This window comes from Candoia aspera, chromosome 6 (assembly GCF_035149785.1).
Source record: "Candoia aspera isolate rCanAsp1 chromosome 6, rCanAsp1.hap2, whole genome shotgun sequence".
Taxonomy (NCBI): Eukaryota; Metazoa; Chordata; class Lepidosauria; order Squamata; family Boidae; genus Candoia; species Candoia aspera.
In genome coordinates this window covers 94222004-94294092 of record NC_086158.1, presented here as the reverse complement: position 1 = coordinate 94294092, position 72089 = coordinate 94222004, and the positions used below count along the sequence as shown (strand labels likewise).

The following is a 72089-nucleotide window of genomic DNA, read 5'->3' as shown; positions in this document are numbered from 1 at the left end:
TGAAACGCTCAAACAACTTTTTACCACAGAACCAATTTTACAGCATCCAAACCCCTCTAAACCCTTCGTGGTACAAGTCGATGCTTCTGATTTTTCCATAGGCGCAATTTTGTTACAATCTGACCAATCTGGCGATTTAAAACCCTGTGCCTACCTCTCTCGCAAATTCACTGAAACAGAGAGACGATGGCACGTTTGGGAAAAGGAGGCTTTTGCTGTAAAAACGGCTTTAGAGACATGGCGACACCTATTGGAAGGTACTTCCAACCCTTTTGAGGTCTGGACTGACCATAAAAACCTGGAAGCTCTAAGCACCAGCCGAAAACTCAGTCCGAAACAGCTGCGCTGGGCTGAGTTCTTCAGCCGCTTTGACTTCACTCTTAAATTTATACCAGGCAAGAAAAACTTTTTGGCTGATGCACTCTCGCGCAGACCCCAAGATGCTGGCCCAGGGCCAACGGTCCAAGGCACCGTCTGGACCGACAAACAATTAAGTCTGGCAGCGGTGACTCGCAGCCAGACCCGAGCACAATCGACTCCGCCTCCAGCCGCTCAGCCTTCCAGCGGCTCGCCTCCCTTGTCAATTCCCTCCGATTTGCAACAACAATTGCTCTCCCACCTTAAAACAGATACTTGGTTACAAACCAACAGACACATGTTAACTTTCACCGATGATCTTGCCTGGCGCAACGATCGTCTCTATGTACCCGAAGCAATGCGAAAAACCATACTCCACCGCTGCCACGATGACAAACTAGCCGGGCATTTCGGCTACGTGAAAACTTTGCACCTCGTTCGCCGCCAATTCTGGTGGCCCACTTTACTCAAAGACTTAAAGGAATATGTCACGGCGTGCCCTGTATGTGCGGCGATAAAGCGCAAACCGGGCAAGCCCCAGGGTCTCCTTCAACCCGTGGCCACTCCGTCTGTCCCTTGGCAAGATATCTCCATGGATTTTATCGTTGATCTACCCCCTAGTCAACGAAAAACTGTCATTTGGGTCGTCAAAGACTTTTTCTCCAAACAAGCCCACTTTATCCCATGCGCTTCTATCCCCACCGCACAACAGCTGGCACGCCTCTTCCTCATCCACGTGTACCGCCTCCACGGTATCCCCGCCCGTTTGGTGAGTGACAGAGGCACACAATTTACGTCACAATTTTGGCGGGCATTTTTAAAACTTTTGGGTACGAAACAATCACTTTCTACTGCTTGGCATCCGGAAACGGACGGATCTACAGAGGCGGTTAATTCTACATTAGAACAATACCTCAGAGCTTTTGTTAACTACCAACAAGACAACTGGGTCGATCTACTCCCATTTGCTGAGGTCGCTTACAACAATTCCATTCATCAAACCACTGGTCAAGTTCCCTTTAAAACAGTTTTTGGACGTGAATTTGTTCCTATTCCTGAACTTCCTCATCCTCAACCACTCCCAGCCACCCTCGCTGGCTGGGCAGACTCTCTCAAAGACTCATGGTCTAATATTCTACTCGCTCTCCACCATGCCCAAGCTACCTATAAACGCCATGCTGATGCCAAGCGTTCCCCAGAACCATCCTTTGCAGTCGGGGATAAAGTCTACTTATCAACTAAATTTATCAAGTCCCCACAACCCTCTAAAAAACTTGGTCCTAAATTTGTCGGTCCTTTTCCAATTGTTGCTCAGCTCAACCCTGTTACGTTTAAACTTGATTTACCTCACAACCTTAAACGTTTACATCCTGTTTTCCATTGTAGCTTACTCAAACCCTGCCTGTCATCGGACCGTTGGCATCCGCAACCCACTCCTCCACCTCCCCTCATGATAGACAACCAGCAGCACTTCGAGGTGGCATCTATTCTCGATTCCAGACGCCAGCGCTCTACTCTACAATACCTCGTCCGCTGGAAACATTTCCCTCATCCTGAATGGGTTGCTGCTCCAGACGTGCATTCTCCTCGTCTCGTAGCCCAATTTCACTCTGCCTATCCTGACAAACCGGCTCCCTGATTTCTTTTGGGGGGGCAATATGTCATGTTCTCATTTTAATGTCTGGTTAACATTGTAACGTTTCACATGTCATTCTCTGTTCCGTATCCCTTCACCCGGGGTTTTTCCATTCTGTTGCACTCCCTTGTTTTGAGGGCTTGGAATGCATGTTTGGGTTTGCGCTCCTGTTCAAGGTTTCGTTCCCAGGCGCGTCTAACGGCATTCAGCACCTGGGAGGGGGAGCGTCCTGACGGGCGACGGGGCGGGACCTGCCCACAAGCAAGGCTTTTAAGTTTGTATTTGGCGCGCTTTTGCTCATTCTCAGCTTTCTCTGTATTTGCATACTATTCCTTTAATAAATCAGTTATCTTTAAGCCCGAGCTTGTGAGACTGAGTATTTGGGTTTAGACAATCATTACACTTAGCTTCTGAGCATAGACAAGTTCAGCTAGCTGCATCTACAAGCAGAAGCATTCTGATAAGCATCACATCATGCCCAGAAGTAGGGCATCTGAATACCTGGTCATCTGATAGCCCACATATAGTCACTGGACAACTAGTATCCTAGGACCAATAATCACACCTTACTCTTTAGAAATACTGGAAGGACCTAAAGCTTGGATGGAATTCCACACAGTTGAAGGTTATAAGCTAGTGTAAACAGTTACCTATATTCAGACTTTGGAGATGCTTCAAGCAATGAATGGAACAGGAATGTACAATTTTAGTCTGGCATTTCTACCAGCCTTGGTGCTAGGTATTCATTGTACTTGTCTGGTTCAAAAAGCAGAATGTCCTCAGATGTGAGAAACCTTCTGTAGAAAAATCATCTCCAGGCGCTTCTGCTAACTTACTATGGAGATTTTGCAAAGCAAACAGCTACTCGACTGACCTTGATACAGTTCAGATCTGTCCCAGCAGTGACGTTATCTCATTACTGTCAAGTTCGCTTCCACATTAAGCAACAAAAAGAACATCACCCACATTTTGTTTGACAGCAAGTGCTGTGGAGCGAGACAGGAATACAAACAAGAATCCCACGGCATTTAGCTTACATGATTGCTTTCAGGAGGGCAGTGCTTGGGAGGCAGGCAGGAACAAAGGAAGAAACTCAGTTAATGGAAAACTAAGGCATACAAATAGAAATTCCAGCTTTTGGGGGGGGGGGCATGAAGTAGAGCCTCCTACTCTTGAATCATTTACATAGGAGAGGGAATTTTGCAACAATATTCTTAAACATGGTTGAAGAGTGCAGATGGTATCTACTTGTTGCACCTATGAAAATGCTTGGGCATGACTGAATTTTGGAGAAACACCACAATGAAGAGTGTACAGATCATCCAAGATTTATCCAGATTGGAGGTTTAAAATTCAAAGGTGGCAAGATTGAAACCAACTGGAGATCTGATTTGATAAAAGATGCAAGCCTAGGCTACAGGGGACCCTAGCGGTTGCTTCATTTCTAAGCAGGGCAGGATAAAATGGAATGCTGAAGAAGTGCAGACAGGCTCATCACATAGATAAACAGGAATGATACTACAGGTCAGAATGAGAGTTAAGGAAAGATATGGAGTCTCTCTCCTTTCCCTTCTCCAAGCAAACCCTGCCTAAACAAATTCTACCAGGACAGCAAGACATAAACAGCAGAAAAGCACTGTCCCAAGCGCTAACAAGCCTGGTTTTCAGAGGTGATAAAACTCTTTGGCTAGCAGCTCACATCAATATCAGAGTGTGTGCCCATAACAATACTCATCTGCCTCTTGTAGCTTTCTCCATGTGTGTAAGAAAAATGGCAACAATGTGAGACTGAAATGGGGTGATTTCATAGGATGTCTTTCAAACTGACATCTTTCAAAGCTTCCTTATTAAGGTCACTATGAATTTTCAATAACAGCAGTAATTGCTTCCTGCTTAAAGGTGCTCGCTCTTCTTCCTTCCTTCCTTCCACCAATCTAAGCCACTTCCTTTCTAACTTCCTGTTCCAGTTTTACTGATGAAGTCGTATTATGTTTCACTGCCTGATGCCTCCAGACCGTTCTTGCCATAAAGGATTTCCAAGTGTAGTCACGTGCTGTATGGGTCTCTCATCAAATACCAGCACTCTTTTTATCACGAAAATAAACCTTCCAAAACAAATGGAAATTTGAAATGCAGTATAAAGACAGAGATGAAGGCACCAAATTTAATGGAAAAACGTGGAAGTCGTTATGGTCATCATAGCTCTAGACCAGAACCTAGAGTACTGTACGCATATTTAGATGCATTTCTTTCTCCTGTGCTATTTAGTGTTTACTTTGGCAGTTTTTAACAAATGGTAATTCCTTCTCCCAGTGCCTTTAACTTAGCAATTCTGCAGCATTGCTCTAATGGGTGGGGTCTTCCTTTCAAAGCATTTACTTCTTTTTCTGAGATTACCAGCAAAGCGTGATCATTTCATCTTTGGCTCATCACTTAATGCAATAATAGCAGTGTGAAACATAACATACCCACTTCTTTGGAAACATACAGGATGCAGGGCAGCCAACATAGCAAAAGCATTCAGGTGTTCAAGCACTACCTAGATCAAAATCAAGGTCTGCTAATGCTTCTACCTCCTGTGGACTGAAGAGCCCTCCCTGCCTCCCAAGTTTATTTCTTTATCACAGGTTGAACTTGAGGAACTTGATTCCTGTGACTTCATGAAATCATCCATATAGCTTTCTTTGCAACAATACAGAAAAAAAAAATTGCCATTTCCTTCTTCTAAGATTTTTTTTTCTTACAGTCTAGTCCACAACCCTGGGATTTCCTGATAGCTCCCAATCAGGTACTAACCAGTCCAACCCTGTTCAGTTTCTTTTAAGACTAGCCATGGATGGTTAGATGTAGGGCATAGTCTTTCATCTGAAGTGTAGATGTAATCTAAATTGGTACGATTAAAGAACAGTTTTAGTGCACGATAAGATCGAGACTCAACTTTAGTTTGTGGAAATCTCAGATGCTCCACATGAAGATGAGGAGAAAACTGGAAGAAGAAAAGGGAGACTATTTCCTCCACTGTTCTATGAAACTATGTATAACCATTTCCTGTAAATGCAAACTGATGAGATATCTGACTGGTTTTATAATCCTGCCAGCAAGCAATATTCCTCAAGCATACAATAGAAGAGACCACTCTAATCAAATGCAACGCTACTGGAATATTTCCAGCGGCGTTAATAACACAAATAGACTACTTTGTTAGCCAGCATGTCTAATGCTGAGAAGCTTCATTCCAAAATTATTCACCATAGACTGATAATCTTAGCCATTCAGCCATCCAACAGCTACTCCTTTCCTCCACCTTGTTCCCACAATTGCTTGACTTCCAAAAAAGCCAACACCACACAGACTTGCCTTTTTTCTAAAAGTAGGAATACTTTTTGACTTACGCTTCCTTTAACTTAACAAGTAATTTCCTCACTTACATTATATCTGTGAGGAGCCATGAACGTAAGCAGTGAATGTTAAGTCATTAGAAAAGGACAAATACTTTTAAGACGCTTGATTCTGGTCCTTGGGATCCCCTCTCACTTCTTCTACATGCAGTGTCCCACCTGTTCTGGTCTACTCTGGAGCCTGTAGACACGGAACACACAATTCATTGACTCTAAAATGCCACAGACCTCGGACAAAGCAGCACTACAGGCTACCTCTGAGTCCCAAACTAAATGGGAACATTTGATGTATAAGCCTTACATTTGAGAAAATAGTCTAATACAGGAACTTCTGCAACTTGCAGAGGTATGAACTTCCGTTCCCACAATTCTCAGCAATGGCTGTGTTGGCTGGGGAATTTTGGAAGCTGACGTCCACAAACCAGGGAGATGCCCAACTGAGAAACACTGCTCTAGAATAGCAGGAGGATTTGTGTTGCATGGGCCTCAAGGCAGAATTTGCACTGAAGCCCTTTTCATTTTCAAAGCACCATTATCCATTGTGTTGATAATGTGACAAGGTACCACAAACCAGACACATAAGCAGAGGAACCGAGTCCAAGGTCTTGTCACATAGTGGCCAACCAGATAACCCAGGAAACTCATAAGTTTGAACAGTGAGAGCCCTACAATGTGGTCAAGGTCGTGTAAAAATGGGTTGGAAGATCTGAACTGTTTATAAGGAAACCATATCACACAAATACAGCACTTGCAATTTCAGGAGAACTGTTGGAGGCAGGAGCAGGAAAGGCATGCTTTTCTCAGTAGAATAAAAGCTTGGAAAATACCTGCACATCACTGCAAGGATGCAAGTAAAAAATGTGTGGTTAATCAGAGTTGTACAACTCTGTAGGTGCATGTTGCAAATTGGGCTCCAGAAAAAAAGCGATCAAACTATTATAATTATCAAGAAACTGGAAATAGGGGAGAGTTATGGATTCCTGGCAGGCAGATGCATTTCCCCCCAAGTCAAAATGAAAGATGGAGAAGCTGTAAAATTGGACGTCATCCTTGGACAACAGACATGCAATTGTAGCCCCAGAACAAGGAAACTTGATTCTGAATTTCCCAATATCCCCATAAGAAAAAGGTTAAAAATGCAGAATGAATGGCAGTAGTGAAGGGAAATGGGGGAGACAAGATTTTCAAATCCTGTTTATCTAGAAACAGTCTTCTCAGTCACTTAGATTCCATTCAGCATCATCAACCTTTGGGGACTTATCCTAGAATATCTGGAGGAACTTGGCTGGGGAAAATTACTAGGCATTTATGAAATAGCTCCACCAAGCGGTGAAATCTATTGTAGCCTATTGCTTATGGATCACTATCTAAAACAAGAGAGTGAAGGAAATTATTAAACAGAGTCTGCAAGAATGGCAAGAATGGATGTCCATTTTCATTAGCAGCCTTATGCGCAAGGTTTCATATTTCCTTTAATTCCTAACAATTTAGTCCCTGTAAGGGAATATAGAGCAAGCATGTTGTAAGGCTCCAGAATTGTATTAAAGCAGTGAGGATCCCTGAAGCAGAGATTTTCCTAATACTCCTCTCAAGAATGCAGACAATTGGATTCCTTCTTGATTCCAAATCTGATATTTCCTGAGCCTCCTAAACGTTTTGCTTCTAAAACTTGGCTATCTTTTGCATCCCATTTCTAGGCAATTACTGTCAAAGCATCCAAGACACACTTCTAGGTGTAGCAGGCCAGATCTGAGAATAATGATTTCATTGTAGAAAACAACCCTTCCTATTTTCACTTGGCTCCAGGGCTGAGCAAAGTACATTCATGCTTTTGCCCTGCATCAATCACACCACAGGCTCATCACATCAGATCATATCACAAGCTGTTTGCCCAAGCCTTTGGCAAGCATGACTGAAGCTCTCTTTTGTTCTTTTTCTTTGTTCCCATCTGGGTTTGTTATCTCTGCCATCTCTGTTCTTTTTTGTTCTGTTTGGTTTTGTTTTAATGTGTTTTTTTTTAACAATTTGTAAGCCGCCCAGAGTCACTGGGGTTCAGGCAGCATATAAATTCAATAATTAATAATATTGCATTGGGGGCACTTTTATCAGAAGACCAAAAGGACATGCTTGTTAATCACATCTGCAAAGATCAATAAATTGAGAGTTACAATACACGTTTAAAAGATAATACCCAGAAAATGCAAAGCCATTCTTAGAGCCAGCTATCACTTTAGAAGCATGCCAACACCATAAGCTACATTTAAATTGCCAAATAAAAAGATCCTTCACCTTCACTACACTCCATCATGGCTGAGTATTCTTACCCTTTCTGCTTCCAGACATGCCTAATCCGACTATATATGCCACTGGCATATGTTGTCATTGTCACCAAATAATTGCTTAAAAGTTACCTCTGGCACAAGATACCTTTTTTGCAAATTGATTTAAATCAGTGGAATGTCCTACAGTTAAAATGCTGCTGTTGCTTCTTTGTTTGACTTTTCTGGGGAAGAAGGTTGGTATGTTTTTATTTTTCTTTTTGCAGGGGGGGGGGGGTGGCGTTCGACAACTGAACATCTTGAAATAATTTGGCTCATAAGGGGGGGAAAGAAAATTCAGTGTGATCCTTACCTTCCAGTTTGGTGCAACATAAATTGGGGTCCCAAGCTTAGGAGTCAATAGCAAGACATCAACCAGTTTCCAAACCAAGTATGGAATTCATTGCTTTTGGAATCAAGCCTGCTAAAATAGTAATTATTCAACAGGTTTGAAAAGGCTTTATTCTTACTTTGTGGAGGCTCAGAAGATGGTAGAATCTGTGGTCCATTTTTAACTGTTGTGATGCACAAGGAGGTGAACAAGCCATTGGCCAGAGAGGAGAAGAAGTTCATGCAACAAGGACTGTTATGTATCATTCCTGATGGAACTGTTGGTAGAGCTCCCAGATAATCAAGCTCACCTCTGAAATCAGGCCAAAGCAGTTTCACACGGGGAGCCAAAGAAACATAAAAGAATATTTCTACAGGTAAGAACATCAGCAACTGAATGGGCCATTATAAATGTATTTTGGAAGCAGTTTTTTATGGTGTGTTGAATAAGAAAACATGAAGGCAGTTTGGCAAATATTGTGTGCCTAATGTTGCTTTTCAAAAAAATCAGCCAGCTCATTCCAGGATTTCTTGAGTAATGATGGTCCTATAATTGGAGCCAATTTTGAAAGCAGTGAACAGAACGTGATATGATGAGACCCAAAGGCATTATTGAAAATAAAAATGCAAAAAATCTTTAAAAAATCAGTCTTAAAGGCTTCCCAAAACTCATTGTGGTTTTAATGTAATTAATGTGTACATTCTCTTTCTCATACTTAAGAGTCTGCTTTCTAACAGGTGTACAGTGTTTTTAGCAACTGGAACCCTGTCTTGTATAAAATATCAGAAATTCACTGATTACATGTGTTTGTCTTTCATTTGTAACTTGCTCTTAAGAGGGCAGAATGATGTGGTTACAGATATAGGAAAGGAATATTGTGAATAGAAAGGAACCAAGGAATCCTGGAACTAAAATCTATTTGCTTTCCAACATTCTCACGTTTCAGATTTTGGTTTCAAATATTTATGGTGCACTAGAAAACCTATGATGCATTGGGTCATCGTTTCAGAAATATTTCCTTATCTAAACAGAAAAACCGAATGACCACAGGTGGATTGCTATTGGTTTGTTTTTAAAATTAAAGAAGAAAACATCAGTTTATTAATTCCCAAACTAATTGCTATTAGTTTCTTTTTGTTTGTCATTTGGAGCTGATGCTGCCAGCCATAGTCTCCAAGTGGAAAGAAAAGTATGAACTGAAAGCTGTCATAGGAGTGATGGGACTCTGAAATTATTTGCAAGCCACCTCCTTATTCTTTCAACATAATGTGCTGTGATCTTGCTTCAGGTTTGGTGTTGTTTGGTATAATGACAGTGACTTCGTTGGCAATTTGTGCGTTAAATCTTCTCTCATGTTCAAATGCCGGTCTCCAGTCAGGATCAATGACAACAGACCCTTCTGGCATGTCTCAAATCTGTTCTTTTGCAAGTCGAAGGGACGCAATGTATGGGTTTTGTTTTCGTAGCAGGTTCTCCAATAATTCAATACTCTCACATTGAATTTCATCACTGTGAAATACTGTATAACCATTCTCAATTCTAAACTGTCTTGAGGATCCATGAAGGGAATTTGAAGGAATTTGGCTTGCTGGTTGGGGTCTGGCATTTAAAGTCTGACCTAACAATGGATTTGCCCTTGAATAATCACAGAAGGACTCCATTCCTTGTTGGAAGGACTTCTCTGGCAACAAAGACGTCTTTTGGAAGACACAGTTGTATTGTCTGATGTTCTTCTTGAATTTATTTGCAATAGGTTCATCGCTGGTGCCGTAGAGCCTGCCTCACTGAATCAGATCTTATTGCCACTTGGATTTTATACTTTTTATCTTTTATGTATATTTGGCTATATACCTAATTACAACTGCAACAGCTTACCTATCAATCAAATCTTTATTACAGTCATAGACCAGCATGCACAGCTTGCCCAAATTCTACTGGAAAACTAGGCTACTCTGCTGGTAATTTTTAGAAACTAAGTTTAATCTTCTGGCACCACACTGAACAGCTATCACTAACACAATAAACTACTAATGGACATGTTCCTAAAGCATCTACAAGAGACAGAACAATTAAAAACGATGACTCAAAGATTCATCTTAAAATGCAGGAACCATGGGTTCAGTGTATTCGTAGACTGACAGATTAAGAAGTGCAAAAGTTAATGAAGTTTACACCTAGCAACACACATAAAAAGCAGCTTTGGCTGCCAAGTCAGACTTCATCTTGACTTTTTTGACCCCTCATGCAGACACCCGTTCTTCCTTTCACTAGCTTAGGCTAATTTCAGTTTGTGGGAGGAATGAAGAGAACCTACTGTGGAGTTTCCATTTTCCTTTGTTCCTCTAAAACACCTACCTTTCATTTCTCTGTGTTTTTTTTATTCAGCTTTATACGTGGAGGGATCTGTAAGGAAAGTGGGATGATTATGCCTAGCTACTGTAGAGTCAATTTTGGGCCAGTTGTATCTGATACTATATTAGAAGCTGTTCAGCAGATTCTCACACTTGATTCTCCGTCAGCTTTTTAAAATCATTCATGCTTCAATATTCTTCACAGAGATCCTACTGTAATGTTATTAATATTACCAGACTAAAGCCACAATAAGACAATTCTGTTGAGCTTTAACCTTCTTTCTTTCTTATTTAAACAAACAGCCCCATGTCAATCAATTTCCAGTAATGCAGTCATCATCATTCCAGAAGGACAGCAGTCTTAAGGACAATCATACTCGGGACTGAGGTAATTTGTATAGTCTCGTTCACTGGATGTGTACATTTCTGAAATGCAGTTTCGGTACATTTCTGTGTCTGGAAATCTGTCTTGTTTCATTTTTCATTCTGTTCATGTTGCTGTGTTGTGTAGGAAGTAAACTGTAGCATGCCGTTCTGACAGAAATCAATTGAAAAAATATTTTCAGAAATGAAGACAATTTATATATGATCATCTTTCAGACAAGGCAGTGCCAGAAGTATGAGTTTTGCGACTCCACAGGAGTCTCTGTGTCTCCAACATGTTTTTTCTCTAGGCCCACTAAAAATATGATCGCTAAGGAATCTGGGCCCATAGCAGTCCTTAGTCAATGCAGCCTGGGCTGAAAAACCAAACATCTGATCTGGTCAGGACTTAGATGATAGACCTCCAGGAGATTCCAGGGCTGTAGGCTAGCCTGGGAAGTCAAAAAAGAGGAAGGCAATGGCAAACCACTTCCATACTCTTGTCATGAAAACTAGATACATGTCCACAATGTCACCAAAAATCAAGTCTGGCTTCAGAGCATCTTGATCTTTGTTGAAACTGTAGACCATCGAACAAAATCAACATAGTTTTTCTAAACAACAAAGCATTTCCTCCAAAATACAAAGAAAATCTGGACAACTTCAGTGATGTGGTGTTACTCAACCCCCATTCCTCCCCAAATAATATGAGCTGCAACTTCCAGCCATCAGCATATTCCTCACCTATCTCCAAGGCTAAAATTTTACTTAAACATTTGAATGTTGCATCTTCAACAGTCTGAATAATGAATGCTTGAAATCTGGAAATAATTTGTTTTGGAGCTAATTACTTCTGGACTAAACTGATCACTTCTTAATATCTCAAGTTTGGTTCCACCAAATTAGATCCAGGAACCAATTGGAAAGCGTAGAACTCTCCTTGGGCTACGTGTGAAGTGAGACAGGACACAGTTGCACTGAAGCACAGATTGGCTCAGTGACAGTGCTGGAGGCACTGACAGGTGTAAAGAAGGGAGGTGTTTCAGTCTGTCTATAGACTTACGCAAACTTGAGTGTGCATGTGGTTGGGTACAGCAGCAAAGTATTTGATTGGGTATCAACAACAGCAACATCTTTGGATATAACTCAACATGTATGTAATGAGGTCAGTGAGGCAAATTAGGGTGCAACAATGAGGTAATGGGGTATGACTCCAGAGACAATAGGGCTTTTAAAAGAACAAAGGCAGTATTTCATGAGCATAGCTTCTTTCTAGAGAGTTGCTGTTATGGAGTTTATCAAAGTGTTCCTAGTTACCAGAGTCTGTGTTGGCCTCCTGGTATCTCTTCACAACCTATCAGCATTTTTTAGCCTTCTAAATGTTTTGCAGTTGAGCTGACCATTTTGTTTTCTCAGGGAAGATGTATTTGAGTTAGGGGCTTTGAGGTTGGACCTTGATTATTCTACTTCAGCAGCATTCTACTTCCAACAGAGGTCGGTTAAATGCTTCTGGCATGCCAACTAGGTCAACATAGTGTTTGCCTCCACCATCTGGCACTAATGGGTATGTTGCTTCTCAAAATGGGGCTCATCCTGATTACTTGGCTCGCCATGAATGTGGATAAAGCAGGAGTGCAAAATATATGGGCCACTAATGCCCCCTTTTTGCAGCATCCAGTTTCCCCTGCAGAGGTCAGGTCAAAACATTCTACCCAAATTTGGGGTTCTTAAACAGTTTGGAAGATTAAGAAACATTTTTTCACCACTTAATAATCTGGAAAAACGCCAGAACTGGGGTCCTGGTTTCACCCACTTGTTGAGTATCGGGTGCAACCCTCAAACTAGAAGAAACTGGATAAGCTTGTCCTTAATGCTTCAAGAATGATCATGTCCTCTCTTGAGCTCCTCTTTATAACATGCTAAGACATTCTTCTGGTCACTGTGATGCTAGAGGAACTGCTAAAAATGGAACTTGGCATCAATTAACATATGCATTATAATATCAGGCTGAGATTTATGATCTTGGCCACATTTTGTGCTCCTGTTTGGAGAGCCTGAGTTCAGACATCTTATCCCTCTGTCAAGTTAAATTTGTCTCCTTGGAAAGTTACTGGAAAAAAGATGACTCAATGCTAATTTCAATTAATAGTTAGATGAAAGCCCATTCATAAATATTGCCTGGGACAGACAGACTCACTTTTGCTGACCTTGAATAACCAGCTCATCCACATGCATACAAAAAAAGATGGGGGCAAGAAGAGGGTACGTACGTCCCTTCAAAAGTTCTAATGCATAGGCGTTAAAAATGTTGCCAAATTATAGAAATTAGAAAGATTGTAAAAGACTAAAAGCATCTCCCTCAAACAATCGTTGCATTCCTATGAAGACGGAAGAATGTGGGTACAGAACCCACAGCACCTAATTAAATACAGTACAAATAATGGCAGAAATCTGATGAGATCTCCAAATCTCAGGAGGGTTCTGGGCTTTGGAATTCTCATGCAAGTGTTTTCAAGCCACAAGCAACTCTGGGGAATATCTACATTTCTCTGTGGATCCTGTCAACAGCCAAACTGCCAAGACGACAGTTCTTAAAAATGTGTTGGGACTGCAGTTTATAAGATTCTAAGAGGGACGGTCCCGCCATACTGGCTAATGAATTCTGGAAGTTATAGCTTCGGAGTGGAGAAGGCTATCTTAGAGGAAGATGTCCAAAGTAGCCATGAACAGAAGGAGGAGGAACATACAAGCAGTGAAGAAATCAAGATAATTCATTCTACTTCATTATATTTTTGGCATTAACCATTTATTTTCAGGACAGAATTGAATCGTCACTGAAGCACTACAGATGGGAGCTATTTCAATTATTATTTTAAAATTCATTGGAGATTTTCGAAACATTGGATGTCCTTGCTAGTACAATTTCAAGCCAAGCATCTCACTTAGAGAAGTGATCCAGAGACTACTGCTCTGTGAGTCCACAATTCTTCTCCAGAGTTTATTTATAATTCCATATTAAAGTTCCAGACTGTACCCGTTACATTCCTCATTTAGATCAGTTGAGTGTCTTGGTTATCTATAGGCCACAACAAAAGGATGCCTGAAGGATCAGGTTGGAGACTGCTCATCCTAGACTCTTATGTGGTCATTAAGAGTCAACAGCTACATAATTGCATATAATCAATCAAGGATGGCCATACAGAGAGTCAATAAGAGGAATAACTAGATTGCAGACAAGCAAAATATTCCAGAAAAGATGAAGGTAAGGTGTTCCTAGTGTATGCCAGGGGTCAGTAATGTGGTACCTTCAGGCTTCTGAACCCCTAAATTTAAATATTTTCAAATTATCCCTTTTTTTAATTACTAAATTCTCATGAGATCTTGTAAAATTTCAAGTTTTTTTCTAATATTTTAAAAATAATTTAGGGGAGAGGTACAAGTCTGCACAATGGTATTCATGCCTGAAAATTTTTTCAACCCTCTGGCCTCTGATGAACATTATGAGAACCTTCAAATCCCATTTAACTAGTACCTCAGATTTTATTCTATTCAACTCAGGAAATGCTGAGCTCATTTGAATAATCTAGTTCATGGGAAACCTACCATCAAACTATGCAACCTTCCATTCCAGAATCTTTGATGGAAGAAGGATCATAGAAATCTATTGGTTAGTGTGACAATCATTAAAGCTGCAATCCTAAACAGATTTAGGATTGATCTCAATCAGATTGACCTGAGTATAACAATACAGCATGAATTGCACTTTATGGGAGAAGACGATATATCAAAGATAGCAGTAGAAGGTACAACATTGAATTAGAAATCATTTAAGGCCATAGACATGGATCTGGGGATAATTTCAGCACTTTCTGAAAGATGGGGAGGCTTGGTGATGTAAACAAGCAACAGTGATCTTGATCATCAGGAATAAATAGGAGGGGAAGAATTATTCATTTGCAGAATGTAGCTCTTTTTCTTGTCCTACTCGGGCTGTGACTTCTTTTCATTCCTTTGGCCTTAAAACATCACCTTTTCTCCACATCCTCTTCAAAAGGTTAGCTTGTAATATTGAATCAGGTGGTAAAGATTAATAAATCACCCTGCGCACACACAATACCACCTATATTCTATGAGGTTGATTATCACTCATTATTTAATCTTGATTAGCTTTCTTCAAAAGAAATTACACTTGCCTGTACTCCAATGGCTTTCATAGTGGCTGTTTTACAAAGCAGGGATCGAGTTACCATTTTCAGTCTGCAAGAGACAGGCAGGAAATAATAATCTCCTGGACTAGTTCATTAGATGCATGGTTGCCCTTTTAGAGACATCTGGCAGCAATGCCCCTTTGGATTCTACGTACAACAAACAGGCCAAACTTTGCACAGAAGGATTAAGGGGCACAGGTCTGATTCACAAGAACAAAAAAATATCAGAGCATTTCAACCTCCCGCAATACTCTTTTGCAGATCTCAAGATAGCCATTTTGAAAAAAAGAAATTTCACTAGCACAATCCAGCAAGAGGTTGCTAAGCTCACATCAAAAAGTTTCAGGCTATCTCAGAAGGTCTCAACACACACAATGAGTTTTTAACAAATTGCATTTGTTAACTGTCATCTGTCTCATATGCAACCTGCATCTTCATAACCATCTTGATTTTCCCCTCCCTCTCCCTCCCCCTCCCCCACCTTATCTCAAATTAAATACAACATCAGCTGAGCCACCCGATGCATCTGATGAAGTGAGCTGCAGCTTTTATGAAAAGTGTCTGCCTTTTAATAAAATGTGTTGGCTGGAAAAGGTGCAAAAGTTTGTAATTTTGGGCTACTGTAGACTAACACAGCTTTCCTTCTACAACGGCAACATGGAAGTACCACTCAGCTGCTCAAAGATTCAAAAACCAATCTATAAAATTTCCACACCATCTCAAAGCCCAGGAATAGGACATCCAGAAAGGCAGTCCAATTAGTGTTATGAAAATGGGAGTTTGAGTTAAGGAAGTTTATAGAAGCTTATCTGCATAAACAAACTCATTTCCTCTTCATGTGCTTAGACACATTGTCCTGATACTTTGATAGTACAGGAGCAGCTCACACAACAGTGTGAACCAAGAAGGGCTGAGCCTATTTTTTCCTTGGGAAGAGAAGGCACATGCTTGTGGTATTAAGGTAGAACTTCTAGATTGAGAGGGAGAGGGAGAGATGTGGGCTGATTTCAAGAAAGCTAAACAGAGTCAAACCTAGTTAATACTTGAATGGGAGACCACCAACAATTTCTAGGACTATAAAATAGGGTTAGAATACCCTGGAAGAAGGCAATAAAAACCCATTCTATATTATAGCCAAGAACACTATACTGACATCTCCATGAAGTCACCACGATGCAAGGCAGACTTGAAAGTAGGAGCTGCGCAAACATTTTGTTCCAAATCATTTCAAACACAAAACCTCTCAAAGTTTCTTGAGTGTTTTGGAAGTATTTCAAGCTCAAAACAAGCTGCTTTCTTTTCAGGCACTTCCAAAACTGTTTCACATTCAAGATGTTCGTTTCACACCAAGACAATGGGTAAAACAGTTTTAAGTGTTTAGTAGAGTCCTCATTTGAAAGTGACTGATTCTTTATCTTGTGTGACATGTTTTTCTTGAGATCTACCTGTCCTAGAATTTCCTATTTCCTTCCTATTCCTAGCAGGAGAAATTAAGACAAGGAACATGGGAACCACTGCTGTTGGTAGGACTACAAGATGAGAAAATGTCTAGTTCACATACATACAACACATTCCCACCTCCAGTTATCAATGCCAATCAGGCAATCAGAGTTATACTGAGGCACAAGAGGTTAGAAGAGGTCTTCTTGAGGTCCCTTCTAACCTTTGCATTCTAGGATCCTAACGAAATTTGAAGATGGCAAGGGAAACCAATTAGATTTTTTGTTGAGATACAAGTTGGTATCTTTATTAGGAGCAAACAAGATAAAAGGCTTACAGAACTTTTCTTCAACATGAGGTTAGGTTAAAGAAAAAATAGCCAATGCAGTGGATGTCATAAAAAATGTTGAGCAGTGGCATAATGTCAGAGATGCATAAAGTGGTTTCCAAATTAAATTAAAATAGTACTCTCAATAAGCCCCCCTGCTGGGGAGAAGACACAGTGTCCTAGCTTCTTAAGTGCTCCATGCAAAGCCAGCTCATGCCGCTTTCCAGTGAGGCAAGTTGTTCAGCCCTCCCCACCACAGAGGCTCAATGAATACCTACATATGAATGCCTTTTGCTCTCATACTATCCAACATTTAGGACGACAGTCATGATCATGATGATTGGCAGTCATTTCTGGGCTAATGAGGAAAAAGATCCCACTGGACGCAGCCCATCTTTTACATACGGAACTGATTTCAAGAGGCTATTACGGCTTCTGGCTCAGCCAACCTTAAAAAAGGATTTGACAGATGAAGAGAGGAAAAGGTTATAATCCATGACAGCTCAATGCAACTTTATTCATGAGCTAATATTCTTTTGACTACCAGCTGTTGAGAGCAAGCCACTGAGACAGCTGTCACCATCTTGCTCAGCTTTATGACTTCCCAGGAGCAACTGGCTAGTTCATTATTGAAGACAAGCACTAAACTTCAGCACCTGAAGCTCATAGAAGTTAGTATGAGGTCCCCCAAGACCACATCTGCCTAGGCCCCCAAAATGTTCTTTTGAGGCACAAGTGTAAAAATTGTTTCTCTGCCAACATGCTAAACTGACCACTGTTTTAGAAAACAAACCAAAAAGCACAGATTTCTGAAAAGCAATTTTGAAAGAAGGGAAACAAAATATAAGGATATCTACGGTCCTATAGAAATTCCACATTGTGGCCAAGAAACAGAGACATCTGCATAATATGCACTAAAAGAAGGGCAGGGCCTTCAATATTATGGTTGCAACTGCCATTTTGACACTTTTTGGCTTTTTAAAACTTCTTGGGATGTCCCAGGACGTGGACCCATTGAAACCCTGGAATCAAGCTTGAATTGAGGGAACCTTTGCTTTAATTTTTTTAGCTTGTTTGAAAGGAGAGAAGATGTTCTCTCAAAAGGAAACTGCTAATTAATGTTTAATTGGCTCTTAATTAAAAAGTAACGAAAGAAACGGCTTTGTTCTCAATAAGCATATCTGCACTAGAAGTTTAAAAGTTCAGCCAGCCTTTGCTAAATTAAGCCTGTCTGCATTAGGGATTTATCACCGCAGCAATAGCTGGATTATGTTCCAAACTCCTGGTGTGAAATCTTTAATATATTTGAGATTTCAGTTGCCTGAAGATTCCGATGTAACACGTATAAGCAAGAGAGGAGAAGATGCAAATGCTTTCTGGATAACTGCTTTGAAGAGCAGCCGCTGCTCCCACAATGTGTCTTAATACTAGGATTAGGTAGTGAGGTAAGTAAAGTCTTCCTCATGATCTGATGTCTACATAGACATCTGTGTACTGTTTTCCCATCAACAGTAAAGAAGTGGATCCCTGCTGTCTTCTTTCAGGATGTTTGGTCTGGAGGGAGTGTCTGAATTTTTGATTATTTCCCATTCCAGTTTACAGCCCTAGAATTTCTGGTGGTCTCCCATCCAAATAGTAATCCAGCAGACTGGAATGAAATGTGGAGGGAGATCCTACATGAATATGAAGAAAATACTCACTAAATTAAGAACCCACAGAGACAAAGCCACAATATAACTGTCCTAGGTCTTACCTAAATGCATGTAGAAATAAGCCCAGTCAGGGGGAATTTAATTCAGTTATTTATTTCCTCATGTGATGCACTGGTCATAGTGTCAAAGTTCTGACTGACCTCCCAAAATTGATTTATGTAATCCCATTATCCCAACTGACAAATTTAAGCAACATTATTAGAAAGCTATGCCTGCCCTCCATATATAAGAAATCCCATTCCCCCAGATGTATACTTCTATCGTCCAGCCTCTCACATTAATATCTGCCAGAAAGATCCTAATAGTGATTTCCAGGAAACAATTTCACATTAACAGCAGCATTACAAACATATTCAGAAATCAGTCAAAGCCAAGTAAGTAAGCCAACTCCTACAGGTTTGTGCAGAACATATTGGGTTTAGTGAAGTCCAGAGTTGCTGAACAATTATTTAATAAATGAAGGAATCGTGGGGGGACACTATCAAAGATACACATGAAGTTAGATAATCCACAGCTTCCATGTAAACTGCAAGTTGAATTCAAAATAGAGACACCAGGGGCCAAATATGTAGTGGCTCTCTCCAAGTTCAAAACAGTTATTTCCAAAATATGCAACCCTAACAGTAATTTGCAAAAGATTAGCATTCATTGGCATGGCAATTCTAATAATAAGTGGGAGAAAGAAGTTAACAGTAAGATCTTCACAGCACTCCACTATATCTCTGTGCCCTTCGCAATTCGTTGGACTACAGATCCCATTGTTGCCAACCAGCATGAACAACAGGATGTTGGGAGTTATACCCCAATATATCTGAGTGGCAACTTAAGGGCAAATGTTTGTTGGTACCCATTCACCCAACAAAGGAACAACGTTGAGCTATGGAACTTTCTGGAAACTCATCAGCCAGAATAACCAATTTAATTTCTTCGCTAAAGACACAGATTATAGTGAATCAAAAGTACATTTGTTTTTAATGACATCAATTAGCAGCTGTGGATTTGGTTTTTGTTTTCCAAAGTTGTCGTTCTTGAGCTAAAAAAATCTCAAGACACAAGATGGTGGCTTTTTCCACATGCTTCCAGTCAGCTGGCATGCAGTATTCATTCCTAGGCTATCTTTTCTTGAATTCTAGGCACAACTTCCAAATCAGGCAAGAAACTCGGTGGAAGAAAACTTATTTTTATTACAAGGGCTGCCAAGATTAAAAATCTGCAAGATGATAAGTATGGCATTGCAATCGAAGCCCTGCCCAGCAAGTCAGTGAGACAAAGTCTGTGAAGAACATGTGGGCTGAAAGGCCATAAACAAATCTACAGTTGTGCATATTTATTTATATTTAAAATTTCTATCCCATCCTTCTTCTCATAGGTGGCTGAACTATTTTTAAGAAAAGCATAAATTTTAAAATATAAACACAATTAAAATGGCTGTAATTTAGCTTAAATTGAAACCACATTGGGAGAGATTCAGTATATAAACATGCAATTGATATGAGGTCTGATGCTATTTGATACCGTGTATTTTTCTGTTTGGGATGTTAAAATAATTTTAATAGAGTTCTTAATACCCATCTAAATATGGTTACTTATGTTAAGCTGCTTATTACATCCTTACATGAATATTTTGTGGTGTATAATACAGATCTATCTGCTTAGCTTAACTTATATTGTCCTCAGAAATATGTTAACATCTGTTTAAAATTTGCCCCCTCCAAGCAGTAAAGTCCAGGAATTATAATCTCTTTCAGAATATTAAATTGGGTTGCAACACTCTAGGAAAGATATTCAGACACTGGGATGTGACTAACTATGAAGATCAGAATCATGTAGGCAACAAGGTTTTCCATGTGATGCTTTATGGAAGCAAAAGTTGGACTCTGAAGAAGCAGGATAATGAGAATATTGACACTTTTGGTATTGGAGAAGGCTGCTGAGAATACCATGGATAGCCAAGAAAATGAACCAATGGATCATCAAACAAATCAGCCCAGTATTCCCACTCGAGGCACAAATGATCAGATTCAAATCATCATATTTTGGACATATTGTACAAAGAACTAGCTCTTTGGAAATGTCTACAATGCCGGGAAATGTGGAAGGAGAGAGAAAACAAGGATGTTCAGCAGCAACTGGGATGGACTCAGTTAGAACAGGGCACCACTAGAAAACTTTATCAAAGAACCCAGTCTCCAACGAAATAGGAAAAAAAAAAGTCCACTTTTCACAAGGAGAACATTTATAGTTTATATACTTTGTTGTTATATTGTTATATTAACCACCCAGAGTTCCTCTGATGGGAGGAGATGGGTGGGGATAAAATTAATAAATAAAATATATTCATATTGAACCAATTTGGTGTAGTGTTAAAGTGCTGGAAGACCTTGAATTCTATTCCTCCTTTAGGCAGGGAAGCTGGCGGGAAACTTTGGACCAACTACTCTCTCTTAGCCCAACCTACCACATGTTGTTGTTGTCATGGGGAAAACAGAAGGAAGGAGCATTATGTCCACCACCTTGAGTGGTATGAAATTGTAATGGTATGCAGGAAAGGCCATGGGAGACAGGACAAAGAAATGCTGCTTAAAGAATAGTCAGGTAAGAAAGGGCATAGCCTGAAGCTGGATAATGGATGAAGAGGCTCAGGAAGGACCCTTCCTAGTTTCTCCAGCTGTAAAGGAGATGGTGGGAGATTTATATCTTCAGACCTGCAAGATTCTCTTAATGTAGCCTTACAATAAAGTAGAATTAGCTCATCTGGTTGTGTTTCCTGTCTGGTCTACCTGGGAAGGCTGACAGAAATAAAGGCAGGATATAAAATAAACAAACATTTATCACTTATGGTAAGTTTCAAGGACACACAGAACTGCATTATAGATTTATGCAGAACTTCCATTTATATATTGACACTGAATTTGAACTAATAGTAGAAGCCCTTGCCAGTGGTGCTAGCAGAGGGAGATGAAAAAAAAATGGCAAACCAGCTAGGCTAATGGTGTTAATAAACTGAAACTGAATAGAATTGGGTGGGAAACAGAACAAAATTCTTGCTAGTCCTAATGTACAGTTTCCAAAAGAGAACAATAGCAAGAGAAACAATGTGAAGCTGGCCTTGCTGGATCTGGACTACCAACATCTGGATGATTACTAGAAGGCAGGAAGCAGCTGGGTTTCTGGGTCTCTTTGCCACCCCGACAACCCTACACAAGGCATCCAGTAAGACGAAATCCACTCTTCTACTGACTATCCATTGATTTCCTCCTGAGTGTTGAAAAGAAGGATGGCTTATTTCCCAGTGGAGCATTGCTTTCTCCAGTGGAATGGCATGGAGTTGATGACATTCAATTAAGTTCGGAGTTAATGTTGCCTGACAACTCTGCCTCACGGTGAAAACAGCATGAAATCAAAGGGAGCAATTGCTTGGGCATTTTTTATATTTGATGGCATCACATATAATGTCATCCATTTCCTTCTAGGAATAGGCTCCTTGGAATCCCCACCAAGGAAGGATGGAGCTGGGTCTGCCCCACAAAGCTAATCAAGGAGATTTTCCTTCCTGAGAAACCATGGCGAAAAAACAGATTATTTGGCACACGGGGCAGAAAAAAATTCCTCATCTTTCTCCCTCTCCTTGGCAAGAAACTCACAGGAAAGGCATTTTTATATCATAGCATTTTCGTTTGCTATCTCTTGTAACATTGCAAATTATTGACCTGAGGCATTCTCTTACTACACAAAAGCTACAGGTTGGATAGAGTTGCCCAGCACACTTAAAACAGGTTAAGTCCTAGTTCTTCCTCTGATGAATTTGGCTAGTTCTGTGCAAATCCAGCTACTCTGTTCAAATCGAATCAAATTACCCATTCAGTCGTATCTGACCCTTGGCGATTCCATAAGCCAGCTCTCTCCATGATTTCTGATCTTGTAGAGCTTCTTTCAGTTGCTTTATATTTTGGCCTGTGTCTGCTTTGATTACATCCAACCAGCGCGTTCTTTGGCGTCCTCGTTGTCTTTTGCCACTGACCATTCCAAGCATAACATCTGTTACTAGCCACTCTGTTAGTAGCTTTGAAATAAGCGTTAACTGCCAGTCCCTTGGCTTTTCTCCATGAAATGGGAATAGGATTCATTTTGTCCTTCACTTCAGAAAGCAAAGTGTATAGCAACAGCCTTCCCTTAAGCTAAAAGTGAAGAAGAACAAGGATTGGGTAGATTTCTTCCCTTCCTTAGATAGCCCCATACAGATAAAAAGTTATTCCATCTTCTTCTATGAGCATGATTTACTAAAACATGACTTAACCCTGCTTTAAGCCTAGCTGTTAGAATGCTACTCTGTTACATTAGGGTTACAAAACGAAACAGAATGCGAAAATTCAGGACCGGCCACTTTCTATTCAACAGATCCTGGGACAGGCATACTACAGTACCATCTCCCAGTTTCCAACTCACAGATGTCCAGCTAGCTGAGAAAAGATAGCATCTTTCCAGCAACATTGTATTACTTTTTGAGATCCTTTTGATGAATGAAGGATTTTATAAAACAAATAAGAAAATACTCATATATGTTTTGTAATATTGGAGGAGTACATTTCTTCATGTGCTTGGCCCAGAGGAAGCACCTTTTGTTTGAGAAATTGTCCTATGGAAGGGATTTCTGGAACAGCATTAGTCACAACAACAAAAAGTTAAGTTCCTGAATAGTCTTCTATTTAGTAGCATCTTGCACACAACCTTAACTGGAAAAAAAATGCTTACTCAACATAGTTCCTGCTAGTGTGGAATATAGGCAGAATTTCTGTTTTTTCTAATGCGCAGCTTCCACCACACAATTTGCTCAACAGAAATATGCTACAACACATTGTCCAGAATTGCAACGATCATGAAATGAAAGCAATTAATTTAGGTTCAAATCTATGACATGTTGAAACCAACATCCTTGTTCCTCATTCACACAAACCTTTACTGTGGTTGGAAATAACCCATAAAGGAAAGATAAAGACATCCTCCAGTCAAGAGCAATTTTTGGTGACTTCATAGACACATCCATGTAGTTTTCTTGGCAACAATGCTGGAATGTAAAAATCCCCAAGATTTCGACATTTTTGGCCATTTTCATTATCTAGTTTGATTTAGGGAGCCCTGGTGCAAATCGTGGGAGCAACAGAAGGGTCTGATTTTTTAGTGCCATGTTGCCATCTTGAGGGGCTCCATCAATCTGTATAAATGGCATGTCCTCTTTTAATTCTGAAGACCATTCATTTTTATGCTCTGTTTAGCTCAGAAATTTTTAGGTTGGTAGCACACAATCTGCCTCTTGCTGCAGCCTGAACAACAACCTGCAGGAGGTTATAAGCCAAAAGGAATGAAACAGCTCTAAAATGGCCAGAAAGCCACAGAGCGAGACTGGTCTCCAACTTGATTGTTTATTCACAGGGGGACTGATTCATATTCAAAGGAGCTAAACAGCATGTTTTCCACAGCGGGCCCCATGACTTGTTCTCCTCTTTCAAAAGGTTTTTCCCCAGAGTTTCACATCACACATTTTTCACAGCTTCAAAAGTCTGTACTAAAGTCATTCATGACCACAGTGACCTGTAGTTCAGTAAATAAATTAAAATGAAATAAAAATTCTAAAAGATATATATGATTCCCTCCCTGACTTCTTTCCCCACTGCACAATTTTGGAACCAAACTCACAATTTCTGAAACCTCTTTAAATGGGGGAATGGGCAAATTGTTATTTTTGTCCTTTAGAAGCTTTTTTTGAAAAATGTGAGCTATTTCTTTGGCCCAGCAAGGGAGAGTGTCTTAATGGGTTGACTTTAATTGGGTTTGAAAAGGACAGGAAAAGGAAATGCACTCAGTTGAGACAATATGATTTGCCCAGTTTCTTCAGGCAGTGAACCTATCCCTATTTCTTAATCTCTGATCAGCATTTCTCTCCTCTTCACAGCACTTGCTGCCTGTAAGCTTTCCTGTTCATTATTAGGGGCCCAAGGGACATCATTCTTCCTCTTTAAAAAATGTGGGGCCAAGATAAGAATCCATATTCAGGGGCTCCCACATAGCAAAGCCACCTCACACAACGTATGTTGTCTGTCCTAACAGCCAGGAACCACGCTGAGACAAGGAGCAGGTCTCTAGTGTTTTATTGCTGCTACATAACAAGAAAATCCTAACAAACTGAAGAAGTGTGGAAAAAACCCAGACATATAAACCCCAAAGGTTAAGGCGGGCCTGATCTGTGTCTCTTGGAATGGCTACCTAATTCCTCAGTGCTACGCATGCGCTTTACAGCCTGGATGGGAGCCCCCTGCTCGCCATCCTTACTCATGACATTGTCTATGCTCACTGGGAAGAACGCATGCCCATTTCTCACCACCCATTTCATAGACCAGGAACAACTTGAGGGCCTTTCTACATCAGGGCTTTGCACCATTTCAGTTCCAGACCTGTCTGATCTTGTAACATCAGCTCTGCTTTGTAGCTAACCTGATTTATTTCTGGCCCAACCACTTTGTTTTCTAATTACAGCAGTCAAGGAGCTTTTGATTGCAGTTACAACTTTGCCTCGCTCTTGGCTTGCTCTACCTCCACAGGGTCTTTTCAATGCAACAAAGGAATGGTGGCTAAAGGATTTAGCAGCTCTCCTTCTTAACAATCACACAACATATATTAACACAGATGGGAAGGTAATATCAATGTTTTTGCTTTTTTGTGTGGAGTGGGGTGAGGGGATTGTTTTTGTGGTGTCCTCAGTGACTCAAGATCAATAGAAAACAATTCCTCCCAAATTCTAAGGGACTGTGAAAAGGATTTAGTGATACAGAAACAACCTGAGCTAGACCTTCTTTCTTCTCACTGAAAATGTGGGGATGAACTTGGCATGGATTGCTCGCGTTTTTTACCCTAGATTGACAACTTTGTAAGACATTTGTTCACTTCTTTTTCTTGCTTAATCTGCATTTAAGTATGACTCAAAGAGCATATTCACTGAGACTTTAAAATATTGAACTAAAATAAAATATTTGTGCATCTGCCCTTGTAGATAAAGGAAGTAGAGATGATAATTGGTATTCTAGGATTCTGTAAGCTTTATGATGATCTAAGGTAACATATGACCAAGAGAGTGGAACATTTATGAACATCTTTATTGTTATGGAAATGAAGAGACTGCTCACAAGAACACATTGCTGAATTTGTAGAAGCAGCTAACAGTGCTGAAGAAAGGATGGGCTACAACCTATGAACTTTGAAAGAGATGTGTTTCATTCTGAGTCACTGGCCTGTACAAGTTTTATGTATATTATTTTGGCAATTAGGGTATTACTATTGATTAGGAATGAATGGGTTGGTTTTGTTTATAATGGCTGATGGTCAAACAGATAAAAGTGCCACACTTCAGAAGATTACTTTGAAGTTTTTTCAGGTCCTTTAACAGTTTGTGGTCTTTTTTTTTTAATCCGTTCAATCGTGTCCAATTCCCAGAGACTGCCTGGACAAGTCCCTGCAGTTTTCTTGGCAAGATTTTTCAGAAGAGGTTTGCCATTGCGTCCTTCCTAGGGCTGAGAGAAAGTGACTGGCCCAAGGTCACCCAGCTGGCTTTGTGCCTAAGGCAGGACTAGAACTCTCATACCACGCCTGATTGGCTCCTGGGCTGAGAGAAAGTGACTGGCCCAAGGTCACCCAGCTGGCTTTGTGCCTAAGGCAGGACTAGAACTCCCAGTCTCCCAGTTTCTGGCCTTTTACCTTAACCACTATACTGCCTCTCTTATTTGTGGTCTTACCCATGCATAAAAATGGGCAAAGACATGGCTGGAAATATTGAGTATTAGTGCTGTCACAGACATCTCTCTCCTGTAACACTTTAAGGACTGTACAGCTCAGCCATAAGTCTGCCCTATATTAGTCTTATGACTAGCTGCCAAAATGTTCTCTTTTTTTATATCCCTAAAACATATAGGATTGCCATATGAAAGGTCATTCCTTCCTTTTTTTTCATTTTCAGCTTCATATCTATTGCAGCATAGAATCATTTTATGCTACTCGGCCAAAAGCTAAATTAACAGCTCCGAGCAATACTTTCTATTACGTGGAACCATTTATTTTCCCCACTTCATAGAGCTTGCAGATTTGCTCTGCTCTTAAGGGTAAGGACCCTGCTTTACAAATGCCTTCGGAAAAGGTCACAGAACTTCTGTTGTGTATTTTACAAAAGATGTAGGAAGCTGCTCTTCAGAATACATCAAGTCCCTCTGCAAAAGTAAACAGAGATGGACGTAATGGGAAAGGAGATTAATAACCAGATGGAGAGAACACACTGAACTTGGATTAACTGATCCTTCATAAATTATAGAGAAATATTTAATCTTGCCCCATAAATCCTGTTACAAAGGACCAGAATTCTGTAGAGGTAACTGCTAGGAATTACCTACTTTGGCTTTCCTATTAAAATTTTAAGATGCCCAAAGAGGTAATAAAGCATATGCAAATGTATGTAACTTTATCTTTAGAGTTCTAATTAGTTTTCTCTTGTACATATACAAAATTATACAGTCTGAAAAATCACAATATTTACAGTATACATGCAAGATCCATAAAAAATAAATAATGCACTCAAAACAAATTTAACACTAGTTTTTAGGATAGTTAAAAAACCTAAAATGTATTCACCTCCATTTTAAAAGGTCCAGTATTTGTGGTTTATGTAGGTGGGTCACACCCATCTGGCTTTGGATAATCTCAAGAAACTAAGCAAAATCAAACTCCATTAGTACTTGGGTGGAACACCCCCCTCCCCCAAAGAATCCCAGACCTTTAGACCAGACTGAAAAGTGAAAAAAAGCAATCCCTGAAGACAAACCATGTCTATGTTATTGCCAAGAAAACTACATGGACATGTCTATGAAGTCATCAGAAGATGAGCTGAACTTCAAGTGGACTCACATTTTCATGTAGGGAATATTCCAAGACCATCAATTTTCAAAGATCTATCTTTTTTGTTTCCATATATCACATAAAGGATATATCACCATATATAAAGATGGAGATTTGCTATCAAGTCTAAATGTCAAGTCTTATCAAAACAGGGATCTTAGCTCATGTGCTAACTAAAAAGTGCTATTCGGTTTAGGGCATTTATCCTGCCCTACATCAACCAACAGGAGGAAGTCATATTAGGTATGTTTGCCACCTTGAGTTATTTATAAAAATAATAAAGGAGAAATAGAAATTAATTTAATTTAATGAATGTGGACAACCACTAGCTGGCAGCAAAGCAACATATAAAACCCTAGCCCTCTGCTGCCATCTAGTGGGCCACCTGAATTTTTACAGCCCAGGTTTCATAGCACTACCAAATAGTACCACAAAGAAAATTAATAATTTAACAAATAAATGCTATGTTTTTCACAACAAGGTAAGAATCACATGAGAATAAAGTTAACGTCTGCCATAAGGGGAATATCACTTTGTCTCTCTCTAAATACACACACATACTTTGCTTGTTTCTCTCCCAGGAATTTACATAAATCTTGGCTAATCTTTGATGGTGTCAGACATTACATTTTTCATTCTGATTTAGGGCCTAATGATTTTTATAATGATTTAGGCCAACAGAAGGCAATTTAACAAGTTGTTTTGTAAATGCTGTGCAAATATGTTTCCAAACATGTTATTACAAGGGTATTCATTCTTAATTTTACTCATCAGTCTCAAGGGGTAACTCACAGATCTGAGGAACTTATTTTGCCACCTGAGATGATTGTCACAAAATGAATCAGTATACATTCCCTTCTTTCTTAATTTCACATTTAACACCTGTGCAGTTTGTGATATTGAAAAGATAATTTTTTTGTCAACCTTTGAAGGGGAGTATCACTGTTAAAATTCTGTGCATGTGGTTACAAATGAATAAGATTTGGGGTGGAGAGAATTCAAAATTCCACATTACCAAAGCTGTTTCTCATTTATTCAAAGTATCATGAAAGACTGAAGTGTTATTTGGTAACAACATTCTTTGGAGAAAGTTGTGAACGGTAAAACAGGCATAAACTCAAAATAGCTTTGTAGTAAAAATGAAAAATAAAGATAAAACGAGTCATTTGATACCAATAGAAGAGAATCAACATCTTCCAACAAAATGGCCACCCATGCACCTTTATCAAAAAGTGCCTGACCACTCAACTCGCTACCGCACAATCAACACAGGCTATCAAAGGGGTAATACTGCCATACATCAGAAACAACCAACAGACAATTATAACCACAAGGCATCACTGAAGCATAGAAACCAATTAAAGCCCTCCAAAATGTCTTAAGTAAATCAAAAGGCCCAGTAGCCCAGGAACTAAAAGCAGGAGTCAAAAAACAGTGCAAGGACTGTAGTAGCCACTATGTAGGACAGGCAGGCAGAAGACTGGCAGAACCCATCCACAAACATAAACTAGCAGCCAGAAGACATGATGAAAACTCCTTACTCTCACAACAGATGGACAGACTCAACCATACTTTCAACTGGGAAACTGTGAGCATCCTAGACAAATCCAAAAATGCTGGGGAATTCCTGGAAGCTTGGCACTCAGACACTTCAGCCATCAATGGACACATAGAAATAAACCATATCTGCACACCATTCAAAAGACAATAAAAAGTTAAGAAGGAAACAAAAAGACCAGAACACATCCTCTCCAGAAGCCAACACCCAGATAAGCAGGGATTAACACCAGATGAACAAGCAGGCAAGCAGAAAACAAAACCCTAATCAAGGAGCTACCCAGGAGAAAACCACACCCTCACTGGCTGAACAAGCTACTGTATATGAACAGGGAGCAAACCCCACACTAACACTGATGAGGTTACCTAGTTGGGTAATGAAAAGTCTGCAAAGGAACAACCAAGCTCAGAGAGCACCAAGGACCCCAGAGTCATTTGAGTCTAGACTGACTGCTTATATGTAGTTTTCTATCAATAAATAACAGCCTGCCATTGGTTTCTTTCGGGATGTTTTTTCAACTTTCTAGACTTCGGCCATGGGATTTTTTGGGGAGGGGGTTCCCTTCCAAGGGCTAACTGCATCCAACTAGGTTTAACTTTTTGAGATGAGCTGAAATTGGTTACATGGCTACCTGGATTGGGTAGAAGTAGATAGCTTAGAATGATTGAACTTTCCTTTCTGTGATGAACAGCTAAAACAATTACTTTAGAGTGTTGTTAAACTGACAGAACCTATTAGATTTTATTTTTAAAAGAAGGCTTTGCCTTACCTCTAGGACTAAGTATGAACATATAATTCTCTCCTTTTAACACTGGTTCTTGTTCTCCTTTTTTAAAAGTATCCAGAATCCAATTTCCACCAGACACTTAAAAATGAGTCACCCCAATGTACTATTTCCATTACTATGCTCTTGATCCATGAATTCGCAGCTAGCCATTTTTTTTAAACTAGGAAAATATAAATGCTAGTTACTATGATGGAACAAAGTTTACTACTGTACATGATTCCATTTTCCCTTCTGCATTCAGGGACAGTGCAATCTAAGATAAATAACAAAGGTGTTACTAGTGTAGAAGCAGATCCCTGGATTAATTTTCTTCCTGTATGCTTGATGTTCAGATTTTCTGTCTACTGACAGTCAGTAAGCAAGCCTCCTTCTGTCCTACAGCAGTACTCCCAGTTCTTAATTTTCTTAAATAGTTATGTTAAAATAAAGACTTTCCACATTCCAGATGAAGTGAGCCCTTCCTAAAGACCACAGGCAGAGCAAAACTTCCCAGAATAACCTTTTCACAAACCACTTGGATTCCTAGGATCTCAGAACTGGATAACATGAAAGAAGGCTTTGCCTTACCTCTAGGACAAAGAAAATGAATAAAAGTAGGACCTTTCATCTGCCTCTCTCACAGTTTAACAAAGCAAAGAAGAAACCTGCACATTCTCTCTCTTTTTTTAAGTATTGTATGTTGGCTTTAAGAAAAAGATTTGACCCCAATTGTCTAACTTCCATGGATGAAGTTAAAACCTCAGGCAAAGGAGCCAAATGCAAGGGAGTCAAGCTCTTTTTAAAGGATTTCATCTGTGCCTACAAGCATCCTTTTTATTCCAAAGTTTCAATCCTCCCTCTCTTATTTCTTATGGATTTCATTCCGCAAAGACGATATTAAATACATTACCTCATTGGTAAGAGATGGCTCCTGCAGATTTCTGATCATGGCTTATCTGAAAGTGGCCTATCTTCCAAGCCAACCAGCTGAACAAATATGTGAAAAAAGGGATATTTTTAAACAGCTAAGCCACTGGCAGTCCTGTTGCCTTTTGCCACCACTAGTTCCTTTTTCTACTTGCCTGCAAGGTCCCCATTCTTCATCAGGCATGTCACTGGGCTTTGCCTCTTGTGCTAGATTATATATTGACCAGGTGTGCCATCTTTAGGGTCTGAATTGGTTGCAAGAACAAAATGAGCTCTTCTGCAAATTAAGGCTGTGAACTCGCCTTACTCCACCTGCATTACACAAGTTGACTATCAATTAAAGGAATAGGAGCTTCAAACCCAGCTGCACCTCAGTTCAAGGCTGACATAAACCCACACAGATAAGGATTAAGATGTTATTAGCAAGAGAAAGGGACTGCTTAGGCACTAAACAGAGTAAGCTACAAAACAGAGCATTTGCTAGACAAGGAGGTTCTTGAAAGAGCATTGGAATCCAAACTTTGATTTATAGCAGTGTTTCTTCACCTGGGCAACTTTCAACTCCCAGAATTCTCAGCAATGGTCATACTGGCTGGGGAATTCTGGGAATTGACATCCAGATTTCTGGAAATTGCTCAGATTGGGAAACCTCATCTAGCCTATGTATCGGTATCAAGAGAAATGCTGAGGATGAACTTTGGTCTATAACATGAAGTTACTTCTCCAAGAATTCAGTCAAATTTGGGGGATATCTGCCTACAAAATGTTACTGAAATACAACCACACAGCACCTTAGCCAGCCACAATGATACCTGTATTATATTTTAAACTTTTTTGTGCTGAACTGATTCGCGGAAGAAAAGTAGGTATTAATAGAATAATGTAACCACGGTCAATTGTGATCATAATTTCAAAAAAGGGGAAAGGGGGTCTGAAAAATTATGTTATAAACATAGCAATGAGGGGACAGACATCTAGAAAACTGATCTCTACATTTTAAACACCCTGTTCTCAAGACTTGGATGGAGGAGTGAGTCTGTTATCTGAAAATATCAGTCAAGTCTCTGAATCGCTGAAACCCTTGCAACTGATATGGTCAAACTGCCCTCTTCAGGAGAAAGCGTCTCCAAGTATTTATCTCTCACAAAGTAAAGAGAAATGTGATAAGGGAAGATATAGATACATAGAATTTTGATAAGGGAAGAGAGATTATTCATCTGAGTAATTATCCAAACATGTTAATTGATATATTTTAACTGATCACTGAATAATGGTTCTGAAACTTCAGTCAGTTTAAGTGTGTGTGTATGTATGTGTGTCTTCAGCAAAGGATCGTTACCTTGTCGTGGTGCTGGAGCTTGAGCACCTCAATGATGCCATGAGCTAAACCGTGAAGGGCCACCCAAGACGGGAAGGTCATGACAGAGAGGTCAGACTAAATGCGATCCCTGGGGAAGGTAATGGCAACCCACCTCAGTATTCTTGCCGTGAAAACTAAATGGATCAGTACAACCAGAGATATGTCGGTATACCATCGGAAGATGAGACCCCCAGGTCGGAAGATGGTCAAAATGCTACTGGGGAGGAACAGAGGATGAGCTCAACTAGCCCCAGACGTGATGACGCAGCTAGCTCAAAGCCGAAAGGACGGCTAGCGGCCGACGGTGCTGGTGGTGAACGGCGAATCCGATGTTCTAAGGATCAACACACCATCGGAACCTGGAATGTAAGATCTATGAGCCAGGGCAAATTGGATGTGGTTATTGGTGAGATGACAAGATTAAAGATAGACATTCTGGGCATCAGTGAACTGAAATGGACTGGAATGGGCCACTTCACATCAAATGACCACCAGATCTACTACTGTGGACAAGAGGACCACAGAAGAAATGGAGTAGCCTTTATAATTAATAGTAAAGTGGCTAAAGCAGTGCTTGGATACAACCCAAAAAACGACAGAATGATCTCAATTCGAATTCAGGGCAAGCCATCTAACATCACAGTGATCCAAATATACGCCCCAACCACAAATGCTGAAGAAGCTGAAGTAGAGCAGTTCTATGAGGATCTGCAGCACCTACTGGACAACACGCCTAAAAGAGATGTTATTTTCATCACAGGAGACTGGAATGCTAAGGTGGGCAGTCAAATGACACCTCGAATTACAGGTAAGTATGGCCTGGGAGAACAAAACGAAGCAGGACAGAGGCTGATAGAATTTTGCCAAGACAATTCACTCTGCATAACAAACACTCTCTTCCAACAACCTAAGAGACGGCTTTATACATGGACTTCACCAGATGGACAACACCGAAATCAGATTGATTACATCCTTTGCAGCCAAAGGTGGCGGACATCTGTACAGTCAGTAAAAACAAGGCCTGGAGCTGACTGTAGTTCAGATCACGAACTACTTCTTGCACAATTTAGGATCAGACTAAAGAGATTAGGGAAGACCCACAGATCAGCTAGATATGAGCTCACTAATATTCCTAAGGAATATGCAGTGGAGGTGAAGAATAGATTTAAGGGACTGGACTTAGTAGATAGGGTCCTGGAAGAACTCTGGACAGAAGTTGGCAGCATTGTTCAGGAGGCGGCAACAAAATACATTCCAAAGAAAGAGAAAACCAAGAAGGCAAAATGGCTGTCTGCTGAGACACTAGAAGTAGCCCAAGAAAGAAGGAAAGCAAAAGGCAACAGTGATAGGGGGAGATATGCCCAATTAAATGCAAAATTCCAGAGGTTAGCCAGAAGAGATAAGGAATTATTTTTAAACAAGCAATGCGCGGAAGTGGAAGAAGACAATAGAATAGGAAGGACAAGAGACCTCTTCCAGAAAATTAGAAACATTGGAGGTAAATTCCAGGCAAAAATCGGTATGATCAAAAACAAAGATGGCAAGGACCTAACAGAAGAAGAAGAGATCAAGAAAAGGTGGCAAGAATATACAGAAAACCTGTATAGGAAGGATAACAATATCGGGGATAGCTTTGACGGTGTGGTCGGTGAGCTAGAGCCAGACATCCTGAAGAGTGAGGTTGAATGGGCCTTAAGAAGCATTGCTAATAACAAGGCAGCAGGAGACGACGGCATCCCAGCTGAACTGTTCAAAATCTTGCAAGATGATGCTGTCAAGGTAATGCATGCTATATGCCAGCAAATTTGGAAAACACAAGAATGGCCATCAGACTGGAAAAAATCAACTTATATCCCCATACCAAAAAAGGGAAACACTAAAGAATGTTCAAACTATCGAACAGTGGCACTCATTTCACATGCCAGTAAGGTAATGCTCAAGATCCTGCAAGGTAGACTTCAGCAGTTCATGGAGCGAGAATTGCCAGATGTACAAGCTGGGTTTAGAAAAGGCAGAGGAACTAGAGACCAAATTGCCAATATCCGCTGGATAATGGAAAAAGCCAGGGAGTTTCAGAAAAACATCTATTTCTGTTTTATTGACTATTCTAAAGCCTTTGACTGTGTGGACCATAACAAATTGTGGCAAGTTCTTAGTGGTATGGGGATACCAAGTCATCTTGTATGCCTCCTGAAGAATCTGTATAACGACCAAGTAGCAACAGTAAGAACAGACCACGGAACAACAGACTGGTTTAAGATTGGGAAAGGAGTACGGCAGGGCTGTATACTCTCACCCTACCTATTCAACTTGTATGCAGAACACATCATGCGACAAGCTGGCCTTGAGGAATCCAAGGCTGGAGTTAAAATCTCTGGAAGAAACATTAACAATCTCAGATATGCAGATGATACCACTTTGATGGCTGAAAGTGAAGAGGAACTGAGGAGCCTTATGATGAAGGTGAAAGAAGAAAGTGCAAAAGCTGGTTTGCAGCTAAACCTCAAAAAAACCAAGATTATGGCAACCAGCTTGATTGATAACTGGCAAATAGAGGGAGAAAATGTAGAAGCAGTGAAAGACTTTGTATTCCTAGGTGCAAAGATTACTGCAGATGCTGACTGCAGTCAGGAAATCAGAAGACGCTTAATCCTTGGAAGAAGAGCAATGACAAATCTCGATAAAATAGTTAAGAGCAGAGACATCACACTGACAACAAAGGCCCGCATCGTTAAAGCAATGGTGTTCCCTGTAGTAACATATGGCTGCGAGAGCTGGACCATAAGGAAGGCTGAGCGAAGGAAGATCGATGCTTTTGAACTGTGGTGTTGGAGGAAAATTCTGAGAGTGCCTTGGACTGCAAGAAGATCCAACCAGTCCATCCTCCAGGAAATAAAGCCAGACTGCTCACTTGAGGGAATGATATTAAAGGCAAAACTGAAATACTTTGGCCACATAATGAGAAGACAGGACACCCTGGAGAAGATGCTGATGCTAGGGAGAGTGGAAGGCAAAAGGAAGAGGGGCCGACCAAGGGCAAGATGGATGGATGATATTCTAGAGGTGACGGACTCGTCCCTGGGGGAGCTGGGGGTGTTGACGACCGACAGGAAGCTCTGGCGTGGGCTGGTCCATGAAGTCACGAAGAGTCGGAAGCGACTAAACGAATAAACAACAAATGTATGTGTGTATATACTGTGTGTATGTATGTATATATATATATGTGTGTGTGTATATATGAACAATTTCAAAATAGGTACCTTTCTGAAATACTTGTGGCACTGTTAGATAACCATCCCTTAAATAAATGAAAGTTATCAGTTCAGTATTTTCTTCTCTTGCAGGAAGATGGGCAGCCAATAAGTTCAGAACAAACATGTGCAAGATTCTAAAGCCCACAAATTAAAATTAAAATTTAGGCAGTAATTTATTCACTTACATTCCAACAGTTTGTGTTTCCATTCAGTCCTTTTGTTAGCTGGCATCTCTTGATGGAAAACACTGCCTCTGTTTTATCTTTGTACTGGCTTTAAGTCAGATGCTGGAGACATTTAATTGTTTAAATGTGATTAGTGAGAGTCATCACTACAATCGATCTTTTTCAGGCACCAGCCCTCTCTCCCAAGTCTCTAAATTAAATCTTTGGTGGTGGCACAGGAGCAAATATGAATTTTGATTATAGTTATGTGTGCAAACATCCACTGTGGTGGTAGCATCTAGTTGGCCTTGGCTGTTCTCCGAAATTTAAGTAGGATGGCCATGTTAGTACTTAGATGGGAGACCACCAAAAATGCCATGGCTGTAGGGAAGAAAAGGAAGAAAAAACTCCATCCCATTGGATGGCACTGACAAATTTCTTCCATGCTATTTCCAATAAAATGACATGGTTTACACCATAAGGTCATCACTAATGCAAAGAAGATTTTGCCTAGACTCAGGGAAGTCCACTGCAGTGCTCAGCTGTAGCTTCAAAATGCAGAGCACCACCAGGCACAGCCATGTCCTGTTTTTACCCACATGCAGTGCATATTAAAAAGGGAGGACTGTGCCTGGTCCACCCAGTGTTTTGAAGCCAGTGACCATCACTGTGGATGACCCTGCCTTGATGAGCTGGGCTAACCTTGAAAGAAACCAAGCAGAGCTGTACCTGTTTAACACTTGGGGTGATAGACTACAAGGAAATCTCCGGGCTGTAGGTTAGACTGGGAAGCTGAAAAAAAATCTCATAAAGAGACATCAATGGCAAACTACCTCCATATTCTGCCAAGAAAACTACATGGGTATCTCCAAGAAGACTTCAGAGGTAAGAATTCCATGGAATTAAAAATAGGTGAAAACCAGGGACATCCTTGTCACACAGTAAACAGGCTAGACATCCTGTTTCCTCATTCCCCCCAAGTAGCTTTTGCTCTTTGCAAAATCAATTTCACTTGCCTGTTAAATTTGCCTGGCTGTTGCCCAGTGAAGATTTTATGGCATGCCTTTACACCAACAGATTGTCGAATTAGGACCATGTCCTGACAATTTTATGACATGTCATTTTGTGCTCAGAGAAAATGGCATGAAGCCATCCCCCCTCCCCCCCGCCCTGCCTACTCTCCACACCCATCTGGTACAGCTGTCAGAATTTTTTTCACGTATCTCTGAGATATTTACACTTTTGCATGGGAGAAAATACATCTGCCATTCTCCAAAAACAGAACAGCATTTCATGTGAGCCATAGGCCATCTTCCTTCACAACTGTTCTTGTGACTTATCCTTGCTTAATAGGAGTGAAGATTACTTGCTTAGACTGAAGGTGGAAACAACAGGTTGGGCCAAACTGGTAAAGGATATTGGCTTGCTAAAATGCCATGCCCACTTCCCTGGCACAGCATTTTGGCCTTTAGAGAGCATTGCATTGAGTGAAAGACTCTCTTATGCCAGTAATCCTTACCACAATCTTAGAAGGCAGGCCCAGGCTAGAGTTCCCTGACTTCAAGTTTCCATTGATACCTGTACCAGGTACCATTCATTTAACTTGTTCTGGGTGAATTGCTAAGACTTTTGAGAGCAAGTGAGCATTGGCCTGGGCCAAAGAGCCCAATTCTCCTTCTCCAAGTCTTTGGGCACATGCAGAGAACTCAGGAGAGAGAGTTGCTTCCTCACTTGAACCTGGAATTGGGCCACGATCGCAGCAGCAAACAAAAAACCCCGCCTTTCCCTGTCTGCTTTGACCTCTCATCTCTTATATTTCCATGGCTTTTGACCCAAGCATAGAGGACGTTCTGTGTAGTCATGCCGGCCACATGATCATGGAAGTGTCTACAGACAAACGCCGGCTCTTGGCTTTGAAACGGAGATGAGCACCACTCCCTAGAGTTGGACACGACTGGACCTAATGTCAAGGGAAACCTTTACCTTTACTATAGAGGACTTACCCATTGCAACAGAAGGAGCAGATCCCTTTTCTCTCCTTTTACACAATGTTGCAGAAAGGGAGAGCCCTGTTCTAGGAAATCATCTGCTCCTTTAGTTCAAACTATGTGTGATCTGGAAAGCCCATGACCGGAACATTCCACATTTTCTTTTTTCCAAAAAAGCAATACTTTGGATCAGCGCCCACTACAAAAATCTTTTCCAACAGTCTTAGGGCTTAGCAGCATTTTCAACTCCTCACTGTAGAAGACAGAATCCTTCATGCATGGAACAAAGAGAACCAGAATATAAGGGCTACTGTAAAAGAGAGACGCTCTCAAGGTTAAGAGACATCTTGCCCTCCGGTGTTTTGTGATTACCATGCTCTTTGTCCAATAAATAATAAACAAACCAACCTTTTCTATTCCTTTGTAACTTACGATACTGTTTGTTGACTGGCAGGAAAAGCATGCCTGAATGTGGCAAATAGGTAACTTTAGTGCCTCCAAATACTGAAGCCAGCCACCCTCAGTGATCTGTAAATCCTGAGAAATACTGAACGGAGGTCCTGACCAGGTGTTGGTCTGGTCTCCATTGCAGAGGCCAGGGCCCAGAATAATGGAATTAACCATTATTTAAGGAAGGCAGATCCTGACTGAAAGTTAGGAAAAACTTCCTAAAAGTAAGAGCGGTTTGACACTGGATCCAGGGACCCAGAAAGGTGATGGGCTCCCCTTTTTGGGAAGTATTCAAGCAGATTGCCAAAATGCTTTGACCTGGATTTCTGCATGAGCAGATCATTAGACCTGATGGCCTCAACCAAACCATCCAAATTCAGTAGTCTGAGAATCAGACTTAAATTATTTGAAGAGCAGATGAAAACTCTATCCTTTATCATCAATACGTTACGTCCTGGGTTCAAGTTATTCATTTTGTGGAATCAACACGGGACTCAAAGCACAAATAATCAAGGCTGACTGCAGTCTTTACTGTTACAGTGTGCACTGGAGGGGTCCTTTCCAAGATGGTGGGTGCAGGCCCGCAACTAGGTTCTGTGTCACCCAGGGCAAACATGGATTCCACACCAATTTTGGCGTCCCCCCCCCCACGTGCATATTGGCACCCCCCAGCACGGCGCCTGGGGCACATGCCCCATTTGCCCCCTCCTAGTTGTGGCCCTGGGTGGGTGCCTCCCCTGTAGACAGAAGAAATGCATGGATATTTATACATTACAGAAAAGGAAATCATGTAAGCATACATATTCATAGGATGGTGCAGGCATACATACATATTCATAAGCAATAGACCTCAAGTTACTTTCTGCCCTACTTACCTACTCTGAAGAAAGCCATTGTCTTAGTGGGAAGAAGGAAGGGAGGAAATTTCTTAAATACTGAGATTCATGGGTTGCTATGGGAATGTCCTGATAAAAGTTAGCAGAAGCTGGTGTGAGATGGTTTCCAAGGTTGTTGCCCCATTCCTTTGTTTCAATTTGGTTTAAACAGGACCATTTGTCTGAAAACTTGTTTTTCTCACAGTTCTAAAACTGGGATGGGGGTCCTTCAGCACAAGTCTATCTGAAAGTCCAGGAAGACCTGGTTCCTTTGAACCATCTGAGACCTAAACCCTGCTAGCTGGATACAATGCTTAGTTTGGAAAAGTTGTGGTGGCTTAACTAATTTGGGTTTCAGTTTTGAACCTCTGCTGATTTTTCTCCATGGATTGCTTAATGGATGAATTTTTATTTGTAATTGTTGCTTTGAACCACCTTGAACATGGTTCCCATGGAAAATGCCACTGGAGGAGGAGGAGGAGGAGAACAGCCAAAATTATGCACGATAACCCAATCTGAAAAGATCTGTGTTCTCCCATGAAATCTCATGTGACTTCAGCCATGTTTAAAATTATTTTTAACATTGGGTGTAATTATATAATGGTGCCTGCCCCCAGAATATTTGGAGACCCTTGGTTGAAAAGCTGGTGGGGCTGGTGGCATGAGAAGTGTGCCTCCAAATAGATACAAGGGAACAGTGGTAGAAGAGAGCTATCAACATCCAGAGTCACCTTCATGAGATGGACAACTGTACAAGTGGTGTGTATAAACCAGTCAATCAATCAGTCTCCGTCTCCTGGTGGCTAGCACCAAGGCTTCATCTGCTTGGCCAGAGTGAGAAGCAAAATCCAGGATTAAATTGGGCATTGACCTAATCCAGCAAGGATGTTCTTAGATTCTTACATGTTCATGTGCTTCTCATGCATCAGATGTGTATGAACTACTATGAGTATAATACAGACTGGGATCTGGGAAGCACAGGTTCAAAACCAACATCAGCCATGGAGCTTAGAGCCTGGAGCCATTCACTCTGTCACTCAGCTCAACCCAGCTTCACAGGATTGTTGTGAAGTTAAAATTGGAGAGAAGACTCTCTCTTCCCCATATGAGCCATCTTGAGCTCTCAGAGACCAAGCAGGCTATACATGTAACAATAAATGAAAAAAAAGTAAAGTCCAGAACTTATGAACAGAAACTGTAGGAGGGCTTTGATTTCCATCGTTCTTCTCATCCAGTTTAATCTGCTCCATTCGGTGGAAAATCATTACTTAACTACAGCAATGGATCTACTGCTCACTATTTTTCTCCTGAGTATTTCTTATACTTGCTAACTTCATCCAGTGCAGCCAAATATTTATTTTCTTCTAAACAATATAAGCTGCTATGATAAACAAGATGATTTTTAGAAGAACCAAGCAGGTGTTTTCTCTTGGAAAGCCTCCAAATATTGAAATCATAGTGAAGAAATTCCAATTCACCAAGGAACAATTTGCTAGTATTTCTGGACTACTTCAGCTCAGTGATTGTGATCTTCTGAAGAAAAAGAAAACAGTCCTAGTAGGTAAAGGTGAAACAATGGTAGAAAGCTTTTGTAGTTCTGCTTCACATTTACAGAGAAATAGGCCTATCAAGCTCAGCAGAATTTACTTCTTAGATAGAAGTATATAGAAATGAATTAGTTTTTTCATTAACATAGTACACCATTTTTAGTGCACTGCCTAGATCTGCCTTAAGCCATAATTTAACCATAGTTCATAAACCAAAATAGTTGGGTTCATACACATTAAGCTAGAATTAAACTGTGTTAAGGTCTAGCGTACTGAGCTCCAGAGCACTCCTATACTTGTCAACTATGAAGTCTTGAAGGAGAAGCAATAGCAATGTTTGTTTTAAAATGTTCAGAAAACTTAAGTTCTGGATTGAAGCAACCCATTTCATTCATCTGAAGGCTATTCCAATTTCAGGATTTTTGAAAACTCCCTCAGTGGCTTATAAAGTGTAGCAAGTCCAGTGAGGTTCCTGTGGAGTCACATCATCACTTCCAAGCTTTGATGCCAAGAACACTTAAAGCTAACTCTTATTTTGCCCTTGCTATTGACTTCATTTGGCAAGATGAAAGGAGCGAAAATAATTAGTTCACCCAGAACTTCTATTAGTGGAAGGGATGTGGACACTTCGATCAATACTCAAAGGGTTATAGTCTCATCTGGAAAAGAAGGATTAATCTTCTAGGATGATGAATGTCATTAATCCCAGAAGAGAATGCTACTGAACCAGCCTTTCACTACTTTGGAACTAAAGTATTCCATTTAATCTTCTCAGGCGATGGGCTAAAATGATCACCTTTAAACCTCTTTCATCAACATAGCAAAGATATTATGGACATCTTAGGACAAACAGTATTTCCTTCTGTGTACACGATGCCTACATCTCCTTTCGTTCTTCTGCTGGATACCAGAACAGGGTACATTTCCTTCTCCAAACGTTGCTGAACCACACCTCCTAGCATTTTCTACAGGATCTATTATTACTTATGCTGAGAACCTATAGGGAGGCTGAGGAGCTAGGAATATTTTTAAAGGTTAGTTTGGAAAGCAAAAGAAGGTTGCACATGAGTTGAGCTCAGCTCCTGATGACTTCATGGACACACCAATGTAATCTTCTTGGCAACAACACAGAAATTGTGGCTTGCCATGACCCAGAACCTCCACATATTGCAATATATAAGCAGCAGCTGTTTCTTAGCAGAGACCAAACATTCCCAAAACAGAGGCTTCCTGCCAGCAATATGAATTGACCTAACTTAGCAGGCACAAAATAAGGAGGGTGGTGCAGAGATTTTCAAGCTTTTTCAGGGCATGGAATCTTGGAATCCCTGATCAAGAGGCCAAGCTCTAGTGACAGAGAACTGGTTGTGTTTGAGTGAACTTTCTCTTCCCCATAGTCTCTCACGAAGCCCCATTAAGTTCTCATAAAACCCTACAGTTCCACGGAATGGTTCAAAAAACCATTTAGAATTAAGAATTCAGGTTGAATCAATTTTACTTACAAAAGTATAGTAAGGTAGTCCTCGCTTAACAAGCACAATTGAGACTGGATTTTCAGTTGCTAAGCAAAGCAGTCATTAAGCGAATCCAACCCAATTTTACCTTTTTTTGCGGCGGTCATTAAGCAAATCACCACGGTCGTTAAGCAAATTACCATGGTTATTAAGTGAATTATGCGGTTCCCCATTGATTTTGCTTGCCAGAAGCCAGCCAGGAAGAAAATGGCGATCACGTGACCACAGGATGCTGCGAGAGTCATAGATGTGAACCGGTTGCCAAGCGCTCAAATTGTGATCACGTGACCGTGGGGACACTGCAACAGTCGTGTGAGCACTGGTTGTAAATCAGTTTTTTCAGCACCATCGTAAGTCTGAACCATTACTAAACGAATGGTCATTAAGTGTGGACTACCTGTACTGTTATACACTTAAGTCCTCCTTAGTACCTCTTATGGCACTGTTAAGAATGGAATTATTATTGTATTAATCTGTGTCTGCTAATGATTAATTGGTAAAGGAGTTCACACCCTGAGAAGGCTCAACCATGTACGTTGCTGTACCTCTTATCTCTTCCGGCTGTAAACCCAGGGTCAGTTTATTAGAACAGTATTTAGGGCCTTAGCTCAACTTGTATATCAAAGCTGCTGTTTCCTTTCTTGGAATGTGTCGGTAGCATCTCATACCATGACGGATCAGTTGTAAAGTAATTGTCCTAACTACCAGGAAACACACTGAGACAATGAACTGGTCTCTAATATTTATTACTAGTACTTAACAAGAATCCTAACAAACTGAAGAAGCGTGGGAAAAACCCAGACATATAACCCCCAAGGGTTAAGGCGGTCCCGATCTGTGTCTCTTTGAATGGCTGAACAGTTCCTCAGTGCTACGCATGCGCTTGACAGTCTGGATGGGAGCCCCCTGCTCGCCATCCTTACTCATGACAGTAATTCTTTCTCCATCTACTGTCTTTGGCTGTGGTGTTGTCCTAACTGCCAGGAAACACGCTGAGACAAGGAACTGGTCTCTAATGTTTTATTGCTTGTACATAACAGGAATCCTAACAAACTGAAGAAGCGTGAGAAAAACCCAGACATATAACCCCCAAGGGTTAAGGCGGTCCCGATCTGTGTCTCTTTGAATGGCTGAACAATTCCTCAGTGCTACGCATGCGCTTAACAGTCTGGATGGGAGCCCCCTGCTCGCCATCCTTACTCATGACAGGTGTACATATGCTCAGACGTCAACTTTCTATATAAAATCTATGTAGTCTTGGCACTTCTGGGTACAAGAGACCAATGGCTCCCTGTAACCCACAAGTTTTGGACTCATAAAACAATTGTCTGGACCCTTTCCAGTTTGTTGCTTTCCTTGGTGGGTGATTTTTGACCCAAGAGTAGAAAGTAGCAACCCCCTATAAGACGGTTGAACAGGATCTAGTCAAGGGTGTGTTCATTACCTGAGTGCATGTAAAAGCTTTGTTAACTTGCTTTTTTATTCCCAACATGAATAGGAAGTAGCGGATATGCCCGACTTTGGATCTTAATTACCTCTTTCTGACCACAGGCTGGGCTCAGTGTGGATGTGGACAAATCTACATCCATCTTTCTAGAGACAACACAGCCCAAGAGAGTTGCATCCACTTTAATAAGTTGTGGCTGGCTTAAAGTATCTACTCATTAAAGTAGATGCAACTCTTTTAGTTTTAACCTGCTCATTAAAACTGCACTGTAACATTTGCAACATTCAGAGTAGATATTTTTTTAAAAAAACTACATTCTAGTCACTCTTTTCTCCACCCCCATATTCTACTGCTGAACTTAATCTTTTAATCTGGCAACAGGTTCAACTTTTAACGAATTCAGTTTTTCAAGCAACAGTATTAAGATCACACTATGCGCTAAACGTGTCATATTCAACAGAAACAAGTAAAACCACTTAGGACTAAACACAAAATCATAAATTAGTCACATTCAAAACTAAAATGTAAAATATATTTATGTTTATTTCAATGTAATGCTAGATAAACATTACAAAAGACAATTTACATTGGATGTCTATTTTCAGATATGATCACTTGCCTTTCCAAGGCACAGTCATTCAAGTCCAGAACCAAACTGGAGTATTTTTAGATCTTGTTCACACGAGAATAAAGTGTCTCAATTCCTACTGACAGGTGTTAGAAAGGCAATGGCAGATACGTGCAAAACTCTGGGCTGGTAACAGAACGTTCCAGGCATCCCTGGAGGCGCTGTTCCTCCTCCAGACTAAGGCCATCTAGCAGCAATGGCAATGGCCCACCAGTTTTCCAGAATGTCATCCTTCAAACCACAACTGGTTTGGCGTTTGAATGCACCTGTTTGGAAGACTACTGCTCTTTCTTACTCGTTCTTAGCAGGTCCCGTCAGGCTTGACTTTTGCCTCTTCTTCTCCCTTTGCCCAATAATACGAAAGAGTTTCTTCCTTGCTTCCTTTTGCCTCTTCAGCTTCGCTTCTTCCTCTTTCTGTTTCTCCTTCAGATGCTCTTTAATCTGCTGGCGATGTGTCACCTTGGCTTTCCGCAACTTATAGTTGTGTACTGTGCCCAAAGCAGAGAGAAGTGCTGCAACCTTAACACAAGAAGGAATACGTAAGTCAGTAAGTAAATAAAACCAACTGAAGATTTGCCATGGACTTCATTTGGATGTGGATTTGATCCTAAACAGATTCATTTTGATTGAGTATCCTTGTTCCACTTCCACTAAGTATGACTGGAAGAATGCATTCGTTATGTACTTATATAAACTCCCAATCTTTATTGGATGGTTTCTTATTTTTAAACAGTCGATGTGATGGGGATGAGACGGTCCCACAGGTAACCTGGCCCCATGCCATGTAGGACTTTAAAGGTGATAACCAACACCTTGAATTGGACTTGGAAGCAAACTGGAACCCAGTGCAGCTCACGCAGTAAAGGTGTCATATGTAGGGGAACCAAAACTAGCCCACACGGCTGCATTCTGGACCAGCTGAAGCTTCCGGATACTCTTCAAGGGTAGCCCCATGTAGAGTGCATCGCAGTAGTCTATACGGGAGATGACCAGGGCATGAGTGACCATTCGGAGGGCCTCTCGGTCCAGGAACAGGCGTAACTGGCGCACGACCCGAAGTTGAGCAAAGGCCCTTCTGGCCACAACTGCCACCTGCTCCTCGAGCAGGAGTCTTGCGTCCAGGAGAACCCCCAAGTTATGCACTGGGTCTGTCTGGGGCAGTGCCACCCCATCCAGAGATAAAGATGATGTGGACAATAAATAAATAAATAAATTTCCCGGAAACCGAGGAGCCGTCAACCCACAGCCACTCCGTCTTACCATTTTGCTGGGAAGGCATCTTTCATGTTTAAGAGAAACCCAAATTATATACTGTGACGCTTACAGCTACTCTGGGCGAAAATTATGGGAGGCGGAGAGCCGCTATGAAGCCCATAAAGGTCTTACCTTTCTTTCATGCGGTTCCCTGATAACAGCCGGTCTCCACTTATCCTTTGTGACTTTCTTTTTTCTTTCTTGGAACTTGGGCTTGTTCTTAAATGGCAAGGCTTTCTGAAGAGCTTTTGGAATATGAAGCTTATTGAAGTGTTTTTTCTCCCGCACTATCGGCTAAAAAGGGGGAAAAGAAAAAAGAATGATCATCATCTTTTTCAGGAGCGCACAGAACATTTCATTCCGAACCATTCTGAGTACAGTATTTGGTGGAATGTCCTACTCCGAGCAAAACAGAAACAAAAACCAACCAGCCTGTTTGTTTCAAGCTTCAAAAGCTTCCAGGAATGGTGGAAGTGGAATATTTTGCATTTGAAAATTTCACACACAAGACAATTTAGAACGAAGCGTTTTTCAGTCCCCTACTTCTTTGTTGTACATGAGTTTTGGTGGACCCACTTCATTTTGCATTATAACAAATCACTGCAAAACCATACAAATACCAATTTCTTCATTTAATCCACCAATGGGCAACCTGCAGTCTACATGCAATCTCCAAAATAATTTCTGCGGTCTCACCCAACTCAAATCACGCCAACCAAAAGATTCAGCAGCAAACTCCCAGAAAGTCAGGAAGCGAAATAACTGTTATTTAAGTTTCTGAATAGGTTTAAAACTTTTAAACTAGTTTCTAACAGCCCCTGTAACAACAACAGGAAAAGCCTGGGAAAATTCTGTCCCTTCCTTTAACGCCACTTGCTTTGTATTATTATGCCATCCAGCCCCCTTCTCAATGTGTGTGTGTCTGTGTGTGTGTGTGTGTATGCATGTATGTGTATCTTTATTTCCCTCAATAAAAAGGGGGGAGAAAACCCTCCCAAATCTCTATAGTAAAAGGTTGTGCACAACTAAATTAGACCGCCCAGTCTCCCTACCCACCTGGGAGGAACTTCCCTGAGCCTTGGAAGCGGGGCAGTATCTAAATCACTGCATCAGAAACAAAGTGAGTAAAATCTCCCACACAAACACAAACACATCACACAGACGATCCTACCTTATAGAGAGAATCCTTGTTTTGCTTCAGTCTGATGCCCTTCTCGTGTCTTAGCTGCCCCGTTGTCTTCATTCCTATCCAGGAAGTCTTTTCACCCAGAGGCTTCAGTAAAGAGGTTACTGGATTGTAGAAGGCAGGGGCAGACACAGGATACCACGTTCGGATGAATACAATATCTGAAGAGGGAGAAAATGGTTGGGAAATATTTTCTAATGGTTCTCCTCTTAATTGCCCACAGTTTGGAGATCACTGGATTTTACAGCTATGATCAGTTGATACCATCTTTTTACCTGGGCTTTGTTTCTTCTTAGAAATTAGTTGCACTGGTTTTTAAATTTGGTTTAAAACTGTACTGAGCTATATAATGCCTCAACGTTGCTGATTTAGTTACAAATGTTTGCAGTGAGCACTGGTTCTTTGCTTCCTGTTGATGAAACCCCTGATAGGCTTCTACTCCCAAAAGAAAGCATCAAAACATTTTAAACAGAATAATCTAAGAAGGGAAGACTGGAAAGTGACCCATCTCTGGATAAGCCTCAAACCACAGATAATCCACAGTTAGCAACTGCCTTATTTAGTGACCATTTGCACTTATGGTGATGAAAAAGCAGCTTTATGACCAGTCCTTGCATTTATGACCTTCATAGGTCTGTAAAGCAAAGGAAAGCTGAAGTAAGATTGTAAAATCACGTTTCCCTTAGCAACCACTGTGCTTAATGACCAGGTTTCCGGTCCCAATTGTGGTCACTAAACAAGGACTACCTGTATATATCTTGAAGTACACAGCCAGTAAGACAAAGGGCTGGAGAATACTGGCACTCTTAAAACTTTTTCTTCCAGTAAGGTGAATGAAGAGTTAAGGCCCTGAAAGACTGTGTGTCTAAGGGGCAAGGACTGACATTTTGAATGCTCTTTTTTGCTAATTCTCGGTCACGTTCTCTTTTTAAACAGCACACCAGGAAGAAGGATCACTGTTCTTCTTAATAATAACATCTCTCTAAGTTAATGTTCTGAAGAGCCTCGTGTGGCGCAGAGTGGTAGGCAGCAGTATTGCAGCTGAAACACTCCCCATGACCCGAATTTGTTCCCAGCTGAAGCCAGATTCTCGGGTAGCTGGCTCAGGTCAACTCAGCCTTCCATCCTTCCGAGGTCGGTAAAATGAACACCCGGCTTGCTGAGGAAGGTGATGACTGGGGAAGGCAACGGCAAACCACCCTGCTACAGTCTGCCAAGAAAACATTGTGAAAGCAGCATCCCCCCAAAGGGCCAGACATGACTCAGTGCTTGCACAGGGGACCTTCCACCTTTTACCTTTCATAAGTTAATGTTCTACTTGAATAGGTTTTTTTAGCATGGCTTGCATTCCAGAGGTACATTTCATTCTACCCATTATTCTGCAGATACTGTACAGAATAAGTCTCAGTTATCATACAAAACAGCCACAGCAGGTGCAACACAGTTCTGTACATAAGGGAACTTGAAATAAAAAGCAGGCTCTATTCCTCAATGCAGCAACCATCAGTTTCCACAAGAGGGCAGTCGCAGCCAGAGAAGTGGTAAATCTCTTTGAATTGAGTTCAACTTCTGGTGACTTTATGTGGTTTTCTTAGCAAAAGTATGGAAGTGGTTACCGCTGCTTTTTTCAGCAGGTTGTCTCAATTTCCTTAATTTGATTACAGCTATGTGATCTCATGGTGGTCTCCTAACCAACAAGGTCATCCCTACTCTGAGATCAGTCACGGTCAGCTGCATACTACAAAGCCAACTCTACAATTTTCTTTTTAAAGAGACGTGTGGCACTTTTAAAAGTAATCAATTATATCCTCCGCTTTTGTGGATCAGGCCCACTTCATTAGGTAAAAGAAGAAAATTACGGTCAACCCCACCCCACCAAGACAAGATCAAGGAGGCAAGTCCTACACAGACTTCATTAATGCTAGTCTGGAATAAATGCAGGACTCTGGAAGCTTTAAGAGGAATTTCCCCACCTCATTTTAGCAAGTTAATTAAGGTAGTTTCTTTTAATGATTTGAAATGCTTCTTCCTGGGCTTCTCTCCACCCAGGCTAAGCTGCTGTTCATGAGATAAGCTGCCAACAGACTCATCCTCTGTCTCCAGATTCCTTTCATTCCTCCCCACCCTCCCCACACTCTCATACAATTATTTTGAGATGTATTTCTAAATATATTCAGTTAGAATGGGGGGAGGAAGAATGGGGGGAAATAAAAAGTGGAATGGTGAAAATAGACAAAACTTTTCAGGTTCAGAAAAGCTCATGAAAACGAATGATAAAAATAAAATGGTTTGTTCTTAAGATGCCAAAAATCCGATGGTCAATCACTCTACCGCAGAAGACTAATCCAGCTCCCTCTCTGAAGATCTCCACACGAAACTGGATGAGCCAAAACACGGCTTCACAGGTTTGCATTCTCACATCAATTGTGGGTGCATAATCCGAGCCACCAACTCTGCACCTTCCCAGGCTAAAAGCAATTCCCCAAAGGAAAAGGTATTGGAAGAATCTCCAGAGGGGTCACATAATGTTCCAACCCCAGATTTCATCTTCCTGACCTTGAAGTGGGCTTCCCCAAATAGTCCTCGACAAAAGGCCACCCTGTCAAGTCAGTTCAAGATAGGCAACTGGAAAACACAACTTACCACTCATCAGCAACTTGTCTTCAAAGGTTGCTCGGAAGGCCCCCTCGGGGGTCCTAAGGGCCTTCTTAATCTGCCCCCGGATGCCACTCACCGTACGAATGGCCGCACCTTCAAACCTGGCCACTTCCAGCACAGAGTTGAACATCCCCTGCATGGTGTGGAACAAAGACACTGCGCTGAAGAGACCACTTCTCTTTATTGTGCACTGGGATTAACACTTCTTGTATTTCACCTCCTTCTGTTACTTGTAAGAAGCATGCTTTTTTTTAATCAGCAGAGGTCGAGAGAGCCACCTCTGCCATAAATGAAGGCAGGCATGCCCCTAATAAACCACAGCTTTCCCAAAGCATATCCGAAATCTATTTCAGTCTTTTCTAACTTTGTTGCATTAAGCACCACACCAAGAGAAACTGAAATTGAACTCATCCCCAGAGTCTTCTGGAGCGGGCAGCCGTAATAAATTTAAATAAATAAATCTGAACAAGTTTCTGGTGCCCGCTCCAGTGGGAGCAGCACTCACAGCTCATCCAGGAAACCAGGGGCACCGCTGGCCAACCTCCAACAGACCCTGGCAGTGACAAATGGGCCTCCGTGAATTCAACATTATCCATGACAGATTTACGGCAAAACAGCCCATTTCTGTATCCAAAGTGCTGCTAAATGCAGAAATGTTCCGTCCTGGGGTATGCACTTTAAGAGGTTAATTTATTTCTCCTTAACCGGATGGGTGAGAAGACGGAAGTTCCAAGAAAAGGCAATCAGAGCTGAAGGCTGAAGGCAGAAAGGGAGACGGGAACAGGGACTGCTTTCTGTCAACCAAGAACAGGGACGATGATTAAGCAATTACACTGCGCAGTAATTTGGTTGTTCTCTGGGTCCAAATTTGTTTCTAGGAGCATTCTCCAATTGTTAGTTTGGCTGAATATCAATATTTCATGGGAAATTAGAATAGTGTATCTGTTAGGACAGTGCAGTGACTTGGAGCACATGGGGTGCTTAAGTAGCACTGTCTGAAACTCCTTTAAAGCCTCTTTTCTCGGGATGACCACAACCAGAACTGCCGTAACTGCTGTCGTAATTCAGCACCGTCACATGACATTACGCTTTACGACCAGGTTGCACCGTCCTAACAGCCCCCTGTACGCTGAAGCCACCTCTTCCCCTTAAAACCCAAAATGCAGTCCAGACCTATTTTAAATTAGTTGCCTTTACAGGTAGTCCTTGCTTAACAACGTAACTGGGACCGGCAACTCTGTTTAGAGTCAGTTTCACTAAGCAATGGATTGCTAAGCAACGAGGTTGTAAAGGACGTCACATGACTGCGCCAACTTACGACAGCGGCTGCGGCAGTTCTGGTTGTGGTCATTAAGTGCAATGTCAGGTGATTGCCATCTGTGACCTCCTGCTGGCTTCCCACTGACTTTGCTTGTCAGAAGCCATCAGTGAAGGTTGCAAATGGTGATCACGTGACCTCAGGACGCTGTGGCTGTCGTAGCTGCGAGCTGGTCGCGAAGCCCCCAAATCATGACCATGTGACTGTGGGGACACTGCAGTGGCCACAACCATGAGGACCAGTCATAAGCATCCTCATAACTTCAAACAGTAGCTGAACGAGTGGTCGTTAAGCAAGGACTACCTGTATTGTTGAAGAGTTAAACTATAAAAACACATTTCAAATAGTGTCTTTTATTGGGTTATGGCTGGAATATGCAATCCAAGTTTAGAGACAGAAAATTCTCTGCAGCTAAGAATCAGACTGACTTCCTTGGGGGCGGGGGGAGTGCAGGATCTACCATTCTGGGAACAGAACATTGTGGAAAACTGCGATTCAAAGAAATGGAACCCGACAGAAATATTCTGACCATTTTGTTGGCAGACGGTAGGTGTTTGCATGGACCTACCAGAAACATTCTTCTAAAACAGCCAATCTCACACAGATTTTAAGACTCATGACACCAGATTGCAAAATATTGTTCAAACTCATACCTTAATAAAAGCTGTATTCTTGAAAATTTTGAAAGGGAAACCAATCAACTTCAATTTCTTCACAATTCTTATAGATTTATCCAAGTCAAGCACGACTCCAGTAGCAGCTATCCGAAAATCAGCCTAAAATAAAACAACGAATATCTGTTTACAATGTATGAAGTTCTTTTTATGGGAAAAGTAACTGGTTCAGGGCAAAGTCCATAGCTTCTGATTTAGTTTATCTACCCTGTGTGGTCCAAAGAAACTTTGAGAGAAAAAATAGCTTTCAAGGCATAAGAAGTCAGTTTGGGCCAGAGTTTAGCGAAACAGTCCCAATTCTCCCGCTCTGAATAGAGCCGTTTATTAGAACTTCAACTGCCAAGTGGATCTACCGCCATCCTACTCGGGTTCATCTTCAACAGCATACTTCGCAAATAAAGCTATCGTTCGAGGGTGGTTGGAAACTGCCCACGGTAATGTACTTACCATTGTACCACTCACAGATTGGACTGCCAAACATCCTGTCCCTTGAGGAGTGATGGGGCCTATAAAGTAACGTTGAATGAAATCATCAGTGAATAACTTAACAGTGTGTCTTCCCTTAAGATATGATAAATATAAACTGGCACATTAAGAACACCTACAGAATTAAATGAAACCTCTTCTCATTTAATGAGCTCAAATCCTGGTAAACTGTCCTTGTAGTTTTCTTGGCAACAGTCGAAACATGGCTTCTCAACCTGGGTTCTGTTGAACCCTAGGGTTCCGTGAGAGATCACCATTTATTTTAAGAATTATTTCAAATTCCGGCAACTGCATATGAAAAAGGTAGGTTTCATTCTTTATTTTGAGTTCAAGAACACTGTTAATGCACATATACAGGCCAACACAGGAAACGAAGATGATAATTTCATAACTTCCAGCCTATCTTTGAGCCTGAATGAGCAGGGGTTCCCCAAGGCCTGGAGAATATTTCAAGGGTTCCTCCAGGGTCAAAAAGTTGAGAAAGGCTGGTCTAGAAGATGTTTGCTACCACCCCTTTCCAGAATGATTTTTGATCTTTCAGTCTAGGCTAGAGCCCTGAAAGTTCTGAGGGCCTCCTCTCCAAGTCCTAATCAGGTCTGACCTTGCTTAGCCTTTTAAGCTCACCTAGCCAAGTATGAAGGAAGAAGATAAACGCTCCAATTTATCAACCACCTGATCCAAGGAATGAACATATAATCAAGATTTACAAACTCTTAACAGCGTAGCAAGTCAAAGCATCATTTTTCTCCAAGATCATTTTTTTCCTGTCTTTTTGTGGAATGGCTATGATCGTTCGCCTTTCACGTACCTTGTTAATCTGTGCTACAGATATTTCATTTGTCAGTCAATACTCACTCTGAAAGATACATCTTCAATGCTAGTGATATCCCATTTTGGTGTGCCATCTGCTTGTTATTCCCATCTAAATATCTATTAGCAAACTGTCTAAACCACCGTTCTTATGTCTTACATCACTAGGGTGATGCTTAAGGATGGGCCATCTTGTGTCTTTTTCAGGGAAGAAGCAAACGTTAGAACTGTCTAGCCCTACCAACATTGAAAGCATCACTATGTTTGACAAAGTCTTTTTTCAAACTAACCGTAATAATAAATTATTATTGCTGCTACTATAATAAAGCAGCTCGGCAAGTGATTCCTACAGTCTCCTCCAAAGCCTGAAAGTTGTGATGTCAGCTCTTACCCCAGAACGTTACTCCGCAGTGCATGTGTTGTGGTGTATACTTAAGCAGCCTGTGACGACCATTGTGGTCTTCTATGTAATACATAGGAATCGTCTGGAACCGCCTCCAGCCTAGAGATAGAATCAGAGGATCACGAGTTTTGAGGATCTTCTGGTACCAGCGATGCTTCTTCAACCGCATCTGAAGAAAACCAAGGAACAGTTTCACCTCAAAAGCCATCTCAACAATCCCTACCTCACTTTTGTTGAGGACAAAGTTTTCAATTGCATATTAAAGTATGGAAGACACAGCTGGACCTGATTCAAATTAATGTGTGGCTGAACTGTCAAAGGAAGTCCCCAGGAAACAGACACAACTCTTGGCAATAACGTAACAGTAACCAGTTTCCTTCTTGCAGAGGAGGTCAGGAGGAAACAAAAATACACGTATGTGAGAAAGAAATACACACCCACAGAGAGAGCTACATCCAGGAACATATGAGAACCTCTATCATGGTTAAAAAGCATGCAAGAACATAATGATACCTGCACGTAGCCCACATTTCCTTCAGTGTTTCCCAGGCCACCCAGGACAATTGGATAATGTGGATCAAAATGCAGCACCAGTTCACACGGGACATTCTCGAGTTCTATTCGGATATACATCCCCGGTCGAAATCCCTCATACTGAATTCTGGTTTCATCGTCTTGATCTTCAAACTCAAGCCTGTTGAGCTTCAAGACAAAAATTAGATGGTACGCAAAGCTTAATCTCTTTCAACCCCGAGGTCCGTTAAGACAATTCCACAGCTAACCTTTGGTTCATATGGAGCCAATTCTGCTGAATAGCTCAGTTGCAAGCCTAGAAACTGCACTTCCACCATACGCTACATCTGGTTTATAGTTCACCTTGTTTACACTGTGTGTTTGCCTGTGTCTTGGTTACCTTATGATCTAAGGTTTCATGACAGTCCGGACAACATTAAATCAGTACAAGTTACACACGTTATGTCAATCACATTTGCTTTATCTTATGCAACCTGGAGAAGGGCCATGTGGAATACGGCCACAGCACTTCCTTGCACTTTTCACTGAGGAATTATGGACAAGGCAGTGTCAGCCCTTTGAGGTAGACCAGGTCAAGAAACAGATTCCACAGTACTGGAACTCTACTTAATTGATATGTTAGAATAACACTGTTTGTTTGTTTGCTTATGCATGCCTTCAAGTCAGTGTTGACTTCTGGTGACTGCCTGGTCTAGTCCCTATAGTCTTCTCAGAAGTGGTTTGCCCTTGGCTTCTTCCCACAACCGAGAGTGTGTGACCAGCCCAAGGTCAGCCCAAGGTGGGACTAGAACTCAGAATCTCCCAGCTTCCAGCCTGGTGCCTTAACTACTACACCAAACTGGCTCTCATATAACAACACTTTTTACTATAATAAACCTGGCAGCGTTTCCCACTTCCTCCTCCTTATACCAAAGATAGTCAAAATAGGGCAACAGTTCTTTTCTCACGCTCTCTTGTCTTCCTGGACTTAATTCAGGTTTTGCTAATGGATTTGCATTCCTTTTCCAAGGTTAACTCTGCAAGAACTGAACAATAAACTCTGCTACAGATCCACTCAATCAAGCAAATGTTTATACCTGGGCCTGCTTCTGCAGCTCCTCTTTCAGATCATCAAAATAGGTGGCATTTCCATCATATTCAGCATCAAACATCTCTTTCAGTTTACGTTTCTTAGCAATGCGCTTCCTCTGTTCCTCTTCCTCCTCAGCCACTTTGTTGTTTTTTCCCTCATTATCCTCTTCTTCTTCTTCTTCTTCGCTTGCTGCCTAATGGGAAGGGGAAAAAAACATTTGAGTCATTCAAGCCTTAATGAAACCTGAAACCTGCAGCACACAAGATAAAAAAGTGTCCTTGACAGCAGTCACGTTTCTACTACACTTTTCTACACCTCTGAGCATGATCAAATGATGCACAGGGTGAAAACCTTCATCACATCATGCAGGGTTTTCTGGTGGACTCAGCTCCGGTGACTTTGAGTTCAGTATTTAAATCTGAATCTTTTACACACTTCAGACCTTGAGCTTTCCTTGAGAAAAGAGACTTAATTATCACCAGTTAAATCAGACATCGGTAATCACACAGTCTCAAACCTCATCTTCTTGCGCAGTTGATCTGCCTTTATACACAGTTCCTGTCTCGAGGTCTTCAAAATCACCATATATTTCTTCTAAAAAAAGCAGAAATCAGAACCGTCATTCATCTTTCCAAGCTCCATCTTTTTGTTAGGCATCTGCCCATCTTAAGGCCAATACTCTGGGCCGTGCAGGCATTATTCAAAATTATTAACTCCTAACTATGCACCCATCCAGCCCTCCCTCAGATCTTCACTAATGCCCACCCTACTGATAGCAAGGCTGAGGGAGAATATTAAGAATCAGCATTTTCTCCAGGGACCCTCTAAGAGGATAACTAGTGAAACACCCTCTGATTTACCATCTTCCTTCAATAGTTTTCCTGCATCTTTGTCGGCTTCCCAGTTTCCAGTCACAAAGCAGTCTCGGATGCCATCCATTACCTGCAGAATAAGCATGTCTGTTTTACGGTACAAAGACAGATTCACGGCAACCCACAATCGTTTTTCCAGATTAGTCATCATGACTGGAAGGAAGCTCACTAAACGTGCTTAAATACTTTCAATCGCCAGCCGTTCGACAAATATAACCAGTCTGCACCTTTACTTTGGAAGGAAGCTAAAATAAAATGGGCAAGCGCTGAATCATCATTTGTAGCCAGGCTACAAAACTGTTTCAGGCAGGGCTTATTTTTTTTCCTTCGTTGACTCCCTCACTGCCTGTCCAAACACATTTATGGACAATGGTCCTTTCTCCCTTTCTTCTTCTGGCAATCATCTTCCTTTCTGCCTCCACCCACTCCCTTCACATTTCTCTATTATGACCCGGGCCCAGTTCTACCCTTTCTAACCCACAGTTATCCCACAGCTCGACTTTGGAAAGTAACCCATTTCTACCTGGCCCCCTCCTTCTCCCACTTTTTTTTTCTCAGCATGGAAGATGAAGCTTGAACAGCATTCTCAGCAAAGTGGGATTGGCTAAAATCATGCTCTGCATTGTTAGTCAGGAAGAGTCAATCTAACAGTCCAAACCACAATTTATTCTGCAATCAAGAAGATGGGATCAACATCATTTCAAGCAAAAGTGCCTCCCAGTTGTTACATCTGAATTCATTTTCCCAGAGGTGGATTATTTTAGAAGCTGCATACCATATAAAGTAATTATTTAGGCTGGTTTTTTTTTTCTCAGATCAGAAAGGGAATGATAATTCTGATATCAAGTAAGTAACTACTTATGAAGTTACTGGGAGCTGAACTGTGTTCGTTACGATTATTATGGTTGTTGGGAGAATATTTTTGCCACATGTGCCACCATCTTCTAAACTGAATTATAATCTTGTTTCTTTACTTGATGGGTTATTTTAAATCTTTGCATTGTTAGAGACAGGCGAGTTACCAAATCTGCAAATTTATCTCTCAATAGTATGCCAGCAAGTAGAACACAATTATTAGTCACGTCTGAGCTGTCTTCTTTTTTTCAAACCTATTAAGAAATGTTTTAAAATCTCATTTAAACTTTTAAAAAATCCTATTTTATTCAAGGGCTCTCATTCCCAGTGCGTACACATCAGGAGATGCTTATTATAATGATTCCTCTATGCTTTGCAGATGTTGTGAGATTCACAAGCCATGACATATTAGCCCCACAACCTCCAGTTTTAAGAACACAGCATGCAGCAAATCTCAAGAAGCCACACCTCATCCAAGTCCCAGTCTTGCGGGGCTTCCACAGGAAATTTGGAGCAATCGAGAGCATCAATCTTTCGTTTTGATTCTTTGTCAGGACGGCTGACGCGAAACAACCCTCCAAGTTCCTCATCTCTTTCTTCTTCTTCTTCCTCATCATCCTCAGCCACTGAGTAAGAACCAATGCAGCATTTTAGCTACAGTTTTTATGCATGACACTGAAGGTTCCAGAGATGATGCATCTGCAGTTATGTATAAAAGCATGCAAAGGGGCTTAGCCCTGTACAAACAGTGCTCTGCAGCTTGTATCCCCCCTCCCTTGGTCTGTGATTTGAACTACAGCATTAACATGAACATCATGGCAAATCAAAGAAAACTCTCTCATTGGTCAGAGGTCTTGAGGGGGAGGCAACAGTAGAGAAGAACGTATGAACTTTCGGACCGCATTATCTAAATAATCTTAGCTGATTATGAAGAGCTATGCAAGACTAGAGCTGGCAAGTACTTGGTGAGAAGACCACCAGGATATCTCAAGTCTGTAAGCTACACTGGGAAGTTGAAAAAGCATCTGGAAGAAGGGCCTGGCAAGCCGCAGCTTGGCAATGCCAAGGAAACCACACAGCCTTGGCCATGAGGTCAGCAGGAAGACCCTGCCTCCAAAGAGATCCTGCTCTTAGCTCCAAAAAGGCCTGATGATACAAGTTGTATCTGAACTTATGCAACCTTTTTCTTTTCTAAGCATAACCTCAAAATTCTTCTTGCATCATAATCCACGCAGGAGATTATCACCTTGGATCTCTTGGTTTATTATGTTTATTCGTTTCCCTAAAATGAACAAGATCTTCTATCTCATGCAATCATAGTTTGCCAAGCTTTCACATTTGTCATCGTTTATTCTTCGTTGCAAGAATCAACAATCACCATGACTGGTATATCAGAACACTGACAGATTACTGAATTTGAGTTTAGTTCTAAGGGTCTGGCTTTTCGCTTACCTAAATGTTGGGAATACTTTCCTTAGCTAAATGCTGGGAAACAAGTAAACAGGGCATTGAGGACAAGCATGAAAACAGCTGTGGTGATTTATTGTGTGTGGGTTTGTTTGTTTTTAACTAGAATCCAGAAATCCACAAACCAGAACCAAATGCAAAAGGTATCTGCCTAGAATTAAAGAACTCCAAACACTAAAATCTGCTCCATGTTCCCTTCATTTCAACACAGCAACCAGGGGAGACGGGTTCATTATTATTAGAGCAACAAAATCCTTACAGATTTGCAATTCTGAATGGGCAAGATGTTTCTCCCAGAATCCCAAGGCAATCTTTCTAGTTTCCCATTCCCTAACCAAGCAAGAATGGGAGCCACATCAGTGCAAGACAGAGAAGACATTTAATTCCACTTAACTCCTGTCCTCACAGCTGCAGTTTCCATCAGAAGGACCCTAGATGGTAGGCAGCATCCATCCAGAAGGTCTAGATTGCTGGAAGAGAGGCTACTTCTGTATGGCTAGAGATAGGAACAGCTCCAAAATGATGGCATCTCATTTTGGCATCTCAAGGGGGGAGGGATTCATGGAGAGGGAATATGTTTTCTAAGAAACTTGGGAAAGGGATTGTCCAGCTAAGTCCAAGACTTCCTTGAGAGAGGAAGTGGTAATCAGCCCCAGGCAGTGAAGAAGTGAGTAACTGCAAGCCAGCTACAAGCATCTCCAGTATGGATAAGGTACTGGAGTGAGTGGGAGAGCACCAATTATTCCTGAATGAATCTGAATGAACAGAATTTCTTGATGCATTCAAATCAGTCTGTAGAATGCATTGTGAAGCAGACTCTACAAGACGACCTATACCAAAAGACAGACGGAGGAATGGAAGCTTGCTGATTCTCTAAGATCGTTTCAAGGTAGCTGTCAAAACAAGTTACACTAGAACTGCATGCACTGCAATGGGTCTACTCCTGATGGTGCTGGATAATTCTTCTTCTTCCTGGTAATTCAACGTATTATGGATCTTTCAATACCAGACATTTTAAAAGCTTTTAAAATCTAATTCACAATTGTTTCTAGGACCTTTGAAGGTATGCCCCATTTAATTGTCTCCTGTGTATATTATTTTGCTGTTGCAAATTTTGGTTTTGTTTGCACTGCTGTGGTAGGTAGTTAAGGGCCAGGGCGTACCATTTTAAATCCAGTAAACTCCCAAAAGTCACCCCCTAAGTGGGTGGCACATAAAGGTTGACAATAACTAACTACCAAAAGTCTCAAAGTGCTCTATCGCCAATTGCAGATTTATCCTCTTCCCACCCACCCCATTTCAACCTAGAATGCAGGTGCCTACACCAACACAATGAACTCAAGAGCCATTCTCCTGGTTCTTAATTGCAATTAAGAATCCAAACAAAAAAGCTTTTACATGCAGGAAAAATGTTGAGTTTTTTCCTTGCCTACTTTCATTGTACTGATGACTGACTGATGACAATCTTATTGAACCTTTAGCTCTGACATTTGCCTAAGGTCTGTCCTTCCTTTCCCCTTCCTTCCTTCCCTCCCTCCCTCCCTCCCTCTCATAGCCCATCCATTAATCTCTGCTGCAGTCTCTAATACAGACAGTGCAATATACTTTTACCTGGTCCATAAACAAGTTTGCGGAGATTCGGAGCAGACTGTTGCTGCCTCAAAAAGGCTTCAGCTGCCTTCTGGGTGAGGCCTTCCTTCCATTTCAAAGCCCCTGAAAGGGGGAGGAAAAAAAAGGATTGTTCCATTATCTGAATCAGATTAAACAGTCAACAATTTTCCCATTTCCTTTAATGCTACTTACATAAATATGTCACCCGGTCATAATAACTTCATTGTTGAATGTCTATTTGAGAATGTTTTCTTAATCTGAGCTGCAGAGCAAATATGTGTATCTACTCAGAAGTCCCACCGTGTTTATTTATTTATTTTATTTATCTAATTTATCCCCGCCCATCTCCTCCCATCGGAGGCCTCTGGGCGGTTTACAACAAATGATTAAAACCATCAGAATAATAAAATACAGTAAAAATACTATAAATAGAAATAAAAATAAAAATAAAGAATAAAAATCCAAGCGATGAAACATCTCAAACAGTCCAAGTGTGGGAGGAGTGGTCTATAACAACAATCCCCATGTAACTCTATTCCCCTCTCCACCCCAAGCGAGGCCACAGAACCGGGTCTTCAGACTCTGCCAAAAGGCCAGGAGCGATGGGGCCAATCTCAACTACGGGCTAATAATGAAGTTAACTGCGCACAGGAACTCAACCTTACTTTTCTTGACAGAAACTGCGAGGTAGCTATAGGATAATATAAAATAGCCACCAACAGTAGTGCAACTGAAGAACGTTTTTTATAAATGTTTGAACCAATGGGCTGGTGGTCTAAACTGTAAGATGCCTGGATAACACCATCAAAAGGAAATGAGTAACTGCAATAAAACATAACAACAGACGTTTCAAGAGATTTGCGTGTACGTACCAACTGTCGCTGAAGAAAAATCAAATGCCTCTTTGTATCCCTCTTCCTCTTTCAGTAGATCTTCAACATCATCTCCGTTTTTCATAAATGCTGAGTCTTGTATCTTAATTCCGGCACTTTGCAGATGGGTCTCCTCCTCATCGGACCCTTCGAGGTCAGTATCATCCGCTGATCTGCCTTCCTCTTCCAAGGATGAAGGTCCATCTAAATCTGATCCTGATGCCCCCTCAGCAGCCCCGTTTCTAGCATCTGCAGGGCAGGCCGCATTTTTAGCTGGCTTTCTCTCATTTCTCATTTCGTCTGTTTCACAGTACACAGGTCTACTAAATCGAGCTGTATTTCTGGCAGTAGGTTCAGAACCGGTTGTCTCCTCTTCCTCTTCACTTTCCTGTCCACTTTCATCAGCCTCTTCAAGGTCATTTTCTTCTTCCTCCCCTGAACTCTTCTCAAGCTCATCGTCACTGTCAGCAAACACTGGCAATTCTGTCAGTACCACAGGCTCCATTTCTTTTTTACTCTGCTTGGAAGATCTCAAAACCAGGTTCTGCTGTAGAAAACTGTCATTTTCTCCTTCCTCATTATTGTCACTTTGCCCCATGTCCTCATCGACAGACATTTCCTCCTCCTCCTCCTCATCATCACTTGTGCCTTCATTTTCAAACACTGCCTTCCGACGCATCCTCCCAGTTAGCGGGTCTGTTTTCTTTTCTTCTTTAGGCATTGCAAGAATGCTTATGAAAGATAAAAATTAAAAATCTATTAGCATCAAGTACAGGTAGTTCTCGCTTATCAACCATAAATTTAGTGATGGTTTGGACTTATAACAGTGCTGAAAAAATGACATGCAACCAATCCTCTCACTTACAACCGTCGCAGCATCCACATGGTCACGTGATCACGATTTGGGCGCTTGGCAACCGGTTCACATTTATGACCATCGCAGTGTCCCATGTTCACGCAATCGTCATTTTCTACCTTTCTGGCTGGCTTTTGGCAAGCAAAATCAATGGGGAACCGCATGATTTGCTTAATGACCCCATGATTCACTTAACAACTGCAGTGATTCACTTAATGACCACCACAAAAAGGTATAAAATCATGTCAGATTCACTTAATGACCACTTCACTTAGCAACCAAAATTCTGGTCCCAATTGTGGTCGTTAAGGGAGAACCACCTGAAAGGCTTCATGAATCCTTCGTGAATGAAGACAATATAAAGCACTTGACAATATTTTAATTCACCCTAGATAAATAATCCAATCCTACCACAAAAATGCTTTCAATTTATTTTTCTCCTTACAGTCAGTGCTACTGTTATGCTTCCTGCACTGAGAAAGCTACAAACGTAGCTTAGGGCAAAGGTTGGGATTTTCAAAGCTCTGAAATAAATCCACCCCTCTCCCCCACAACATGAGAGCAACCTCTACATGGGTGGGGCAGGTTGGTGGATCTTTTCTACCCAAACAGAATATCCAGTAGGGACATGCAAAGTACTCTGTTCCCAGAAAGGATATTTAGTGAATCCCTAACTACAATTCTGTCTGAGGTACAAACGTCAACGATGGACATGCAACGTGGTTATCAGTATTAAAGCTCCAGAGAGTCACACTGTAAGGAAACACTTCTGGCTATATGGCTTTCAGACCCATTCTGGAAACAGAACGTCCTTGGAATTTTTTCTGAACTGTTCCTCTCCCTAATCAGCAACTGCCTTCATGACCGTGAACCTATTGCTTACCTCTCGTTTTCAATGTCCTCTGTCTCTAAAGGTTTGGAATCCATGAAGAGAGAGACTTTGCTAGAAGCCATCTTGGCATCAATGGTGGAATGTGCAGAGATGAGGCTCTGGACTAGTTCATTATTTGGCGTTTCTCCCTCCTGACAAATCAATAGCATTTCAGTAACTATTTTATAACTTCTGTCTGATTATTTGCCACAGCACTGTTTTAGCGGCCTGTCAATAATCACTGAATTATTGTGAGTGTAAAAGGTTGGACAGTGGGACAAAAGTTAATTTCCTTCTCCCTTTATTTAATCTTCCATCCCAAAGGCCAATCAAGCTTTTAAGAAAGAAAACAAATCCCTTATTCAACAACTTGACAATGCATATATTAGGCAGAAGCTACTGAGACCAATCCAAATTTCAGAATCCTTGCTATCACCAGCTTGGCTCAAACAACATGAGACTGGTTAGAGCTAATTTTTTCAACACAAGACATGGATGACAGCAATTAAGTAATTGTGAAATTAAGCAATTAACAGCAATTAATGAACAGAAAATTAAACCCGGTGCCTTAAAGCCATACCTCTCGGTCTCGATGGGAGTGGCTTCCCCCAAGATCAATATACACGGCATCTTTGTCGTACACCAAGCCCCCAACCCCTGAGAGTGGGGCATAAATCAGTTTCTCCTTCTCATTTAAGCATCGTTTCTTTTGATGCTCAGGAAGAGCACAAGGATCTGGCAGGAAGCTGACATCGCTTACAGTGAAATCCCCGACACCTGATGGGGAAGAAGACATCCAAGAGACTCACACGTGTGTCAAAATGACAGGGACAGAGATTATGCCAGCAAAATCTTAAACAGATTCAAAGATGAAACATCTTACAACGCTTTAGATTTACCACTAAGACAAAGAAATCTATCAAACGTTTATTGCTGATAAAAATGAGTCTGATTCTAATAGGTGGCTTCCTGCTACCAACATTCCTGAATCCTCACAATTTAATTAATCTGTTTATATATATTTACACACACACACACTTATAAAACCGTTACCACTGCAATTCGCTTTACATTTTCATATATGACTAGCTGTGAGAGCTAGATGGAAATCTAAAAAATGTAAAGCAAATTTGTTTATTTAAATAATTTGTGTGGCCGCCCATCTCATCACAGTAATTCTGTTACAATGGTAAAAGTTCTACAAGCATAAAACAAAACTGCTTCCCTCACTGACTTCAAGGGAATAAAACAACTTAATTTGTAAAAAACAAATTTAGGCATTTTGTACAACAAACGTCCTGGTCCACTAACAAAGCAGTTGAAGAAGTAGCCTAAGAGTCTGAACAAAAAAAGAGAACTTGGATGGCTTTAGGCAAGTCACTTGCATATAGCCCACAGTAACACCTTAATATTTATCTTTTAGGGCTGTGCCCACTTCAAAAATGATACAGAAGGACTTTGGACCTCTGCTGAGCATCTTTATCACTTCATGCAGCCGAAATTAAGCAGCCCAAATTTATTCAGCTTTCCAAGCAACTTTAAGGTGCTAGCTGAGGAATCCTGGGAGTTGAAGTCCACACACCTCAAAGTTGCTGAGGTTGAGAAAGATGGGTTTATGCAACTCCTGAAAGCAACAAGTTTTTTTTCCCCAGGCTTGTGTGGAAGGCTGAAAGTAGTTGGGCTGCTTTAATGAACTGCAGAGAGGTGTTTTGCTGACATGTTATGCTCAAAGTCCTTGCTCCAAATCTTTTTCAAACCTTCCTATTATCTACCCTGCTAGGAACATGACAAGCCCCTTTTCAATGCTAAGATCTTCTAAGGACTCTCCATATTTTCCCCAGGCAGGGAGGAAGACACTCTTAGAAGACTCTTAAAAGTAGGTCATCGTCCTTTGACAATGAAACATAGTGGCAAACAAAAACCTTCAATTCCATCCCACCTGGCATGTGTATTTGGCTTTTGTTTTTCAAATGGGCTCCTCTTAGATAACCATAAAGTGAAACCTTCCGGTCACACTTTGGATTAACCCTGATAACCTCTGGGTTTGTCAAATCTTCCATCCTGCAGAATATAAGAATGTTAGGGTTAAAACATTCAGAAAGGAGGTAGAAAACATTTTACATATGCTATCTGGTACTACAGATCCCACTCCGGATGGTTAGCCTCCCCTAACTACCTGAAACTTTTAATATTTTGTTTTAGGGACTATCGTCATCCTTGTCGTGAAAGTGAACTTTTATTCAGGCTCACCTACATTTGCCCAAATCCTCTCAAGTTACTAGACCCTAGTATGGGAATCCTTTTGAACCTATCTTCATGCTATTAGCAAACATTGCCATTGTGCATTTTGAGTTTCCGTTTCAGAAAGTCTGAAACGTATTTTGGGAAACAGCGTACCATTTTACATTACCAAGGAACAAAACTAGAAATGCACGTAATTTCCTGGAACATTTCACTTCCAAGTTGTTTTCTGTAAATCAAGCATAACAACTGAAAGCAATAGAGCTTTGTACTCTTTCAAAGGTTTCCAGCTGAAGCAAAGACGAAAATGGGCTGATCTCTTTCATAAGCTTTGTGTGTCTTACGCAGCTTATTTCAAAATATTTTCCCCATATTTCTGAGTATATGTTGTCACTAATTTACACTTCCACTGCTCTCTTGATTTATTTGTGTGGAATAAAAATAGACAACCCAGTTCAATTTTTAAAGCAAGTTTAGGTACTATGAACTTATGCATGGGTGGGACTCTTTCTGGCCAATTTATTTCGTGGCATAATTATGTAGTCAATGTTTAAAAGTACAAGTACAGCCATGATCCTGAATTTAGACTATATAACCACAACTATCACATTAGGGGACACCGAAGAACCAGGAGAGAAGATAAAGATCATTTTTGAAAAATTAATCCATCATGCTGCATATCTTCACTACATTACGTTCAAGTAGATAAAGTTCCAAGGATCATCAGATCTCTTTACAATGTCCTTGTCTAAACTCTGTAGCTAAGCAGAGTTCAGCCTAGTTCATGCTTGGATGGAAGCTGACAAGAAATCCCAGCACCCTCAAAAAAATCTTTCCAGAAGACAGCAGTGACCAGTTAGTGCCCAGAAAACTACCAGGATGGGAGTCCAGCTCAACTTGAGGGAGATTTTATCAGTCAAGTGGCAATACTGAGCCAACCCTGGTTCATCTCAAAAAGGTCAGATGGAGTTCAGGAGACCACTGCAACTCCCAGGGCTGTATACTAGGTTGGGAAGTCAAAAAGCTTCCCAGAGAAAAGCAATGCCAATCCCTTCTGCAGGATATCAAGAAGGTATAGTCTAAATTCAGGAACATGGCTGTACTTGTACTTTTAAACATTGACTACCTGAAGGCACCTTCAGCTTTTCAAATCAACTGAATTATTTTTCTCCTCACCAATGCATTATTTCTCATAGCCTCCAATATTCCATTCAAGAGCCCTACCCCCGCCCCCAAAATTATACATCCCTGTTTTAAAACCCTTGGTTGAACATGAATTGTGTGTCATATTTTTGTTTTTAAAAAATACAGCAGGGCTGAAGGAGGAAAAAAACCCGTCAACCTAAATGAGCTGAAAGCGGCTGTGCTTGATTCTGTTCCCAAGCCGCTCTCTCTCACCGAGATAGACAGAAGTCACGAGCATGATGGAATGTCCTGCCGCTTTGCAGTCTCTATCGGACCGTGCCAACTCCACATATTATCTACTTACTTTTTACAATGTAAACTGACTTTATTGGTATGCAGCTTGGAAGGATTTCTATCCTGGTCAGGATATAAAGAGTTTCACAACTAATTGAATTAATAGAAAATCAGCTATCTCAATTGGCAGAAATTGTGTAAAGTTTGTCATTAGAAGAATCTTCATTTACCATTTTAGACTCCTCATTTTCATTTATTTTTGGTTCTTTCTCCACTGTAGTATGCAAACTGATATTTCTGAAGTTAATCTGCATTAAATGTTACAGCAACCAGATTGTGTTTTCCTCCAACTAATATGCACAGCAACTCCACATACAGACAGACAGACATCTTTTTTACGGACAGCTCCTTCAAAACCTTCCCCAATGTGACAGGCACAGGGAACCACACCGGTTACTGTGTTAGCAAGATCCACTTTTGAAATCCAAGCTAAAATAATTAAATGGTATTGTCTCAAAATCTTTTTAAAGTGACAGAAGTCAAAACAAAGCCAAACATTAGGGAGCACTGAGCGCAGAGAGGTCTGCAGGGGGTCAAAAAACTGAAGGTGGGGGCCACAACCATTTGATCAAAGCCCCACCCTCCTTTTTACATGTTGTATGTAAATGCCCAGGGGCAGGGTTTCAATCGCAGGGCTGTTTCCACCATCTTGACTTTTTTGACCCCACACACACACACCCGACTGAGCAAAATAAAATAAATTACCTGTCAACCAAAACATAGGGATGAGTTGTCTGCCAAATAAGGGGACGGAATTTCATCACAGAGATAAACCGCCCCAGGTTGTGGATTTCCTGTTTTTGATACTCTCCATGCACCATCCCAGAGAGGTAGAACAATTTGGCACCCTAAATTTAAAAATTAAATACATTCATATAGCACATGTATTTTGATGTAAATTAAGCAATACACTATCGTTAACTGCTTTCCAATTAAAAGTGGTATTTTTTTTCTTTGAATGCACGATTAGTTTAACTACCTGCTACAGCTTGGTTGCATAGCATGAAAATTGGTTACTAAATGCAACCGAGTGAATGGCAGGTAGTTGACAAAAACAGCTGAAATAGCATCCAGTGCTGAATTCCAGTCCTTGTTCCTTTTAACAGTTAAGAGCTACTGTTGCCTGATATTGGAAAACACACACACACCATAGTGTTGTCACAAATAAGGTAAATGTCACATAATTAGAAGGACATAGATACAGATGATGCCACTTTCACAGGCCCTTTTATACTACACAGGTAGTCCTCATTTAGTTACTGACTCGTTTAGCGACCATTCACAGTTATGATGGTGATGAAAAAGTAACTTTGCAACCAATCCTCGCATCACAACCTTCTCAGGTCTGACTTCAGCAAAGAAAAGCTGAAGTCAGATCATAAGCACAGTCGCAGTTTCACTCAGCGACCACTTCGCTTATCAACTGAGTTGCTGGTCCCAACTAAATGAGGACTACCTGTTTACAATGTGTATTTCTGCTTTCATGCAGCTAAATACATGCTGAACGATGCTTCTACTAATCAGAACAGTTTTGGTCTTTTTGCATTATTGCTTGCCTCCCATTTACAGCTAAGAGAAAAACAAGGAATGAAAAAATGGACCCCTCCAAAAAGCGAAATCACGCATCAATCATACAGATAGCAAAATATTCAGGTTCTCTTGCCATATACATTTATTTAGTTGCAATCCCCCCATATTTGTCAGGGCAGAGACTGCAATGAAAGGGCCCGATTGCAGTGAGAATCACTCCAGTAATTAAATGTGCATTCAGTTTAAAACACACACACACACTCACATTGCTGGAGGAGGACCACAGTACAGTTGCCTAATACTGCTTTCAAATAAAATCAAACTCTGACTTTATTCTTGGATCCCATGGGCCCAAAAGACAACATTAAGGTATAGTTCCATGTCAAGCATGACTTCTGAAGACATCATGAACCCATTTGTGTCATTTTCTCGGCAACAGTGCAGAAATGGTTTGCCACTGAGCACTCCCCAGATTTATTTAATTTTACTTCCAGTATAACCTACAGCCCTGGGGTTTTCTGCTCATCTCCCACCCAAACTAAATAGGTCCTACCTATTTAATTTTTTTTAGATCAGCTATATGCGGCTATCTGCTAAAAAAAACTATCTAGACTACATACAAAGAAATCTCAGGATGGCATTAAATCAAACTGAGATGACAACTAGTTAAAACAGGAACAATGTCTATTCACATCAATCTGTAATTTTAAATGGAATTATAGTCACAACACCTCTTTGTTTTCTTTCGTTTTTGATGCATTCCCCAGTCATTTATGCAAAGTTGCCGCAATATCATACCTGATACACCTCAGTCCAGAATCGATGCTTTAATCTCTTTTTGGTCTTCTTGAGCTGTTTGTTATTTTTGAAGCTATCCAAGTGTGTCAGAACACCCATGATTTTGGGAAAACCATGTACCTGACAAATGTTCAGGAATTCAAATGTTTCCATTTCGAATCCAAAACTGGCATCAATAAGCATCAAAGCCTGAGAGAGAAATTGGAAAAAAAAAAACTACTGTACTCTACTTGTTTTTATTTTACTAAAACATACATGAAGACCTCAGTTGGCCAAAGCCATGATACATGGTAAAAGTCAACTTTCATGGGCCTATCTGCATTAGTGTAAAACTAAATTAGATTTCCTTTTCTTTTTTTCTTATCTTCTATCTTTAATTTCTTTTGCTTGCTACAATTTTTCTGTGCTTTGAGTAATGTTGCTTATACCAAAAAGGATCAGCATAATAGATCTGTTCATGGAAGGGGGTGGGGCGTGAAACGTGTTCTCATTGTATCTCCCTTCCCAAAAGGAAGAGTCACTTAAATAATAATCTGGCCTTAATTTATAGGACTTTTCTAGTTATTAAAACAAAACAAATCATTGTGTTCCAGCTTTCAGCACATATATCCCACTACTAATGGAATCATGCTACCAAGAAAGGTTATGGCAAATAAACTGTTCCAGCTGGAAGAATTTGGAATGAAAAAGAAGAAGAAGAACGCCTAACATACAGCTGGGGTTAGATGCTGCTCTTACAGACCAATAAACCATATTGAATTGAAGAGTGTCTTCTTCACAGAGCAAAAAGTTAGGATGCGAACTAAAGTCTATGCTCAATATATTTTACAACAAGGAAACTAAACCTTCCTGAGAGTAAGTATGCCTAAAATCACATATAGCTGCATCAGAGCCCAGCTCCAGGGCAACTGAAAGTTAATATAGTAATGTAAAAGATGTCAATCTTCTTCAATCTAGCTTTTATTCTGAGGAAACCTATCTCCGTCTCAATATATACCAACAAAACTTACCAGATCAGCAACTTTGGCAAGATCAATCATTACGTTAATATCACATCCACATTCAATTATGGTTAGCCGACGTTTTTTACCTGTCCACCAAAGACAAGAAATAGAACAAGGAAAATTGTAAGACTTTGTTAAAAACACTAAGATTTTTCAGTTGCAATCTAGCTTAAATAGACAGATAATATGCAGGGGACACTATTCTTGACCAGTCAAGTGATGGCTTCCTTGGCAAATGGGTTTCTGGTTCAAATCAATTATATTAGGTGTGGATTACATGAAAAGTCATCTGACCCACCAAATACCTTCCTCACTTGAAAAAGCCGATTTCTGATCATAAACCAATTATAACCACAGCTCTACCTCCTCCGATAAGGTACTATAGAGACTGGAATAAGCTACGAAGCAGAGGGTAGCCTAGTTACCTACTGTATCTTTGGAAGTTCAACACTTAGTGATTTGAAATGAACTCAGTGATCCGAACTGTGGTTAGCACGAGAGATGTGCAATCTCTTACCAGAAGGGTTCTGCATTTGGAATAAAGTTTCCAAATGTGAAACAGGTGGAAATAGTCTATTCCAAAGTCAGCCCACTTCCAGTAAAGGTGGAACACCTATGCTAACTTGGGAGCCCTTCCAATGAAGTTGGACAGGTAGTCCTCAACTTATGACTGCTCATTTAACAACAGTTCAAAGTTATGACGACCTCAGAAAAAGTGCAACCTATACTTGCGCGAACAACCATTGTACCACCCCCACGGTCAGGTGACTGCAGTTTGGGCACTTGGCAACCGACTTGCATTTACGACCAGTTGCAGCATTTTATTGTAAACCACCCAGAGTCCCCCATTGGGGGAAATGGGCAGAGACATAAATTTAATTAAATCAATCAGTCAATCAATCTGTGGTCCCGATTTGTGGTTTCCACAAAAACTGGCAAAAAATGCCCATTGGGGAAGCTGGATTCACTTAACAAGTGCAGTGATTCGCTTAATGGCCATCATAAAAATGGTTGTAAAGTCAGGTCCGGTCACATGGTGAGTCAACTTACAACCGCAACAACTTATGACAAAAATTCCGGTCCCAATTGTGGTCATAAATGGAAGACTACCTGTATGATGTTTTCCGGTTAGATTTTGACCCGAAAATAATCTGCAGGCCTTTATTTAGCACTAATTGTTCTTTCAGAATAGAGCTAAATTGTCAATGTCTAAATTGAGGGCAGTTATCAATGCAAAGTACAGTGATGGATTTTTTTACCTGATACAATGGTTACAGGGCCTCGAATTTCAACTAATTTCTGCCTTGTGAAATTCTTTATGAGGCATTTTATCAAGGTGCTTTTCCCAACTTTCGGAGGGCCAACCACCACCACCACCACTGGGGGAGGTTCCAAGGGACTGCGATCAACCACTGGAATATGATGTTTTTTTGTTTTCAAATCTTGGGTCCTGTTTTAAGAATAAGGATTATATTTGGGTTATAAATGAAATCATATGATTATAATGGCCACATTCAGATGTAACAGTAGGCCCTGGTTTGTTACTATAACCGAGATAAGTTTCCAAACATTTTCACATGCAACCCCTACCCATCCCCTCCATGCAAAGAATATACTGTATAGTCTGATCTGGAAGTCAGAATTAGAAAACAATGGCTGATTCATTTTACAATGTTTTAATGCCAATAAGCAGATTTCATTAATCTGTGGACTTCTTTGGCAGAGACTAAAATGCAGCATATGATCAAAAATATAGGATTACAAGTTGCAACTTATTTTTATTTAAAGTATTTTTTGCCCCTTTTTTCACCTCAAAGGATACCCAGAGTGGCCTACATGACATCAAAAATAATGCTCTAGGTCTCAGACTTACAATCTGAGAGGTACAAAAATCCTTTAGCAGGGCAGAACAGAACTTCCATTCCATCTATTGGGTTTGGGGTCTGGTCACATTGCCCAAAATTATAGGATGCATCCTTGGGGTCCTGCACACTGGTATGGGGATCGGTGTGACACATCTCAAGCTTGGACAGAGAGCATCCCCCTCTAACGGAAGGTCTTCATCTACTCAGTTTAATCTCTCTTATGGGATTATTGTGCTGTAAAGCATTGCAGGCTATAAACATGGCCAAGCATATGCTCTGTCCTACACTGAGGAAGAGGTCTAGCCTGTGGATACACCTAAGCAGACCTTCTCTGCTATAACACAATTTGCCATCCCCACCATAGGGCACCGTAATGGCAGTATGGTTTGCAGAGCAAATCTAGTTGTAAAAAGACCTGTGGAACGCTCTGGCCATGCGGACTGCGGACTGGACCGCAAAGGCTTTGGGGTTTCTCTTCCTGGCATCCTCTTCATCCTCAATTCCTAAATCTTTCAAATGACGCTTCTTTTTCTTGCCAGCCTTGGGCCCACTGTGTTTCTTGCGATGCTGTTTTTTGCTGCTCTCCTCCATCTTTGGGACCTGATGGGACCAACAATAACATCACCATTTCCAATCTTGAATTTTATATTTATTTATTCTACATTGCTTATTTTATATTTTTTATATTTTTACATATATTTATATTGATATTATTTTGTTTCAATGACATTTTATTCTTTTATTCCTAATTGTCTGTAAACTGCCCAGAGTCATCATGGTACGAGTTGGGCGGGAGAAATATGACAATCAATCAATCAATCAATCAATCAATCAATAAATAAATCTTTCCCCCAGTGCACAGCAACCACAAGAGGCAAAAGACTTGCTTTTCACTGAGGTGCTGATATAAAGACAAGAAAAAAAGTATTATATGTGATACATGCCATCACGTAAGCAATACGCATGTCATGTATACATAACAGACACAGCTTATAGATGTCCTGATCTCTTCTTCATTTGTAGAAAAGATCTTCGTTCTGTAAATTTTATAAATCAACAGATGACCCTGCACCAATTTAAAGATCAAAGCAGCTAAGAGTTTTATTCAAACGTTTTCCAAAGTAGCTTCCCCAATCATGCTGTTTTACAAGAGCAGCGTAAGCTTTGGGCACCCCCCTGTGCAAACTCAGAAAGAAATGAGGCACATAAAAAAGCTGCTTTTACTTCACCTTTTCCAGCATCCTTTCCCAACCCAGCATCCTCCACAATCCCAGCCTGCATGCTGGGTGAGAGGAAGGAACCTGCATTTCCACACTTAGGTTAGGAAAGTTACCTAAGGACATGCAAAGGGCTGCGTTGTTCCGCTACGCATCAAGTTATTTTTATAACTACCTACATACCTACGTGTGTGTGTGGGTGTGGGTGTGTTTATATACATATACACACACACACACTGTATATGGTGTGCCAAAAAACCCAAGTTTTTCTTCTGTATAGCACTCACATACACACACATAGC

The 72089-nt window shown here is 40.9% G+C and overlaps 1 protein-coding gene across 1 annotated transcript; it reads right to left on the bottom strand.

Annotated features, from left to right (window-relative positions):
* Window positions 1-43720: 43720 nt before the first annotated feature.
* BMS1 (BMS1 ribosome biogenesis factor) lies at window positions 43721-71449 on the bottom strand. Its single transcript, XM_063307700.1, has 23 exons — window positions 71419-71449; window positions 70986-71165; window positions 69965-70155; window positions 68712-68791; window positions 67702-67890; window positions 66079-66221; window positions 63593-63714; window positions 62234-62430; window positions 61666-61805; window positions 59927-60657; window positions 59055-59156; window positions 56445-56602; window positions 55110-55191; window positions 54767-54843; window positions 54254-54442; window positions 53157-53345; window positions 52632-52812; window positions 51392-51450; window positions 50924-51046; window positions 48938-49085; window positions 46280-46455; window positions 45241-45402; window positions 43721-44373 (listed from the first exon to the last, which is right to left on the bottom strand). Exons 2-23 carry the CDS (start codon window positions 71159-71161, stop codon window positions 44146-44148), a joined length of 3843 nt encoding a protein of 1280 aa, XP_063163770.1. The 5' UTR covers window positions 71162-71165; window positions 71419-71449; the 3' UTR covers window positions 43721-44145.
* Window positions 71450-72089: the final 640 nt, after the last annotated feature.

Excerpts from the sequence above, each read along its gene's own strand:
- BMS1 (XM_063307700.1), bottom strand. The coding sequence starts at position 71,161 with ATGGAGGAGAGCAGCAAAAAACAGCATCGCAAGAAACACAGTGGGCCC. Across the intron at positions 66,222-67,701 it reads TCTGGACTGAGGTGTATCAG|GGTGCCAAATTGTTCTACCT; the intron begins GTATGATATTGC and ends TTTTAAATTTAG. Across the intron at positions 55,192-56,444 it reads AAGACTGGGACTTGGATGAG|GTAATGGATGGCATCCGAGA; the intron begins GTGTGGCTTCTT and ends CTTATTCTGCAG.